Below are 60,948 nucleotides of genomic sequence, written 5' to 3'. Positions count from 1 at the left end.
CTGCTCTCTTATCTTTATTTAGCCAAGTCGGACATTTTCTTCTGTTTTTGCAATTCTGTGTATTTCAATAGAGTTATTGTTCTTAATTGTGTAAAGCTGCATTTTTCACTTGGGACAAATAAAGTACTACCTACCTACCTATCTATCTGTTGCCAATCAGTGTAGTAATTAGGAGGATCCATTAGAGCTCCAGTGCTAGCGGAACACAGAAATCTTAAGCAGCTACTATGAAATACACAATAACACTGCTATGAAGAATGCTGTCAGTTAGGCCAGAGGTGGACAATGTCGGTCCTGGAGGGCCGCAGTGGCTGCAGGTTTTTGCTCCATCCCAGTTTCTTAATGAGAAGTCAATTATTGCTGATGAAGCAGTTATTACTCAAGTGACATTTTGATGCTTCATTTTAGTGGTCTCGCTTGTTAAGGTTCCCCACCCCCGATTGCTTATTTCAATCTTAACCATTAATGGCTCCTTATTAGCAATAAAATGTAAATGATAAAGCAGCCAGCAGTTCTCCATCCAGTTTGTTTTTATTTACATCTGTGTGTGTTCATCGTGAACTGTTTGATTTAATAAAACATGCAATAGAAAATGAGACAGACAGAAAATGATCTGTTTTGGGCTTCAAATCATTTGGATGATATCCTTGGAGAGTAAAAAAATCTGCGATATAAGAACCTTACATTGCAGACTAACAAGCCATAAAATTAAATAAAGTCTGACACTGGGAAGGATTGGTTTCTAATTAAGCAGTCGGGTTAGAATGAAAACCTGAAGCCACTGCTGCTATCCAGGACTGACATTGCCCACCCCTGAGTTAGGCCATGCATAGAGGCAGACAGGCAATCTACAAACAAAAGTCGGGCCACCTTGAACCTCCGACCAGCCTCACACAGAATAGACAGTTTTCACAACACTAAGACGCTGTGTATGTGCAACACTAAATCTGCAGATTCATCAGATGGATTAAGATAAAGTGTGCGCCATGAACCAATTCACCATACCTATCACGTGCTGACATCAGGGTGGTGTTTAAAACAGGAATGGGCGACACACAAACAATGCGTTCTTCTTGAACGACTCTTCAATGAAGCACATCAATCGACGGGTAAGTGTGAACAAATCGATTCAGTGGAGCTCAGTGGGAGAGCTAAATTGTATGTGCGTTCTGTCGATGTCATCCGAGTCTTTTGTTTTGCTCACGCTGATACATATTTAAAACATATGTGCAAGAACGGACTCAGCTTCACTTATGATTCTTTTGAGGTCAAACTATATCATTATCGGAGAATGAAAACCCGGCACTGAGGATTCTCTCCATTACAATACAATAAAAACACATTTATATGAGAATGGATTATTGTTTCAAACTGGATATATAAATGAAATTAATATTAATACATTTATGTCCCTTTGTACTGTCAACAAATTACTCACACAAAACTGAACCTTATAAAAAATATTTTAATTTTGAACAATTATTTGCTTTCATTTTTACTTTAGCACACACTTTTTTTTTTTTTTTATAGCTCCCTGACTGTATTTTTATTCTTTTCATGCGAGTTCAAACTGAATCATTATCCAGGAACCGCCAGCACAATTCTCGTTCAATTGATTGGTGGATGTATAATTACCCAACAACCACTTGTACGATTCTCGTTCAGTTGATAATTAAACAAATCATTTCCCACAAACAAGTGAAAAGAGTCTTGTTCATTTGTGATTCTATAATGTAACGTCTTATTTTAATTATGAATCTTAAATGTGTGTTCCTGCTTTGCATACTAAAATAATGTATGCCTTATGTATGTATTCGTGACGCGATCAGAGTGGAGCCCCAGAAACCTTCCCGGATTTTACATATGCGCCAGGGTCCAAACCTAAAAATGAATCAAAAAATCGATTCACTTAAATGGGAAGTTTGAAAGAATCAAACTGTAATTGCCTTTACTACACTATTGGCACGTAGACTTATCTTGTTCAACTGGAAGAATCCTAACTCACCTATTCTAAGTCAGTGGGTAACTGATGTTATATACAATTTGAAAATGGAAAATATCTAATTCGCACTTAGTGGATCTCTACTAAACTTTTTCAAAACCTGGCAGGACCAAATTAATAACATTTTAGAATAAGCATTTAAATTGAGGAAGCAGGTTCTCTCCCCTCTTTTGGTCCATTTATCTTTATTCATTTATTAATTATTATTATTAATTAAGTTTTACTCTGCAGGCCTAACTCTCTTTCTCAGGGGTGGGGGTTGATTTGTTTCACACCTTTCTTATTTGTAAAACTTTAGTTATTTGTATGAAATACTACTGTATTTGATTTGAATAAAATCAATAAAATATAAAAATCAATTCAGTAAAGTGAATCAAAGTGTTCATCATTAGCCTGCAAGTCTGAGGAAGGCAGTGATATTTTGAATTAAATTAGTCTCGCCAGGCCAGACATGAGAATACGTGCCCAGGGACAACCCGTTAAAAAATGTATGGTGAATAGCAGTGAAATCCGGCGCTGCACCCACAGGGTTTCTTCCTAAAACATCCACGCCTAACACTTCATTGTCTGTGCACTAAAATAAGCCATCAGAGTTCAGAGAGAGAGCTAGAGAAACTTATTAAATAAATGACTTGATGCTAAAAGGAAATAAAAAGCTAAAACTGCTGCTATAAATTCAGGAACTCAATAGCACAAGGTAACGGAAGATAAATGATTAATATGTATGTTCTAACGACAGAGGAGACACGCATGTACGTACGTATGTACGTACGTACGTATGTACATACGCACGCACCACCGCAGCTACATATATTTAAAACGTGCTTCCGTTTGTTCAGATATCAGATGTCATTCTGACTATTCCATCACTCCATGGCATAACAACACCAAACACAATGTAGATAAGCATTGTGGTCCATATACGATCACTGGCCACTTTATTAGGTACACCTGTTCAACTGCGCGTTAACATAAATATCTAATCAGCCAATCACATGGCAGCAACGCAATGCATTTAGGCACGTAGACATTGTCAAGACGACCTGCTGAAGTTCAAACCGAGCATCAGAATGGGTAAGAAAGGTGACTGCAGTGACTGTGAACGAGGCAAGGTTGTTTTATGTATTTCTGTATTAACATGAATTATTTAAAATGGCTACATTTCACGTGGTTGTGTACTGGTCAATGAACAGACTGAACTTGAGCCTTGAGTAGAAAAATATGACAATTACATGTCATACATTAAATATGCATTAAATCGAATTTAAAAGGAAAATATTTACATCATTGTTTACAAATGCCATTTTTAAAATACCTTTTACCAGTACTGTTTTCCAAACATACATTTCAGTTTCCTCCTTATTTTTCAATTTTTAATTCTGTCCCTACGCATTTTTCCATTTCTGTCTGTGTAGGCAGCCAAACCTGATAAGGAATGGTGATGTGTCAGCTTTTTTCTTTGCCACATTTTGCTTCCTTTGCTTTTGATACCAATAGCAGCAAAATATGATAAGTCAGCAAAAAATGGCAGACTTCAATGTGTACAAGGACCAAGAAGGGCATCTGCATGGAGGTGGCTGAACATGCACTTGGTTGGTGGGGATGTACGGATACACTGGGGTTACTAATGTAAACCTGTACTAAAGCAGCACAAATTGGTAATTACATAATCTATAAAAATAAAAGTCAATGTGTGTATGTATGTATGTTCCAGCACCACATCCGAACAGCTGGAGCTATTTTCATGAAACTTGGTACACATGTTCCTCATTAGTCGATTAAAAATACTGTAGGTTTAAATCAGCCCTAACACACCCCCTTCTGGGTAGGGTGGGGGATGATCTTGCGGTCGTGTATGCATGTAATCATCCAGCTGACACTCCGAATGACCACCAGACAGTGAACTGGAGGTGACTGCCAGCATTCTTTATGTTTGAGCACCACCGCGTCCCTGTTGCTTTTGAAATTAAATAGAGTTGCCGGGTTGGCATCCCATCTATTTTTGGGACTCATTCTGTCTTTGTGACTCCAACAGCCACATATATATCTTATATATAAACATATACGTGTGGAAGTGTGTGTCTCTGTCCGGCCCGGAAGTGAGAGGTAGAGTCAGGGTAAGGGCTCCAGTTCCGAGGATACACAAGCGAGGCCAGCACACCGGCAAAACAAAACCTCTGAAGAAGGACAGTTGCTTAGCTGCTAATGCACAAATGATGCGAGCACATCGGCAACAGGATAGAGATGCCCAGAGTAGTTCTGACGATTTCAATACTTTCTAGGATCCCATGCTGTTACACAAATCAACTCCAGGCCTTTTATCTGCTTAATTGATAATGACATAACGACGGACTTGCCCACACCTGCCCATGAAATAGCCTTTGAGTCAATTGTCCAATTACTTCTGAGCCCCTGAAATTAAGGGATTGTGTTAAAAAATGCTTTAGTTGCCTCACATTTTTATACAATCGTTTTGTTCACCCCACTGAATTAAAGCTGAAAGTCTGCACTTCAACTGCATCTGAGTTGTTTAATTTAAAATTCATTGTGGTAATGTACAGAACCAAAATTAGAAAAAAGTTGTCTCTGTCCAAATATTTATGGATCTAACTGTATATATATATTAAAGCCAAATACTACTAACTTGCTCATCACGAAATCTCCCGAACCATGAGGACTTGGGTCTTAAAATTTGGAATGTAGGTCACCCTTGGCCCATAGGTGCTCACCAAGAAATGGTTTTAAAAATTTCGTGGTCCAAGCACATTCTGTTTGTATGTCTATCCGCTTTTAATGAGAGAACTACTTAACGGATTTAGATCTGGTTGTTTTCTATACTTTTCGGTCGATTTTGTGACTTGTCTCATTGCGCTAACTACCACAGTTTGCTTGTGGTACCGATGTATTTATGCAAATCCAACAAAGTGGCTGTTGGCCGAGAGAAGGGGGGCGGGGCCTTCCCCTTTCTCTCAAAGGCCTCTGTTTTGTGTTACTCTATGTCTAACCAGGTGTTGAGGTGCACCTCGCTTCCGCTTAGCTAGCTGTACCTGTTTGTTTAACAGACATTATCATCTACGATTGTTAAGGAGTAATGTATTTGATGTTTTTGAGAGAGAGCTCAGAGCTCCGTGTGTTTTACAGGGCAGCTGCTGACTGCCAGAGATATCATGGCCATGTGCTTTTCTCCCCACGTGGGGAACACTTTTCGGTCAGAAATGAACACGATCAGATACAGTGCCAACGTCTATTGATTTTTAAAGTTTGTTCTAAAGATGACATCACTTCCTGTCACGGACTTTAAAGCCGCCATCTTATTAAATCAAAATCAGTTCTGTTTTGGACTTCAACCTGAACACAACTCTTCAAAATTAACCTTTTCCAGCCAGGGCACGATATATGGGTGGCTGCCCCAAACCTATTTTGATGTACCCATCTCTTTCTTATTACAAGAGATTCTCATAAAATAAGAACAATAAGCAAAGTACATGTGAATATTGGCAACCATACAACTCAATAAATGCTGATGTGTAATTTCAGGCGGCACACAGACTTGTTAGTTACTTAAAATGTCTCTAGTTAAATTGTCATTTGTAGCTTTATTCAGAATAGGCCACATGCCTGTCTCAATATGGTTGCCGAGTTGTGCCTCTCAGTGTGGTCTTCTTTTCAGTCCATAGTGTGTAGGATGCTCCTTCATCTTGATTGTGTGTGAGAGAGAAATGAAACCGAATATATACATTCTTTGTCCAAATCCTTACACTAATAAGGTGTTGTGCTACAGAATGGCCTCTGATTCAAACCAATCCCAAACAGCCATACTTCAGACTAATGGGGGCACGTAATATTTTTCACACCTGCCACCAAAACCATTCGTTGAGCTGATGATTGCCAGCTAGGTAGTCTGGCTTTCCTGTGATGCTTGATTGATTGAGTCCTAAAGAGAATCACTTGCCAGACTGGTTTTAGGTACTTCCCCCAACTCTGCCATACAATTCCTCAGTTAGTCCTAAAGACTGGGGGTAGGGGGTTCTTTAATCATGGAAGATTCTCACCAATGAAGCACTAATATTACATTACTTTGTCTAAGTTACAAATAAAGGCATTCAAAATATTTATTAACTTACTAGCTGTGTAAGTCCATGATGTAAAAAACCGGGGCTCCTAGAATCTATTGAAGTCATCAGAAAAAAATTGAAATGCAGAGTCGCGGTTTTATTTTGTGGACGTGCTGGCCTCCTTTGTCTATCAGCGGCTAAGTGGGTTTCTCTCTCCTCGAGGTTTCGTTTTGCCGAAGTGCTCGCCTCGCTTGTGTATTAGCGGCTAAATGAGTTTGTCTTTCCTTGGTGGTTTCACTTTGGCGACAGAGTCTCTTTCTTTCAGCTAAATGCTGTAGCCTCGTACTTTTTTCTTCTTCTGACTTGTTAACTTAGGGCTGCCTTCCCAGTTCTTTGAGCTTCATGCTGTAGCCTCACACCTCTGGACCGAACAGACAGACACACACACTTCCATGCGTAGACGATGTGGCGGGTGGCTGGGGACGGTACCCAGCCGCGATGCCTGGAAGGACCGGGAAAGGGACTACGCCTCCTCCGGACCACGAGAGGGCAGCTGCCCTGGTTTGCATGGGGACCACGGGAATGGAGCATGGAAGCTCAACCCTATAGGGGACCATGGTTACCACCATAGGGCGCCCGGATGCCTGAGAAGCCCTGGACGTCAGCACTTCCGCCAAAAACCAGGGACACCCGGAGTGCTTCCGGGTGCTCATGCGGCACTTCCGCCACATCAGGAAGTGCCGCAGGAAGCTCGTCAGGAGACACCTGGAGCACGTCCAGGTGGACTTAAAAGGGGCCACCTCCCTCCATTCGTCTGCTGGAGTCGGGGGGAAGAGGACAACGCTCGGAGGAGAGGAGTGGAGGCAGTGAAGGAAGGCTGGTGAGTGAAGAGGCTCGGACTGAGGGTGTGTGGTGCAGGGGCACCGGGTTGTGTGCGGTGTTGTAAATAGTTGTAAACATGAATAAACGCGTTGTGGTGATTAACCCATCGGTGTCTGCCTGTCTGTGTCGAGGCTGGTCTCCACAACATTTATATATAAGATATATAAAATTTCACACCTCAACACATAATCTGCATTTTTGTTATTTCCTCAGTATTTTTCTTTAGACTTCATGCCACAGGAAGCACGTAATGCTTAATGCGGATTGCTATTGTGAACTTAGAAAACATACACAGGTGTCCAATGGTGTTGGTGCTTTCAAAATGTAAGGTTTTGATTGGACAAAAAAGATAATGCAGTATAACACCGGGCGACAAATTTTTACTAAACTTTTTCTATCCAAAACATTTTTGGTGATTATGGCAGACATCTCAAGGTGAAGATAAATATAATGTAAGATTGACTGTGTCATGTATCTGAAAAAAGCATGTTATTTTTTTAATATTGTGTGTTTAATTGCTTAACAATGTTGACATAGTTCAATGGAGCTAAAATGTTTCTAATTTTCGCTTGCATCTGATGCTTCTCGTTTCAGCGTCCAACAATAGTCAGCCAGCACTAGTGGACGCTCTTTCACCACATACTGCTTTTCCACCATTGCAAAGTTCTGGTGAAATCTTCAACCATGTTTGTCAATTACTGTATCAAGATCAGCATGGAAGAAGTCCAAGTGAATCCAGAAAATTAATCTTTAGTGACATGTTTCACTTCATGGTTTAATATGCTTGAAGCATGTTGTCAACCAGCTGGATGTAGTTTGGTGCTCTGTAGTTGCCAAGAAAACTCTCAGCAACATTCTCCAATGCCTTCCATGCAGTTTCCTCAGGTTTCGATAGCAGATGTTCAAACAACTTGTCATTGATGATGTGTTTGATTTGTGGACCAACAGAAATACCTTCCTTAATCGTGATATCAATTATTTGGGAAAACATATCAAAATCCTTCAACTTCTTTATTTCTTTCACAAAATTTTTAATTACTCCAAGTTTTATATGAAGACAAAAATAGCTGTGGTTTATGTGCCACACTTTTCTGCCCTGGAACCAAACACGTAGGGGGCAGGCAGTTCTCTTTAATGAAATGGGACTCTTTTGCACAGCTGTTCCCTTGTCAAATGAAGTAACAGTACTTGGTATGTGATCCTAGCCGCATTCCGAGTAGCAACACTGCTACTTTTAGATCACCACAGATTTTCAAGTTGTAGTTGCTGTACTGTGTATCTTTCAACAGCAGTTTCATGTTTTCGTTGGTTTCTTTCATCTGCACTGCATAGCAAGTGAGTACTGATTGACATTGCATTGTGTAATAAGACGGCTTTCAGGCTTAACAGTGTTAAATCAATTTTTAAAATGGCATTGTTGTGAGTAATGCTTAAAACCCAAAGCCAAAAAATGGCCTGTCAACATCAGTGCAGACATAGAGGTTGACAGCTTCACAAAGAAATCTGTCAGATCCTCTTGTTGGCTCTGAAAGACAGAAACAGCAAACCCCTTCCTTGTAGTCTTGAGCTAAGTTGTTCTGCTTTTGTTTATGACAAACCGAAGTCCCTGACCAAGTCATTTAATTCAGACTGTGTTATCAGATGAGGCTCATCAGTTCCAGAGCTGGCCCACTCAATTGTGGTATCTTTGTCTGCCTCATCTAGGCTCCATTGTCTCTAGTGGCCTTGGTACTGGTGAACTATCATAATGCAACTGTGGTCTCATGTCTGGAGGCAGATTGGAGTATTCAGTAGATTTCTTATTTTAAGTAGAGGCACTGATCAGACAGAGGTAACAGTCCATCGAATGATCCTTCATTTCCTGCCATATCGATGACACAGACTTTCAAGCTACACTATGTTCCCTGTAAGCTGTGTGGCTGCACACCTACAATGCCAAATTCTGCAACGGAGCACCAAACTGTAACACGCTCACTGTGCAGGGGTCTCTGATGATGTTCACGAGGATTGGTTTCAGCCCAATAGCAAAAGTTTTGCTTATTTACACAAATAGTCAAATGGAAATGTGCCTCGTCGCTGCTAATTACGATGGCATCTCGATTAATTTTTTGCAGAATGTTCGCACACGACTCTCTAGGACTCTCCCAGCCTCTCTCAGTGAGTTCCTAAACTTCCATCATTTTGTATGGATGGAAATTAAGGTCCTCATGCAAATAAAGGCAGACGCATATTTGCACGCTGAACATCTAGGAGACTGCAAAATTGATAGCTTCAATGTTTTCAGGCGTTCGTACGGTCCGAGGACGGCCTGGAGATTTTCTGTTCAATATTGTACCCATCTGTCATTTTTGTGAATAGCTGGCCAAAGTCCATAAGACACATCCAAAATTTGTTCAGGAAGCAAAATCTTTGTTGTTCAGTGTAATCACCACAGTTCACAATTATTTTCACATGTATAGAATATACATTCTTGTTTGAGGTGCATTCTCAGCCGATATGCAACACATGCAACTTTCTGTTGCTGTGAATCTCACACTGTAGGTTCAAAAATATATAACAGTTGCAAGTTGCAAGAGGCCAGACGTAACCTGGGTGGTCCCTCGGAATTCTGAGGTCAAGAAACACATCAGATGTTCATATGTCGGTACTTTATGGATTTTCACATTGCCAGAGTGAAGACACCACGGAGTACATAATGGCCCCCCAAAAAAATCAAATCAGTTGCCTTATAATTTTTGTTTTTTAGAATGCCACCAAGTTATGCTAGAGTGTGGTTGTTTCATAATCACATCTCTTGGGAGATGTTTTTTTCATTATCATTCCAACAAAATGTTTCTTATTCTCTTCATGACTTTACTTGGTGGGAAAAAAATGCAACATTTAGATTTTTTTTTTCTCATTTCAGTTTCATATTACTTTTCCTTCCAGCATCTCAGGCTCAAATCCTGCACCCAGCTGTTGTTCATGTGGAGTTATTTTTATTTTATCTGCATGTGCTTTCCTTGCACACCTCCTTAACATGAAGGTTAGGTTGGTTGGCTAGTTGGAATTTGGCCTTTGTGAATGTGCACAAGCTGGCTCCCTGTCCAGGTTTGGCTCATGCCTTGTACCAAGTGATATCAGCATAGGTGCTGACCCCCCATGACCTTGAAGTACATTTGGGAATGTTACTTTTTCGTCCATGGTTAATGTTCTTATTGCCCATTGGTGACTATTTTGATTCTCCTTTTGCTCATTTCTGTCCAACTGTCTATCACTTAGAATTGTCCTAGCCAAGTCAGGCAGGAATAGCCATGAAGGGGACAACCAGTCCATCACCACAGTGCAGTCATGCATACCCAGGAACTTCAGGGCCACCCTTTGTCATACATTTACATGTCTTGGGGATGTGGGATTGTCAATGTGGAGAGATTACTCACAGCTCCATCCCCTGTGCTGGCCGTCAACTCAGGAGCTCTGAATCAGAAAGCACTGGCTTACTCAGTTAAGGGGGATTCCCTTTGCTCAATTAAGCAGGAGGGCACGATGAGGGTGTCATATTACACAGCACCAGGTTCTCTCCCTCAGCCTTTCTACCCATCAGTAGAGGGAGGAAAATCAAAGAAACAGGAAGAACATGCAACACCACACAGAAAGCTGACACTGCGGTGCTACTCATTACTCCAGCTCATTCAGCCCTAATGTACTTTCATAGGACTTATAATTTTAATACATGTAGCACTTTTTTTCTCCACACCTAGCAATTTTCACACTGTATGTAACACTTTGTAGTCTCACTTTTTATCTCTGCATAATCCTATTCCACTATCCATATACAAATGAACTTTTACTTGATCAAATCCATACTTTACCACCTTTTTAAAGAGTGTAAACTTAAGAAATTAATTCATAAACAGTCAGAATACTGATTATGCAGACAGTATGTATTGAACCCAAAATGTAACATATAAAGGAATGCTGAATATCCCAGTATTATCCAACAGCTATGATACAAAGAACATTTGGTGACAAAACAGTCCCCCCCACCCCCTCCCCAAGTGCTGGCAAATTTTGCATGAAAACGTGGCCTGTTATATTAATTTTGCTGGGTGTGCAGATTAGGTATGTGTACCTTCTGCACTGAGCTCCACTTCTCCTTTTGGGCCAGATGGTAACTGGATTTTTCAAAGGGATAAAGCTCAGCCATAGAGAGCTGCATGTGGGGTGTCAGCGGCCTTCCTTGGCCAGCTGTGTCCTTGTACAAGCCTCCAACTCTCTTCTGTCCTTCTCCACACGCTTCAAGAACCACTAACTTGCTACGAGGACCATTGAATTATCATCCAAAGCAGTTTTTTCCTGATGCAAATGGGCCTCGTGTCTAGTCTCAAGTTGGATAATTTAAATACTGTTTTTTTTTCTTTTTTTGTTTAAAGATTTCTTACTCACGAGGCATACTTTTTTTTAATGAAAACTCAACAATTTCTTCATTGAATATTGGCAGAATTCCAAGACTAAATGTCATCCTATTTAATAACAGTTGATTAGGACCAACCTACATATGTAAAACAGTTATCTCTCAATTTGTATCAGGAGTAAATTAAATGAACAACAAAACTAAGCAACGTGTACGCAGTATGGATGTATTAAAATAAAGCATGGACTTAGCTGTGGGAGATTATGTGTCACTAATATGGTAGAGATTTAGGAGGAAGTTGCTGGTTTGAATCTCAAAAATGCCAGAAGCGACTCTGTTCTGTTGGGTCATTGCACAAAGCCCTTAACCTGCAATTGCTCCGTGCTGGGAATGGCGTTAACCCGCATCTAGCCCTGCAAGCAGGTCCTCCAACTTGCAGGGAAAACTCAGGGGTTGGTGGCAGGACTGGCACTCCAGCCACTGTTAAAAAAAACCTCACACGGTTCCATTCCATTCCATCCGAGCTAGTGCAGTGCAGAGGTGTCACCCATTGCACGGCTGCGCTCGGGTCCTAATTTGGTGGTTGGTCACTGTATCGTTGCATGCTCCCAACCTCAAAGAAAGCATTATCACACTGTCACAATAATATTTCTTTTTTTCACAAAGCTTTTGATAAGAAGAGGACAGTGGACATGCTAAAAAAGGAAACTCAAGATTTAGTGAGAAGATGGGTGCAAAATTAGAGCAGACAGTAAGTAAAATGATTTACAAATTAAGTAAAATAGGTCACTGTCTTTTCATATTTATATAAATTACTTATACAAAAATATAACCTATACAAAAATGGTCACATATGCAGAGGACAATGCTCTGATTGTAAGGGAAGGGGAAAATGTTTTACCACCAGTACAATCCTGCATTTTTTGGGAGGAATACCACAATCTAATTCCGATTATCACACAGGACAGAGTCTTGTTTCACTTAGGATATTACTACCGTTGACTTATTTTCAGTCAGTGATTTTGAGGTAGAGTTGCATATCGGTTAGTCCTACCTCACAGCTTTAGGACACTGGGTTTAAATCCCAGCGCAGTCATTTTGTTTCTGTGGTTTGGGGAGTATTCTCCAGGTACTTCGATTTATGCCCATGGAAACCTGTGCTAGTTTGATTGGCAGCTCTAAACTGGCCTAGACTGAGTGAAAGGGGGTCTATATTTATGCAAGAGCACTCTGCGCTGTTCTGGCAACAGAACAGAATACAGTAGTACTGTATGAAGTTAAATAATTATTTGAATAATTTGTGATTCATTTGAAATGTAACAATTTTCTGATTATTTCACTGCAGTAGTCAATTTTTGGGCAGTGGGATGAAATACGAGGAGGAGAAGAGGTTGGAAGAATGCGATGATACAGTGCACTGCTGCACCCACCACACGATGAACTACCCAGATTGGGACCCGCATGCACTTATGCAATGGGTGACACCTCAGCACTACACTGGAACAGTGTGAGGTTTAGTTAACATATTATTTTAATTTATAGTTGGTCAAAGACCATTAAAACCGCATGTTTCTTTTGATCATTCTGATAAAACATGGCTGTGTCATTTACTCATCTACCAAGTTCATCACCCACTCTCCTCCACTGTTGTCCACATTTCAGGAAAATGGCGGCTGTCCAGAATTTCATTAATGCAGTGGTAATAAAGTAATTTATAGAAAGATAATGATGATCAATCTTTTTTTTTTTTTTGATGCAGTGAAACTGCTTTTTCAAATAAAGGTCTCATTACCCAAATTACATATTGATCTTTAAAGAAAGGTAAGATAAAACCTAATTAGAGGAAACTAAAAAAAGCTTTTAGTGGATAAAATAAAATCCAAAATGGTCAAACAAATTAAGGGTGCCATTATATTAAAAAAAAGAAAACATATTTTTATTAGAAAAATCTGTTTTAAAAGGCAGTAATTACATCTAATTTACACTCTTCAATTCAAGACAAATTCACTTCTTTTCAGGTACATAATACAAAATAGTTTTACTTGGGTGAGTTCACTTTTTAATAGGCCCCCCACCCCCAAAAACAACAATCCTTACAGCAAAGACAGCCTCCTGTCCCCTGGTGCAACATTTCAAAGTGTGAAGTGAACAAAAGGACAAAAGGGATGAACAGCACCGTGGACATTTTTGTAATGGGAGAAAAAATCCTTAATGAACACTTTCTGGGCTACAGTGCTTGCAATAAAATCCTGAAACAGTATTTTCCAAACAACAGATTCCATTTTGAGATTTTTGTGGAGGTTTTGTTTATTTCTTCTGCTTATTTGAAATATGTAGCACAATTTAAGACAGAGGTCCCATTGTGCAGTATAGCTGTGATATGGTCTTGCTAAGTGCTGGTCCAATATTCCTGGCGTAGAAAAAGATGGTTGTTAAAAAGAGTGCGATTTGTTGTTAGTTGTCCTTACAAACAAAAAGCATACACTGTATATTTAAACATGCAGAAAAAAATCTGTCAAAAAAACTTCATGTTTGTAAATTTGCATAATTAAAATTTCTTTAAAAAAAAGTAAAGATTCTAACTCCTTGTATAAAACTCGCTATAAAATACCAAAGAATAGTTCACAGAAAATACGTTCATTTAGAATGCACCTTGTGTTAAAGGTTCCTAATTTAAGGTAATATAAAATTTACCTTTGAAGTTTGCCATATTTGATACCAGAAAGGAGTTTTTCTTGAGCTTGCTCAGTGGCACACTCTTTGTAGGCTTCAAGAAGCCTGAATAATACAAAATAACAATAGCAAAGTTGTTCTTATACAAAAATGTGACTTCCATTTGTCTAAAATATTAACCAAATTATTAATACTATGATATGTATTATCAGATACAAGTAGAAATTCATGTAACAAGGCTTATCACAAACAAGCACAAATGCTTCCACTGCTATACTGAGATCTATGCTTTGTTTGTTTTGACTTTTTCAAAAATCAAAATGAAGAAATCTCATTAAGACAGACAGAAAAAAACATGCATACCCTCATGAGATATGCAAAGATTCAAATATATAATTTCTCAAAACTTTGTGCTAATTTTACCAATTGCTTAATGATTAAACATTTATAAATGTTTAAAAAAATAAAATGACACAGATATTCAGATGTGCAGATTGTTCTTAAAAGCAACTAGGTAAAGTTAGCAGTTGTTAGGCCTACCTGGATGGAGTACTGTAATTATTCAAAATTGCAACTGCTTTATCTCCCGAAATCCCACTGATCTGCATAAGTTGACGAGCAAATACCTCCTTCACAGTCTGTGCCTGCAGGGGACAAAAACATGACATACTGACAACATATTAACATAATGCTTGACAAACTAACATTAAAACATATGTATGTAAGGATGGATGGATGGATGGATGGATGGATGGATGGATGGATGGATGGATGGATGGCCATAATATATTACTGTAACTAATGAAGTCCAAGACAGCAAACATTTTTGGGTTCATTCATATTTTGGCCCTCTAGACCTCCCAATAAAACACTCATTTTTAGACTAGTTCTGGACCATATTTTGTGCAGGAATTTACACTCTTATGATAAAGAGTACTCCAATAGGTGTCTTCAGAAAATTATCAGAACGACGTGAAGTTGTGCATACCACATTAATCAACCCCAGGGAATAAAGCTTTTCAACAAACTTTAAAAAATGGCAATTAGTACATAAAACTCGCTACCTGCACATATACTTCTGCCACCACTGTCTCTATTTATTCCTAGGATTCTGGTTTTATTTATTTACTTATTTATATTCATTTATTTATTGTGTTTTTTGTCTATGTTCACTGTCTGTGGGGGCACATGCAAACAAGCATTTCATTTACATGGTACTTGTACACATGACAATAAAGAATTGAATATGCAGGTGGAGTGTTGTTTTATGCTATTTCACGGTTGAGGACTGTAAATGTGATAATATTCATTACCAGTGGTCCTAACCCTCTAAAAGCCACTCTTTAAGAATGTTAAAAATGACAAATTTCAAATATAAGCATGTGGGATATTGTTTTAGACTATTTCAAGGTTAGTGGTTACAAATTTGATGTTATTGCTGATCATTTGTTAGGGATTTGCCCTCTATGGACCTCTATCATAGGGTAAAAAATATCCAACTTCAATTATCAAAAATATTTAGACTTTGAACATTTAAATATCAACTGTAACTATTCTTATTTATTAAGTACTTCCACCTAATGAAGTAAAGCATTACATTTCTTGTGAACACCCCAAATTAAGACAGCTTACAATGCATTAAAGCTTGCAGAAAGTGAAGGGGTCTGAATAAACTGTGTGTGAGTGTGTTTGTATATGTATGTACTGTATATACAGAGCTGTGTTACCTGGCTTGCCCAGGAAAATTCTTAAGACATGGTCTCAATTATAGTGCCTGTCACCTTACCTTCCCAGTTGTAACCTCAGATCACCTAACACTGGTTTGCTTATTATACCAAGAATAAAAGAAGTAGTCAGGTGGCCTTTTGCTGTTGTGGGCCAAAAATTTGGAATACTTTACTGACAGAGATATGCTAGGCTAATACTATTGATCAATTAAAAAAAAAATATTAAAAATCAGCTTCTTCAACTTGGCCTTTTCTTAAATAATTTCTGTTCTACTTCTAATAGATTACATATGCACTTGCTATATCATATACTTTGTGGATGTTCTATCGTTATTAATCCCTACCTTTATCGTTTTCTGTTCTCTCGTCACCTGATCACAGTACTATGTAGCCACACTTGTGATGATTGGAGGAAAGAAGGTTCTCTGTCTATGACAACAACATCAAATTGACGAATATGAAGATTAAAAAAATAATGACCCTGACTTTATGTTAGGTAGAATGCCCAGCGAGGGCTGGATGGTCTTTTGGCTTGGAACCCCTGCAGATTTTGATTTTTTTTCTCCAGCATCTCACCCCTGGAGTTTGTTTTTGTTTATTTCTGTCTTCCCTGTGACCACAGGATCAGACTTACCTTAATGGACTTAAATTTTAAGATTAGGATTCTACTGCTAGTATTATCTGTGTTATGTAAGTACATATTGATTCTTTATAAATTAATGGTTTTATATATTTATTTAGTTATATATTTATTTTTAACTTGCTTTTTTTTCTTGTAACTCTTCTTTTTTATTGTGTAAAGCACTTTGAGTTACATTCCTTGTATGAAAATGTACTATAAGAACAAATATTGTTGTTGTAGTGATAGATGTAGGAATATTAGCTTACTCAGAAACATTATGCATATATATCCCAAATGCTAGAAAAGCTAAAGTGAAAGTAAATTTTAATCCTCTTTCATCTAATGAAATAGTTTTAAAAAGAAAGAAGGAAAAATAAATTACATGTTTTAGGGCTTTCTGGGGTTAATCTATATAGCGGATGGGTTCAAATGATCAATACAGAAATATACATAGGAGAACACAAAATAGGATCCCACAATTAATAAAAAACTGAAGGGGAACTAAAAAGTATACAAAAGAAACAAAGTCTTCAAGGCTCCACTACTATGAAACTGCACAAAGAGTGTAGTTAACAGCAATTCTGTATCTTGCTTGGCTCTGCTACAAGATAAGAGAAACAAGTATAGCCCTAGCAAAAGGCCAAAGGAGTAAAAACCTCAAGAAAAAAGAAACCATAAACATAAATATCAGTAACCAGAAAAACTGAGTTCAACAACGCACAAATGTTTCACCTTAAAATGCTGTCAAATGAAAGTTCAAGTGAGTACACCGCTGATCAGAACAACAAAGAATAAGCAGAAAATTTCTCATCTAGCTGACGTATTATGAACTATAACCTAGAATGCAAAGCAAATTTGCAATTAAGAGAATCAGGATGGGACAACTTTTAAATAAAAAGCACGATAAATGATTACATTATGCAAACAATTTGGAATTCCAATATATGACTGGTGCATTATTTCATGTCTCAGTACATCATTTAAACAACTAAACTTTATGAGCTGAATGATCTCATTTGTGAAATATCTTACGTTACTCTTAATGTCATTCTTTCTCAACTTCTAGAATGCCCCTTTTTTGTAATCCACTCCTTCCGGAATGTGACTTAATTACGTCAGAAACAGCAAACTTCATGTATTCCTAACTTAAACCATTCCTCCATTCCTGTACTTAAATAAAAATGAAATCGCTCAGTTAGTATGGTACTAGATGCCTCACGGTTCACTCACTTGTGTGCAATTTAATGCAGCCCCTAGAATATAAAAAAAAACTTCTCATTCTTTCACATTTTTCCCTTCCTTAATAATACACAGATAATTAACTATGCTAACATGATGGGTTTTCTGGAAGAAAAAAAAGGAAAAAAAAAAAAAGAACTAATCCTCTGTTGTTGATGCACAATAATGCATGATAAATGTGGGAACATTGCTTCAACTATGCTAATTTTTATTTATATAGCTTGAATTCTGTAATTATGCTCCACACAGTTACAGACAACAACTAAGCCTGCTAATGTTAAATTTCCTGCTAATTTACACTTTATCTTTGTATATTTCTAACTAAAAGTGCAATTATAAACTATTTACTTTACAGGATGTGCTAACAACAGTGTCACATAGTACATACAAATTTTATGCAAAGCACACAAACATTACAGTAAGTATGGTGAGGACAAAGCTTCTGCCCTATGATCCAAAAGCAGATATCTATAGGCTTAGCCTACTGACCAAATCAGAAATGTCATTGGTAACTACTAGAAAATGCTTGTTCTGAGAAACATGACTGTCATTATTTTAATAAAATATGACAAATTCTCATTTGATATTGAGTATGTAGATCATAGTAAAAATTGCCTTAACTGCTTAAAGACAACAGGACAGAACAAATTAAAATGATCAAGGAACATATAGGCTGCTTGTGTACCTACGTCTTTGTATTAAAAGCCCAAATGCAAAACTTAGTAACATAAGAAATATGTTGTGGGGACTTCACCTTGTTCTTCATAGCTCCTTCATTAAATTCCATGAATGTCATGAAGATACAAGATTGGCTTGAAGGAGGAAAGATCTGCTCACACTTCAACTCTTCCTTGAAGCAGCTCATGAGAGTCTTGTTCTGGAAGTAACAAGCAAATAAAATCATATTCAAAAATCATAACTTGATTTTCAATTTGTATTCTAACATAATTATCACTATACTCTAGATCTGTAGTCCATGAACATTTCTAAATAACTATTGTACTATTGTGTTGTACCATGTTAGCCATTATAGATCTAATGAGAAGTCAAGCAAAATGACACTTTTCACTGGCTTACTAAAAAGATGACAATATACAAGCTTTCAAGGCAACTCAGGCCCCTACTTCAGGAAAGATGTAATCAATCTAGTAAAGTAAAACTTTACTGATTCCATGTCATTTAAAAATAATTAGTTAGGATGATGGCTATCAACTCATGAAGTTTCCAAAATCTTTGTTGAGAAACAGTAACATGTTACCTACCCAGCTGACAGTTGCAAAACTAATAGTTTGATTTTTATGCTAAGCCACTTTGTGCTTTCATCATGCTTATCAGTTTTACACAGGAAAATTACACGTGTCAGCAAATAAGACATAGGTTCAGGGAAAAAAAAAAAGGTATGTGGGATGTTGTTTCACAGCTAAGTGGCCTTTTGGAGTTTATAGGTGACTCATGTAGCCACATGCAAAAAGATGTCCCCTTTTACCATGCTTGTGTTTACCTCAAACTATGCTAAAATAAACTAATTGCTATCAGAAGTGACATGTGATCAATGTAAGGCACATTTACCATACGCTGCAAAAGTAAAAGCAGTCAGTTCTATTTTGACCTGTGCTGTTTCGGTTTGGAAATTAAACAAGTGTGCAGCATAAAATTGTGCCAATATCATAAATACATAATCCTGCTGTTGGATCATCTTCAGATATAATGTAACTAATTCAGACTACTGTGTGCATATTCCAGAGATAAGCACTATGACAGCCAAAAATTACTGACCTGTGGGAGGGAATGTGCTAAACACTAGAAACTTTAAGCTGAAGCCAAATACATGATTCAAACCACATTTAAAACCTGCGAAAAAACATTCATGTCCCCTGCAGTTTATTTCAGTAAAGTACTTAAAGAGGATTTGTCTATCCTTGAAATAATTTCTATTATTGTTCATTTTTACCAGGCGCTTTTATGCAAGGAAATTTAAAAAAATAAACTGTACATAATATACAATGAGGAACATTAACAGTATATTAAACTTCACATACATGCCACTCTTAGTGTTCTCCTTAAATGTAAGTCTTTTAAATGTTTTTGACCAATGAATTTATTTAAAAACAGGAAGACATTCTGTAATTTATTTGTGAGGAATTTATGAAATCTGATTCATATATATCAATAATTAGACATGGATATTAAAGCTTCACAATTTGTAAAAGAAATTAAGAGGTTTACTTTCATCTAGCAGTAGAATTAAAGTTTAGCTTTTAACATGTCAATTATTTAAATACCATTTGACATTAATAATTTGTAAATGGGTGACATTCATGCATAACTAGCATAGTACAAATTGTTTCGACTAGAGTCTTGATATAAACCAAATAATACAAATATATTATTCTCAGCTGGCTCATCCACAATGGTGTCCTGTGGCAGATATCAAATTATCTGACTTAACAAGCTTCTTTTGCCCCATACTAAATACAATATTTTAGCTGTTAAATGGTTTGACCCTGGTATTTTACCATTCTAATATCTTAGTACACAATTCTCAGTAAACACTCATTCAAGCTTTGACACCCTGTTGTGTGGAATTACGTACTTCAGCCTCTTTGCCTAGAATGCAGGCCCACTTGCTGTCTCTGGTTTTAGAACACATACACTACCTAATACAAATGGCAACAGGCACTCCTCTTCATTACAACAGCAACGACTCTACCATACCATATACCACACTGAACTTCCAGCTATGAAAGTTCTACCCAACATGGATCAGTTTATTCTATAATGTAACATTTTTCCTTTTCTCATGTACCTTCATTTTGTAGTTTCATACAGTAACTTTAATATTAAGCAAGTAAAGTTCCTATTGATGGTACTTGCTGTTGAAATGTGTTTGATACACATTGTAGCTACCACTTGTAACAGCCTGGTGTGCATCGTTTTAAGCAGACATTTAAACAGAAACAAATCTATTAAGCTACTTAATCAGGTACTATTTGGTAAAGCTTAGTGCCAATTTAAATTACTGCAGTCAAGTTTTTCTTACCATATACAAGCTTTGAAGGTATCTGGTCATAATTGTCAGATAAGCTGCAGACTCTCTGACATCCTTAGTTTGTTTAATGAAAAAATTATCAACAACCTATAGAAAAGGAGTAAATGGAGAAAAGGTGAAATTATTTACAAAAAAACAATTTCATTCACTAATGAGAACAGAAGTAAAGATCACCGTATGTGATGAGAAGCTCCCAAGCATGGACATGTTTTAGGAATTTGCAAAACAAATTACACAGCATGTTTTAGGTAGTATACAAGGTAATCAAGTAGAGATGCAAGATATAAATAATTATGTATGACTGCAATTCAAATAATTTTATTCCAATTTGCAAATACATATCCTAATGTGATGACTGTAAAAGAACTCTCCAAAGCATATCGTGTTGAAACTTGCTTGGTCATTTCATTCATTATGTTTCAACAGTAAACACATTGTATTTATGGTCAATCAAAACATGGCACTGAATATCTTTTTATGCTGTTGGATTTCAGAGACTTTTGCTGGACGAAACAGGTATAAAAAAATTTGTCAAAGTTTGTGAGAGTCTCTTTAAATGTTCTTGAGAAAATCACTAAATGCATACTATTCATTACCAATACTTTCTCTACTCTTTGCTTTCCAATGTTAAAACAGAATGTCAATATCCATCCATCCATTTTCCAACCCGCTGAATCCGAACACAGGGTCATGTGCTTGGTGTGTGGGTGTGTTTGTGTATGTCAATATCATTTAATTTTATTTCAGTTACCATATATACAACTGTGAATGGATGTCTTTGATCATTCTTGGTATTTAATGCCCTTGTGTCTCCTCTAGAGTATAAATCCAATATTCATTTCCTAACATTTCATTTTAAAATGATACAGATTTCTTATCACTCAAGCATAATTCCTCCTGACTATACTGTAAACTAAAAAATCTTACTGTAAAATAGTAGATTGATTTTACATAGTTTTTGCTGCCATCATATGGTAAATAAAAGATACTACAGTCATAGCAGTGGGAAAAACTATAGAACAAATTGTTTCCCACTCACACATGTACAGTTCCTAGATTTTTTAAAACATTTTCAAAAAGTTATCATCCTGATTATTTTTAAATAAATTATATTTTCCCTGTATAATTTTGTTTAGTGTGGCTTCCAAATAACTGATCACTATAACATGTACACTTGTAAAATTAATTTATTCAGGAAAGAAAAATGTTGGAAACCAGCTACACAGAACCATTTTAAATAAATCTGGGCAAACCCACCTACATTTGTTTCAAAGGATAACTCCATCTATCCATTCTCTTCCGCTTATCAGAGATCGGGTTGCGGGGGGCAGCAGCTTGAACAGAGATGCCCAGACTTCCCTCTCCCTGGCCACTTCTACTAGCTCTTCCGGGGGAATTCTGAGGCGTTCCCAGGCCAGCAGAGAGCCATAGTCCCTTCAGCGTGTCCTTGGTCTTCCCTGGGGCCTCCTCCCGGTTAGACATGCCCGGAACACCTCACCAGGGAGGCATCCTGATCAGATGCCCGAGCCACCTCATCTGACTCCTCTCGATGCGGAGGAGCAGCGGCTCTACTCTGAGCTCCTCACCCTATCTTTAAGGGAAAGCCCAGACACCCTGCGGAGGAAACTCATTTCAGCCGCTTGTAATTCGCGATCTCGTTCTTTTGGTCACTACCTATAGCTCATGACCATAGGTGAGGTTAGGAACGTAGATCGACTGGTAAATTGAGAGCTTTGCCTTTCGGCTCAGCTCCTTTTTCACCACAACAGACTGATGCAGAGCCCGCATCACTGCAGACGCTGCACCGATCCGCCTGTTGATCTCCCTCTCTATTCTTCCATCACTTGTGAACAAGACCCCAAGATACTTGAACCCTCCACTTGGGGCAGGATCTCGCTCCCAATCCTGAGTGGGCACTCCACCATTTTCCAGCTGAGAACCATGGTCTCGGATTTGGAGGTGCTGATTCCCATCCCACCCGCTTCACACTCGGCTGCGTACCGATCCAGAGAGAGCTGAAGGTCACGGCCTGACAAAGCAAACAGGACAACATCATCTGCAAATCCTGAGCCCAAACCGGACCCCCTCAATGCCTTGGTTTGCGCCTAGAAATTCTGTCCATAAAAGTTACGAACAGAATTGGTGACAAAGGGCAGCCCTGCCGGAGTCCAACTATCACCGGAAACGGGTTCGATTTACTGCTGGCAATGCGGACCAAGCTCTGACGTCGGTTGTACTGGGACCAAACAGCCCTTATCAGGGGGTCCGGTACCCATACTCCCAAAGGATAAGTAATTTAGTCATTTTGTTTACTTGCACAACAAATTGCTTTTAACAGTTTAACTCTACTAATACCAGCTGAAATTCCATTTACTCTATGGCAAAAAATGCTGTTCGTTTTCTAAATGTGCAAGATACTAAGAAATTAATTCATGCATTTATTTCTAGTAGGGGTTGACTAGTGCAATGCATTTCTCACTGGCTATTCTAATTGTTCTTTATGCGGCTTTCAATTAATTGAAAATGCTGCTGCAAGAATTATTACACAAATAGGGAAAATCTGTATGCACAACTCCTATTCTTAAGCCCTTACACTGGCTCCCAGTTAAGCTTAGGGCAGATTTCAAAATCCTATTTAACATATAAAGCCTTAAATGGCCATGGTCTTCTTATCTGAGGTTATCATTACTTAAAACAAGAGTGCCCATTGAGATCTCAAGATGACAGCCTACTTAAGATTTCAAGGATTAATAAAATAAGAGTGGAAGGTCAAGCATTTAGTTACAGAGCCCCAAAGCTGTGGAATGAGCGGTGGGCTAATATAAAAGAGATGCCCCTTCAGTCTCAGCTTTAAATCCAGGCTGAAGATTTACTATTTTGGTCTAGCATACCCTGACTAGAGCTGCCAATTAGCTGTGCATACTGAAATATAAGTAATATAACATTTAGAAACTATTAACAACCCTCATCTAATCTGTATCTTGATGGGGCTGCAACTTATCTACTGCCAAGCTGCTCTGATGCAAATGGAAATTGAATCTTGAATAAAGCAGCATTGGAATCAAGATACAAAAGTTCCCTCATTATATTGAATGACCAGCACAGTCTCCACTATAGAAAACCCAAGAGGGTGTAGGAAGACAGTTGGCCAAGGTCTGTAAGGACTGTGATATTGTTTTTGACTTTGTCTTTTACAATTTTAATCTCCTCCATTGTCAATTGGTCATAGTTTTTGAAACTGAGAGGGCATGCATTTTAAAAACACACAGGAGATAAGTCATAAGTACTGCAATAATTTTATAAAATTATAAATCCTGCATATACAGTACTAGCTCTGCAATCTGTTGTTACCTGGGTATTATTTCAAACTTGAGCTGTAAATTTTACTTTGTATTGTCCTCATCTCGTTTTTTCTGTGTTACACTCAAAGCTGTTAAAAGGATGAAAGATTTTTCAAGAACTCACAGGCTGAAGTTGACAGGTCAACTGATCTGGCTCATGTACAGTTAGGTCCATAAATATTTGGACGGAGACAACTTTTTTCTAATTTTGGTTCTGTACATTACCACAATGAATTTTAAATGAAACAACTCAGATGCAGTTGAAGTGCAGACTTTCAGCTTTAATTCAGTTGGGTGAACAAAATGATTGCATAAAAATGTGAGGCAACTAAAGTATTTTTTTTTAACACAATCTCTTCATTTCAGGGGCTCAAAAGTAATTGGACAATTGACTCAAAGGCTATTTCATGGGCAGGTGTGGGCAAGTCCGTCGTTATGTCATTATCAATTAAGCAGATAGAAGGCCTGGAGCTTATTTGAGGTGTGTTACTTGCATATGGAAGAACAGACAACATGCGGTGAAAAGAGCTCTCCATGAAGGTGAAAGAAGCCATCCTTAAGCTGCGAAAACAGAAAAAACCCATCAGAGAAACTGCTACAATATTACAAGTGGCAAAATCTACAGTTTGGTACATCCTGAGAAAGAAAGCAAGCACTGTTGAACTCAGCAACGCAAAAAGACCTGGACGTCCAACGGAAGATAACAGTGGTGGATGATCGCAGAATCATTTCCATGGTGAAGAGAAACCCCTTCACAACAGCCAACCAAGTGGACAACAATCTCCAGGGGGTAGGCGTATCGATATCCAAGTCTACCATAAAGAGAAGACTGCATGAAAGTAAATACAGAGGGTGCACTGCAAGGTGCAAGCCACTCATAAGCCTCAAGTAATAGAAAGGCTAGATTGGACTTTGCTAAAGAACATCTAAAAAAGTCAGCACAGTTCTGGAAAAACAGTTTTTTGGACAGATGAAACCAAGATCAACCTCTACCAGAATGACGGCAAGAAAAAAGTATGGAGAAGGTGTGGAACAGCTCATTATCCAAAGCGTACCACATCATCTGTAAAATACGGTGGAGGCAGTGTGATGGCTTGGGCGTGCATGGCTGCCAGTGGCACTGGGACACTAGTGTTTATTGATGATGTAACACAGGACAGAAGCAGCCAAATTAATTCTGAGGTGTTCAGAGACATACTGTCTGCTCAAATCCAGCTAAATGCAGTTCAATTGATTGGGCGGCATTTCATGATACAGATGGACAATGACCCAAAACATACAGCCAAAGCAACCCAGGAGTTTATTAAAGCAAAGAAGTGGAAAATTCTTGAATGGCCAAGTCAGTCACCTGATCTTAACCCAATTGAGCATGCATTTCACTTGTTGAAGACTAAACTTCAGACAGAAAGGCCCAGAAACAAACAGCAACTGAAAGCCGCTGCAGTAAAGGCCTGGCAGAGCATTAAAAAGGAGGAAACCCAGCATCTGGTGATGTCCGTGAGCTCAAGACTTCAGGCTGTCATTGCCAGCAAAGGGTTTTCAACCAAGTATTAGAAATGAACATTTTATTTCAGTTATTTAATTTGTCCAATTACTTTTGAGCCCCTGAAATTGAAGGGATTGTGTTAAAAAAAATGCTTTTAGTTGCCTCACATTTTTATGCAATCGTTTTGTTCACCCCACTGAATTAAAGCTGAAAGTCTGCACTTCAATTGCATCGGAGTTGTTTAATTTAAAATTCATTGTGGTAATGTACAGAACCAAAATTAGAAAAAAGTTGTCTCTGTCCAAATATTTATGGACCTAACTGTATTTCATCAATCATGAACTCTAAGTTAGATCAAAAAATTTGATGTTCAAATACTAATATTATATATAAATAAATAAATAAATAAATAAATAAAAACCTCACTTTTATTAAGGGAATTTAATATTTCAGGAGCGCTCCACAATGTTTCTTTATACATTATGGCAAGCCTAATTAACATTTAGAAATAGATTCCTTTATACTTATCTGCAATACATTTTGGGATATCTCAAACTGACACTGTATGCATTTTACGATACTTGAAATTTTATTCAAGGTACATCAGTACCACTTCCTTTACAAGTTCGTATCATTTTCAATTAAACTTCTGCTGATTTTAACATATATCCACGAGTTCTCTTGAAATACAGAATTTAGGACAGAAAATAAATGACAAGTAATCCATTCACTGTTCTGAAGGGACAACATTATATTCATAACAGTACAAGCACAAACACTGGGCGCAAACTCTGAAATTACAGAGGACAACTAAAAGCACAAAATATTACAAGTTATTTTTACATTTTGGATTTGACACTGATCAAATTGAACATACCTGTGTGTTCACTATTGCCTGCTGTAATGTACTTTCAGGCACACTGAGGTGCTGTGCAGAGCCACAGTCTTCAACCAGATAGATTGGTTTCTTTAACCCACATCTCTTCAGCCTAAACTGATAAAGGGTTGATAAGAAAAAAATATATATTATTTTTTTTTTTTTTTAATAATCTATGAGAAAGTGGTTTACACAAGCTAAGCATGGTCTTCACACTGCACTCTTGAATCTATAGGTTAAAAGAAAAATATACATCTTCAGCCAAAAAACAAAACACTTTAAATGTCTGTAAAACTTAACTAAGTTTTTCATTATATGAACAGAATGGTTTTTAATTCATGGAGAATTACCTTAATGGAGCAGAGTATTACCTCTTTCAGAGTAAAATAACACATTAGGACTGTGTTATATTAAACAAAATAGTCAAAAAAGATACACATGCTCCTAATTTGATTTGTATTCTGGAAGTACTATATTCATTACCACGAGTGTCACAATAAGAAAGTAGTTAGGGCTATTGCTTCAACATTCCAAGTAGTGGAAACCAATTCTTGGCTCATTCACAGTCTAACAAGGGTCTCAAAACTAGTTCTTGGAAGGCCCATCTTAGCTACTAGTTTTTATTCCAGTCAATTTCTTAATTACAATTAATTAATTACCAATTTATCTTGGTTCAGATTCACTAGTTTTTTAAAAAAATATATTTATTTTCTTCTTTAAATCATTAAACTGTAATATTAAGAAACACCTAACATTTTCTATCTCCTTTTCTTCTTCCAATTAAAATGAGCAGCAATCAAGAAAGAAAGTTCATCATCAAGTGTTTCAAATAAACATTCTAAAAGAAATGAGAGAATACTGAAAGACTGGGCTGTGTACCCTGCTCCAGGGATTACAACATTCTGATGAAAATATTGCACGCCACAATATTTAAAAGTCTGACATGGAAGAGTGAGAGTACTAACAAGACACAAAATTAAATGATGTTTCATTAACAAGAATTGGCTTCTAATTTTCACCTCCATCACGATGCCTTTAAAGATGACAATCATATGTAAATGTAGGCGCATGAATGTGTACAGTGTAATGAATGGAAGCCACCTCTTCAGCTAGGTCTTATTGTGTACTCAATGTTCCTGGAGCAGGCATCGCCCTGTAAAACTGTGATATAAGAAAACAAGTCAAAAAAACTTATAATCTATAAGTATAATTAACTATAATCTGTATGTTACTTTCCTTTGCGATGCTGCTGTGTAAAATGTACACAAATGTGGGTTATCCTATGTTATGGATCATGGTCATATATGGTCCACTTAAATCTCAGAATATATTTTAGGCTGTGTAGTTTGAAAATACAGTATATGGGGATTACTATACATTAATTACCGGGTCACAAGGTAGAAGTAGTGCAATCTCCTTGATGCTTGCAGTATATATGTCTGATGCTCCCAGTCAAGTACTATCTCAAAAAAAAAAAAAAAAAAAAAATACTAAGTATACTACAATCTAGCCCAAAAGGGCTATTCACCATTTGCTGTCTTGATACTTAAATGTGTATGCTTCTCTGTTACCTCAATATTTCAGAAACAAAAATATATAAAATGTATGTCTGTAGATATTGTTGAGAATTACGAACAGCAAACACAGATGGCATGGCAATAAGTATTTCAACATCACCCATCTGCTTCTTAAATTTTCACATTCTAAATTATGTTTTAAGTTTTAAAAAGAAGAGAAAAATGGTGGTACACAACAAATATAACATATGATCCACTCTCTAAGCTAAACCATGAGATAAAGCCACTATCTGAATATTAGAAAGATGATCTATTTGTCTGGTCAAAAAATAGCGGAGACCACATCTTTTTAGCTTTAGGCGTAATATAATTAAACTTTTTTGGCCAACAATTAACAGGGCTAGGTAACCCCAGCCATGTATTAGAGATGGATTTATGTTATCATCAACAACTTCATAACACACAAATGTCACCATACTAATACAGCTCTGCCATCATGACCCTTCTACCATGAATATTAACAAAAGTCAGTAAAATCAAGGTCTATCAGAAAGGAAAGCAACACTGTGCAAACCTTCTTGCATTACATGTGTCAAAAAATAAGCAAGACAAGATAACAAGCTTACCTTCTGTTCACGAAAGCGCCCATCAATGATACTTCCACATAAGTCATCCATTCGCTTGCGTTCAACAATATAATCAAGGACTAGTTCACGGGGCTGGGGGGCACGCAACTGACCTAATGGGACAGAAACATGGCTCAACTAAATGTTTTTATTTGCTTTTACTCTAAAATGTTTTTTCCGATACTATTTTTGCAACTGAATTTATTTTCTAATTACTCAAATCTGATATATGTTCATCTGTACATTGTTTTACTTTCTCATTTGTGTTTTTCTTGAAAGAAATGTGTCTTTCTTACTCATTCGCAGGGCTGTGGAGTCAGTACACAAATCCTTCAACTTCAATTCCTCAATTTATGGTACCACAGACTCTGACTCCTTTATTTGAAATTTAAGCCAATAAACAGTACCAGTCAAAATTCTGAGGTTACCCAGAGATGACTGGAAAAGAATATTATGCTCAACATCCTGGAGTCATCCTTTCTATGTTTCAGACAACACTGGTATTTGGTATTTAGTAAAGGTGGTGCTAATGAAATTAAGGATAGGCTCATCCATTACTTCTGAAAATGGGGCTTTGTAGCCATATGCCATTTCAAGCAGTAATGTCCATTATACACACTAGTAGTGCCTTGGTTATATTTTTAAATCAGTTTAATGGTATCTAGATTAAAAAAAGGTATGAATTTCTACCAAAAACACAAATTTCTTGGTGACCCCAAACTTTTGAACAGCAGTGCATTTACTATGTTAACGCAACACCCACAACATACAAAATGCATAGCATTTTATCACTGCCAAAATGAATCATTAGGCTTCTGATTAGCATCGTAACCTGTTAAAGTTTGGGCTTAAAGGCTGTAGTAATGCCATTGCAGCTTTTTTACACTACTTATTAAAGAAGTTATAAACACGAACATTGCACAAAATAAAATAAAAAAAGGTTACATTTTTATCAAAAAGCTAGAAGAAAAAAATGTATGTAAAACTGGAAATTTTAACACATTAAATTACGATTTACATTTAGCTGGACTGCGGTGGGTTGGCACCCTGCCCAGGATTGTTTCCTGCCTTGTGCCCTGTGTTGGCTGGGATTGGCTCCAGCAGACCCCCGTGACCCTGTGTTCAGATTCAGCGGGTTGGAAAATGGATGGATGGATGGATTTAGCTGGAGATTGTACTACAGTAACCTAATAATTGCTCTGGACTCCACTCCACACAGTGCTGCAATTGTTATTTATGCTTGCTAGTAGTCACATACAAATAAATACTGATATCTAAGATATGCCACTGTATTAAGACCAGATGTGGGTAGAAAAAATTGTACTCAAGTAAGAGTAGTGTTACTTCAAAATAATATTACTCAAGTAGAAGTAAAAAGTAGTCATCCAAAAAATTACTCAAGTAAGAGTAAAAAAGTATTTGGTGAAAAGACTACAAGTACTGAGTAACTGTTTGATCATAATAAATTATTTATTTTTTAGAAATGTTGTAATATGAATGAGGGCGAAACACGTGTTGCGTACTCTTTGCATTTATTTGACAGTAAACTATTTCAAACCATTCTATGATCTGCTCTTCACAAACTGAGGGCACCGTGGCGGATGTTAGCAGATTGCTGGCCAACCACAAGCATTACCTGGTAGGTAACCACCCATACAATCAGATTGTGTCACAGACTTCGAATGCCGTGAATGTAATTACCCCGATCTACATGCTGTCAAATAAACGAACCACACACCGTGGCGCAACGTTAGGGGCATCGCCTCTGGCGCTGACGTCCGAGGTTCGATTCCCGAGAGGGAGTGCAGCGGAGTGTGTACGCCTGATGAGCCCAGAATGAGGGCGAAACACGTGTCGCGTACTCTTTGCATTTATTTGACAGTAAAACTATTTCAAACCATATATTATATATATATATATATATATATATATATATATATATATATATATATATATATATATACATACACAGCATATGTGTGTGTGTGTTTATCTGAGATTTAGGTCAATAAAATAAATGAAAAATGATTCAGCCTGTTTATTATTCAACACACGCTGAAGAAAAGCAAGAAGGCCGTTAGAGTACATATAGATCTGAAAGGCACTAGATAGACAGATAAATAGGAAAGTCACTGTTTAATAACAGATGTGGGATGCTCGTTTTAAAAAAAATTAAAATTGAGACTGCAATTAACATGAACAAGTGTCCTTATAACTGTTCTTATTCTGAAGTTCTGTAAGACATACCCTGTCATACAGATCACTGAATAATGCACAGACAGAGAAGTTACTAGATAGATAAACTGGGAAGGCACTGTATAATTGAAGATAGATAGATAGATAGATAGATAGATAGATAGATAGATAGATAGATAGATAGATAGCTAGATAGATAGATAGATAGATAGATAGATAGATAGATAGATAGATAGTAAGATAGATAGATAGATAGATAGATAGATAGATAGATAGATAGATAGATAGATAGATAGATAGATAGATAGATAGATAGATAGATAGATAGGAAAGGCACTATGTGACAGGTGCTGCAGAAAGGCAAGCAGGCAGTGACAGTTCATTCACATGTGAAAGGCACTAGATAAACGGATAGATAGGGAAGGCACTTATATAACAGGCAGACAGAGAAAGCACTAGACAGATACATAACAGTATTAGCTATATAGTAGTTTCATTTGGGAAGGCACTTATATAACAGGCAGACAGAGAAAGCACTAGACAGATACATAACAGTATTAGCTATATAGTAGTTTCATTTTATATATAATATATATGTATTTTACAACTCGTAGAATTATGTCAAAAAGAAATACATTAAATCATATATCAATCGACACACACTGCACGCAGGCAAGCGGGCAGTGAGAGTGGAGATAGATGTGAAAGACGCTAGATAGATTGTTTATAACAGGCAAAAATAGCGACCAACACTTGATAACAGTATTAGCTATAATCAATGAAAACATGAATTAATCAACAGAAATAACCGTGTGATCGACATTTTAAACTTAACGATTTACTTAAGAAAAAAAGAAAAACGCTCCAGCACGTCATTGAAGGCAGACGCTGCAGGCAAGCAGGCAAGCAGGCAGGCGGGCAGAGCGGCGAAAAGCACAGAACAACGCCCCCCCGAAACGGAAGTGGCAGAAAATAGATTGCATCGGTAGTGGTTTAGCAGTACCCTAGAGCAGGGGTAGGCAACGTCGGTCCTCGAGTGCCACAGTATGTGCAGGTTTTTGTTCCAACCCAGTTCCTTAACGAGAACTCAGTTATTGCTGATGAAGCACATATTGCTTAAGTGACATTTTAATGCTTCATTTTAGTGGTCTCGCTTGTTAAGGTTCTCCAACCTTAATTGCTTATTTCAATCTTAAACTGCTGCATTCAGTGTTTTAATTGCTCCTTATTAGCAATAAGATGTAAAACAGGGGTAGGCAACGTCGGTCCTGGTGAGCCACAGTGGCTACAGGTTTTCATTCCAACCCAATTGCTTAATTAGAAACCAATCATTGCCAATCTCAGACCTTATTTAATTTTATGGCTTGTTAGTCTGTGCAATGTAAGGCTTTTATATCGTAGATTTTTTTCCTTTCCAAGGATATCATCCAAATGATTTGAAGCCTAAAACAGATCATTTTCAGTCTGTCACATTTTTCTATTAAGTGTTTTATTAAATCAAACCGTGCATGATGAACACACACAGATGTAATTGGAAAAAAGCTAGCTGGAGAACTGCTGGCTGCTTTGTCTTTTACATCTTATTGCTAATAAGGAGCAATTAAAACACTGAATGCAGCAGTTTGAGATTGAAATAAGCAATTAAGGTTGGAGAACCTTAACAAGCGAGACCACTAAAATGAAGCATTAAAATGTCACTTAAGCAATATGTGCTTCATCAGCAATAATTGAGTTCTCGTTAAGGAACTGGGTTGGAACAAAAACCTGCACATACTGTGGCACTCCAGGACCGACGTTGCCTACCCCTGCCCTAGAGAATGAATGGGAAACGGTTTAGGGAGTTTTAGCTAAAGAATACTCGGCGGCCGCGTGGGAGCCGTGCATGTTTGGAATACAGAGTATATAATGGAAAAAAAGTAACGATTCGAGCGTTGCCCAATGTAGCGGAGTAAGAGTAGCGTTTATTCTTCACAAATGTACTTAAGTAAAAGTAAAAAGTATCGTGCAGTAAAACTGCTCTTAGAAGTACAATTTTTTTTAAAAGTTACTCAAGTAAATTTAACGGAGTAAATGTAACTCATTACTACCCACCTCTGATTAAGACTATGCAAAAATAACTTTCCAGTAACAAACTGCAGGTAGTAAACATAGAACACATGGTGCATATTTGTTTGCAGCATTACGACTAGCACCTAAATTAGCCAACAACTAATATACTAGAAGATACATTTAAGATATATACTGTAAACATTATTTAAATAGTCTGAGTTCTAATTTGTTATGAAGGTGCGTATTTTAATAACTTTTAACAAATGATTAACAGCTCATGTTTTGATCCACTTTAAAACTGTTAAAGTTGTAATGTACCTGTATTAAAGTTTTAACACAATGCATAGTGCTACAAAAAATATACTAACAGTAATATGATAGACACAAGTGATTTGTTTTAGTACCATTAAAACACATTATTATACTTGTATACACACACACGCAGTAATTTTAGTCATTTTTTTTATGGAATTGATAACAGTTATAAAGGCTGTGCAGTACGCATATAGGAAAAATAAAAGTTATAGAACAGCAATTATATACTGCAGTGATAATTTTAACCTTCCAGCTAAATAATAGTGCAGAAGCAAGTAAAACAAATGAACTAATAAAGAACAAAGAAGGATAGACAGAAAATGGCTCCGATTTCTTTAAGGACTGACAGGAAATCAAAAGATATCACTGTTCCTGACTGTAAAATCTAAAATAAATGCACATCTTAATACATAAGAAAATAGAATTTTGAATGGTGTGAAAAATCTTTTTTCAAACAATGTTGGATATTTTTTTCCTATGTTAAACAATTTTGTAGCAATAAGCAATTAACTTTTGATAGAAATTTGCAGTTGGACATTGTACCACCAGGACTATTCTGCAAACATCATAGGCTGAACAAAGATACCCCAATCCAACTATTAAATGCAACACTTTGCGTTTTGCTCAGATTTTTTTCATAAATACATTTACTTTTTGGTAAGATTGGGTTTTTATGAACCTCAGGGCCACAAGATTTATTCGAGAAAACAGTTTTCCTTTGCCAGTATGTAAATGGCCAAGAATCCACGACAGTCAGGCAATCAGTGACTTGTAGCTTTACATAAAAATATTAAACATAAATGTATATATTTCAACATCTTTCCATCAATATCCCTTTTGTGTATAAACCACAGCATAAAGGAGGCATAAGCTAGAACAACACATTTTTAGTAACATTTATAGTAATAAAATGGTAATACTAAAGAAAACACAGTTTTGACTGAGTTAAAAGATGCCTAAAAAAATTATCAGTTTGTTGCATTAAGAAAAGTATTTTGCTAGAGGTGGCTTAATGTTTGTAATGGAAATATAAATAAATAAAACACACACACACACACACACCAGTAGAGCATTAGAAAATATATGAATATAAATGCACCACATCTTACCAGGCACAAAATTCACTTTCTCCCGTGCAACCCACAAAAAGTCTCCAACATGCAGCTTCCTTACATCAAAATTCACACCATTTCTCTTCAGCTCTGTCACCAACTCTTGTTTCCTTGCACTGGATCCTCTACAGCAAGCAAGAGGAATTCACAATTAATCACAATTATAATTAGACAGTGGTGTTCATTTAGCATGATTTAATCTTTTGTAAAATTAATGGTCACTGGATAACTGCACTAATGCTTTTGAAATAAAAACGCCTAGCTAGAGAGTAACTTCAATTATACAAATAAGTATACGACATCAATGCATAACAAGATAGTCTCAATTTGTATAACTACAATAAGGATTATACATAATATACTGCTGTCTTTTCATGTTTCTCAGCAAAATAAACTTGTATTTTTATGTGCCAGGAAACGTGGAATTAAAGGGTGTATGGAAAAAATAATACATATTTAAAATATCTATTAAAAAATGTAAATGTCACAAATCCTCTGGTGCACAACAACAAAACAATAGCAAAGGTGTGCGTTAGATTAACTGTTTGAATCTACATAAGTATGGCTGTGTACATATTGTGTGCTTTGGTTCCTGCTTAGTGCTGCTAGATTAAGCTTAGGTGCCCAAGAACCCTGTATTTCAGTAAAAAGGAAAACAGAGGGACTGATAGTTGTCACAATTAGCATAATGTACTCCTCAATAAGCTAAACAGCATTACAAAAACAACAGCAAAGGTAAATGTCGAAATGGAGTAATTTTATGAGAATGCAGTTGTGAACCAAGTGCAGTAGGATATATCAGAAAAAAATCATTGACATTCATTTTTTTAATAATCATAAAATTGAAAGAAGAACACATACCCAGTGGTTTCAACGAAATCCACACAGAGAATAATGTCAAAACATCCAGGTTTCAAAGTAAACTCGGGTACATGAACATGAGGTACATTCAAAGTTCGCAAAGTTGGAATTCCATCTTGAGTGGTGCACAGATTGCTCATCCCTCTTAGATCACTACTCTGCCCATATTCAGTGCCTTCACCTGTTAAAGCTCTGCTTCTAGTTGCATATTAAATTTAAAAAAGAAATAATACGGTATTATTTAAATTATTCACTTATTAGATGGATGCCTTTATCCAAGGCGATTTACAACATTTGAAACAAAATTGGTTACATTTGTTTTTCCAGGCAGGTAAAGTGACTTGCTCTTGTTCACACAGTATTATGCGTATAATTTGAACTCAAAAACCTCTCAGTCTGAAATCCAGTGTCCAAAGACTTAACCAATATGCCATATTGCCTGCCTATTATTATCACTCTTGGAAAGTAATTCACAATAATGAATTAAAAACAACTGTTCTTAAGCTCTGCGGTGGGTTGGCACCCTGCCCAGGATTGTTTCCTGCCTTGTGCCCTGTGTTGGCTGGGATTGGCTCCAGCAGACCCCCGTGACCCTGTGTTCGGATTCAGCGGGTTGGAAAATGGATGGATGGATGGATGGATGTTCTTAAGCTAGGTTTCCTGCAAAAAAAATATTTGTATGCATAGCACATTTCAGCTGACACCTATTTTTAAACCATCCTTGCAAAGCCGTAAAGCATCTTATTGATGGAAAGTGTACTGAAGAAATTCTTCCTTTGTCACATAAGTTCTAAGCTTTATGAAGAGCTATGAAAACAATTTGATTCCTTCAATAAAATGGTAGGTATCCTATGGAAACTCTAGATTTTTCTCCCTTAGCACAAATGCAGTATCTGACTTTTTTATTTGTTTGCTTATTTAACTCTTCAAACCAGAAAAAAAAGTTTGTGGTGAGCTTCAGTTCATTTTAAGTAAATTATGATTGATATAAAAGTCGAAGTTTTATTTGAGCAGCATAAGAGTAAAAGGTGGATTTTCATTCACTGAAAACAAACTACACTGTACATACAATATATCTAAACATGTGATGTTTTGATCTAAGAATCTTGAGCAAACTGATGCTTTCATGAATCACTGCTGTAGATTAACATCCAGTTTTCACCAGATACACATTTCTGAGAGAAAACTTCCTTATGCAGTCTGAGTCTCTATCATGTTATGAGAAGCAATTGCCAGTAGCAGTGATGTTTATGCGTTTGGGCTCCTGCAAAAAGGCATCTCTCCCCTCTACCCCCAACCCAACAAGTAAGCCAATTTTGTAGGATAGAATTACATGACTAACAAATCAATACTTACACTGTCCCAACACTAAAATTACCAAGTAATTCAGCATTAAACAAAACAGTATCAGTACAACATTATTAAAACCTGGACATACTGTAATATATTTGAAGATAATTCCTTCAGCAATGTAAGCTAGTGAAAAGCTGTATATGCCTAAGTTGACAACACTTACTATTCCTTTAAAACAAAAAAGTGTACAATCAAGATTGTCACAGGAAACATTTAAAACATCATGAAAGTAAAACTAACCACTTGAATCACGCAACTAGATGCAATTCAGCGAAAGGATGGAGAAGCAAAAGCCACATTAGATAAAAAAAGCCCATATAAATTTCAAATGTAGGTTTTTTTTCATTTCACATTTTGTGTAAAATACTCTGGCATTGAGTGCCATCATTTTTGTGCTCTCATAACGTATCCGCTGAAAAGGTTTGCCATCCTTAATGAACCGTGGCAAAAATGAGCTAATTACATGCAACATCCAGCTCACTCATTACATACATTATGTAACATTTCTGAAAGGCACAGAGGCAGATAATTACTCTTGTTAGGATTATCATGCAAATGCACATCTTTCCAAATATTTAAAATAATAGTTACGATAAACAACACCATTTATACAGATACTAAAAATTAATTCAGTTATAGTATTCTTGAATAAAATGCACATTCATTTTTAATAATTAGCATTACTGTATACAGCATTTAGCTATTAAATTTAATTACTTATTCCTTTCAAAGCGCTTACATAAAATAATGTTTTAAATTGATATTTACATTATATTTACTTCATCAGTTTCTTCTTCCTCTGCAAGATCTACAGTTTCAATTTGTTCACTCTCATTCTTTTGTGAAGATTCGAGGATGTTGACATTACTTGTATTTTCCTCATTCGTCAGCAGTTTTCTAGCTAGCTCCAGGCCATTCTTTGTCAGAGAGTATCTGCCAAATAACAATCCAAACAAACTTGACATTTCAACTAACATCCAAACTGATTTTTGTTTTGATTTCAAAATAAGGGAAAAATAAAAAGTATCATTCTGTTCGGTATTACAACATTCTCACTGTAACTGCTCATAAAATGAATTTCTGTTTTTCATCAGGACTACAAAATGTACTGTACATGCTTTGTGGACAGTTTTGATGGAAAAAAAAAAAAAGCCAATAACTGATGTTCACCTTGCTGGGTTATTAGTCTTCAGGACAAAGTCCTTCTGGATTAGTGTACTGACTGAAGACCAGGCTGTATACCTAGTGCCAAGCTCAGGCTAAAAACAGAAAGGATAAAAAATAAATACAAATTATAACACATAATTTAACTGACTTCTTAATCAATAAATTATTATTAACTCCTCAAAAAATAAGATGAAATATGAATCAGTTTTGCATTCATCACAGCTCTTATATTTTACAACACCAGGATTATATTTTGTACTGCAATACCCAGGCAGGTGGAACAATCATCTGTGTTAAGAAGCTGTCCTTAGAGCCCAATGGTCTTGAGTTCAGTTAAGGTAAAAGAGGAGCTACAGATGTCTGGACATATATTTCTTTTATATATATTACCTATTACAAACCCAATGTGAAATAGAGTAGTTTCTTTAACATTGGTAAAATTAGCAAATGTATTTCTGGGTGTAGATTGTGGTGGTAATACGCAGTGCAATTTTCAAAACCTTTCTGTGATAGATTCATTGATGGAATAATGTTAGCTGTACTTTTTCTTCTGGACTCTTAAATGTTAATTAAATTGAAGTTATGAAGCGGACATGTTGATAACAAAATAACACTTTTACAAAACAAATAATCACCCAAAACATTCAAAACAGTTGGTATATTAGTTAACTAATCTTCAGATGCAACCCTAGCATTTGTTTTATACACACTGTACCATAACCAGCAATCTTGAGCTTTGTACTAATGGTACTTCGTGTGAGAGAGATCTAATGGTACCCTCAGTTGTCTCAGGTTGCTCATAGAAAATGCACTTTATTGTGCAGTTGGCAATGTAAAACAAAAAGTTAGATTCATTTTGCCTTTTCCTTTCTGTAATGCTTCATTAATACAAGCAAATGTATATTTTACCAATCTAAAAGGTACTGCTTTCCTTAAAGTCACTAAACCCATATCTAAATATACAATGCAAAATTAAAAAATGGTACTACTTACCACAGTGAAGGATTTATCACACAGAGGTTGGGCTTCCCTTTGGAGCTCTGCCTTGGTAAGAAATCCTTTGCTACCAACTTTCTACAAAAAAAAAACACAATTAAATGCATTCTACAAGTATAGTGAACACATGAATTATATATAGTGTACATGTCCTAGCTACTCACTAGATCTTTTGCTATTCTTACCTGAAAGTCCTGATAAAGAGCCAGTAAAACAGCATAGCCTCCAGAACGTTTCTGGGGAACATAGGGCCTGCCTTTTCTGCTTTTACAAAGAAATTTTTTCTTCTGAAATGCACAACAGAAAATTAATGGGTACATTGTGTCACACTGAAAAACTTCAGAATTTTGTCTCTACAAGATTATTTGTGAACTTTTAAAAAATATTGCAGCACTTCAGTCATCTAACCTTTGTGTGACTGAATATTAGTTACCATTTACATTTATTTGACCGACACCTTTATCCAAAGCGACTTACAACATTTGAGATACAACTGATTATATTTCTTTTCTCTTTCCAATTGGAGCACAGGTGGGTGAAGTGACTTGCTCAGGGTCACACATTATCAGTGGTGGGATCTGAACCCACAACCTCAAGAGTTTTAAGTCCAAAGCCTTATATGAATATATATGTAACAGCAGGAGGCAGGTCTATAATGCAATGCTTATTGGTGTTTACATGCATTCCATTTTAGTTCACAAGAGTGTTTTCCAGAAGTGACAGTTTTTAACAGTATTTTATTAAAAATACATGTATTTGGGACCTTGTGAGCACACAATTACATGACTTCACATACCGATTATGCAATGCAGGCAACGTGAAATTTTTTCATGCATGTTTTGATATTGTTTGCTGTTGTCTAATTTTGGTCCACATAGGCTTCTGTTCCATCAGAAGCTTTATCACCATTCTGCATAAAACAGCCATCACTACAAAGTATACAGGGTAAGTACCATATAAAAAATATATATTTCTGGGTGGAGTATTACTTTAAAGGAGCAGACATTACAACATAAAGGAATGAACTACGGATCCAAAAATGTATTCATTGTATAGGTGAAACAAATTACAAAAGAAAACTTGAGTAAATACAGTATAATACATAGTCTTTACATGATCATTTGATTCATTGAAGGAAAAAGTTAATCAACACCAACATTATCCCATGTGAAAATGTAACTGGTCCCTTAGTCACTCTATCAACCAATGAACCAAATTTAAATGACAAAAAGGGTTAAATTAGACTAGATACACCATGAAAGTCACAGAAGAAACCAGATAAAAATTAAAGGAACTACAAGTCTCTCTCAGATCAGTTAAAGTAAGTGTTCATGATTCCATTATTAGAAAGAAACTGGGCAAAAATGATATCCATGGAAGAGTTGCAAGGCGAAAAGCACTGCCAAACAAGAAGAATGTAAAGGTTCTAACACTTGCCAAAAACACCTTGATTACACCCAAAGCTTTTGGGATAATGTTCTGCTGACCAATTAATTAAAAAAGGAAGTTTGTGGAAGATATGGGTTGTGTTACATCTGGAGTAAAGCTAACACAGATTTCCACAATAACAACATCATGCCATGCCCAAAGTCAAACATGCTGGTGGTAAAGTGACAAGTGTGTGGTGTGGAATATGGCCGGCCGTTCATCCCGGCCAATACCCCCAAGCCGCCAGGTGGAGCCCTGCCTGCAACATAGAGGTGCCCCGAGTTCCAGCAGGGCATCATGGACAGTGGAGTTTTTCATCACAGCCCTGCTGGATACCATGGGAACCTCCAGGGGACGCTGCAGGAAGGCCCAGAGACTTTTATTTCACCTATAACCCGGAAGTGCGTCTTAGTCACGGCGACAGAGCGAATGACACACTTCCGGGTTGAGAAAAGGAGCTTTTATCTGACCCGGAAGTGTTCATGGTCACATGGACAGAGAGAGAGAAATGCTTCCGGGTCACGGACTATATAAAGGACTGTGAGAGACCAGAGCGATGAGCTGAGCTGGGTGGAAGGGTGGCAACGCGTCTGGGAGTGGAAGATTGTGATTATTGATTATTTGGTTATTGATTTATTAAGTATTGTGGAGAAGAGGGTGCTTTGTGCACATTATTATTATAATAAATTCAATTATTGGACTTTTTACCTGGTGTCTGACGAGTGGTTTGAGGGTTCAAGGGGTCGACAGTGCCTCTATTTGTCACGGTGGATTCTTTGGCACATCAGGGCCTGAGCAACTTGCAATAATTGAGGGAAGCATGAATTCTGCTCTCCACAAAAATGTACAGAAGGAGAATGTCTGGTTATCAGTCCATTAAGCTTTTGGAGTGACCTCGCCAAAGTCCTAACATGAACCCGATTGAGATGTTGTGGTGGGACATTAAATGGGAAATTCATAGCTCAAAACTATTCAATGCTGCTGAACTAAAACAATTCTGCAGAGAAGAGAGGGCCAAATTTTCTCCACAAAATGACAAAGACTGATGTCCTGCTACCAGAAGCTTATAATTGCAGATTTTGCTGCTAAAGGTGGCACAACCAAATATTAAGTTTAGGGGGTAATGATTTTGTCATATGGGTGATATAGGTGTTGAACCTTTTTACTTCAATAAATCAAATGATCACTTAAAAGTTCAATGTCTTTACTCAGGTTGTCTTTTGTATCGCACTAAATTTGTTTGGAGATCAAATACAATTGTGTTATTAACAAGCAAAAATAAAGGAAATCAGGGAGGGGGCAAATATCTTTTTAATTATGCAACACCATGATAAAGTAAATTTAGAAAAATGTTTTTCGAAGTTTGACACAAAATCTAAAAGCACGACCTATATAATTTAATACAGCATTTCTAGGGATATTTTTTTTAATTTCTACTGATCCAATTTTTTGGATAATAATTTTATTGATTGTAAAACCATAACCTTGAGTTTGCACAATAAGAATGAACAGATACAATTGTAATTTAAATAGAAAATTCTACGATCATAGCCTTTTTTCTTACATAAATCCTCAATCATTATTCCAAGTACCTTTTGTATAATGTTAATTGGCAATAGACATAACTTACTGTTAACAATGTAACGAGTGACATGAAATTAACTCTAACATGCAAATTTTCAGTAAACACTAATATGCGTAGGGCCGATTTTGCTTCACTTCTCTCTGCATCCATAAACGGCTAACACGATACATCACTCTCTCTATTCCACTTTGTTTATATCTGTCACTGTTAACATCTCTTTCTTTATAAGCAATTGCTATTACAGGAAAGTATTACAATACAGCATTTAATATGAATGCAGACTTTACTCAAGACACATGATTTAAAAAATACATTATCTGTTATTAAAGCACACTGAATTTAATACATGTAATATCTACTGTACTGTGAAATTTAAAGATGAATATCTGCATAATTAATGCCTTTACATCATATGATGAATTTGTTTAGAACTTGGCCCACAAAAATTAAAAGTACTGTACTTGCAAATTAGAAAAGATTTTGCTCCCTTTCATATGCCCACATTGTCCAACAGAGTAACACTACTACAGATTCTACAGAATAAGACAATGTCATATCTATGGCCACTCTACAGTGATATTCACAGATCATAATTGGAAATCACTCTGTGAAGAACTTCTACTATAGTGCAAGACAAGGGCAAATACACTTAAAAAATGCACACAGTCTTCACTTCTCCAAAGACAGACATTACATTGGACAAAAATCAAAATAATCTCGTGTGAGCTGCAACTATTTACTTATCTTTCTCTTACACGTGTTCGGTCATTAATCCTGGTTAACACCGAATGAAGGGCAAATACACTTAAAAAATGCACACAGTCTTCACTTCTCCAAAGTAAGACATTACATTGGACAAAAATCAAAATAATCTCGTGTGAGCTGCAACTATTTACTTATCTTTCTCTTGCACGTGTTCGGTCATTAATCCTGGTTAACACCTAATGGAACAGGATTTTTACTCTTCTGATGGATGCACATGGTGAATAGATAGACTCTCATACACTTCCACTTATACCTCTCTTTGAACTTAAGCTGCGTTCCATTTGAACTGGGAAGTCAGAATTTCCAAGTTCCTACTTGGAATTTTCGCCTGAACACCCTGACATGTCAGATTTCCAACTGGGAAACTGGGTCTGTCAAATCAGAGTCTGTCCAACTTCAGATTATGATGTCAATCCAAAATGGTAATGTACATAGTAAACTGTAATGGAAGCTGTAATATTATTTTGGTTTATTAGCACTTCTGTCTATTTGTGTGTAATTAGATCACTCATACACACAGTTTTGTCCCAATTCTATCTTTGGATATGTTGCTACAGTGTTTGCATGTGCAAAAAAACAACAAAGCATTGTTATCACCTGATATTTATTTGGAAAAAGCACGTATAACAGAAGTTTTCCTGGAGGCATCCATATTGGTTTTCTGCGTGTTTTACTGTAACACTGTCAACTCAGGTGTGACATCATTCTGACATTCGACTTCCAAGGTAAATGAAATGCAACATTACTATAGACTTTCATTCACTTCTACTCAGAGCTTTTGGACTTACTATACTCTAAACTGAACTTCACTCCTTAATACACAATTGAATAGAATGCGTTTATCACATTAATATTAATAGAATGCTACAGTATCTTTCAAACTGGAATGACCTTACCAGACTTTCACCTCTCACTGGTTTTGGGATGTAATTTACCATTTCACAACAGAAAAGAAAACATACTAAACAAGGATTGTTTTAGCTGTTTTAAAAACTATGCCATCCTTCAATAGATATAGCTTATTCCCATCTGCCTCTACTTATTTTGCAAATGGCACTTTTGTTTTCTTTTTCCCCCACTTTTCCTCTGATTAATTTCTTCATCTTTTGTTCATCTGGGTTACAAAGGTGAGAAAAAAACATTTGAAAAGTGTCTAAAAAAATTATGGAACAAGATTATGATATGATATACTATGGCACACTAGTGATAAATCTCCTGCACTGCATTAGTTTATGAAGATTTCTTACAGAAGGAGAAGGACCGTCTTCTTCTGGGCTATTAGAGGACAACATGACTAATGCTTCATCTGTTGGAGCAGTATCCATTGCTGGATTCTTTTTCTTTTTACATTTTTCCTGCCCAACTGTTAAGTTGTCCACACTCACAGTATGAACTGGAGCATCCTGACCTGCAAAAAATGTACAACTGGGTAAACGTTCTGTAGTACCAGTGCCAAGAAGCTACAAGATAATTAAGCAAACAGCATTTAAGTAGCACTTACCATTTTCTGCATAATACTGGGCCAGTTTGTCATCTAAAATTTTGCAGATTCCATCTCCAAAATTCTGAAGGATCTTTGCTTCTTTTCCATTCTTCAGAGGAAGTGGATATTTTTTTAGTGAGCTGATGGCCTGTTAACAACAAAACCCATCAAGTTTACAGATGCAACCCAAAACTATGTCCAGCTTTTATGCGTTAAATTTTAATTCAGACTAAATCATTTCACTGCTCTAAAAATCTCATTCATTTCCATTTATAGTGACTATGTTGAAAATTGATCCAATTTTAAATTTCGTAAATTAAGAACAAGCTAACTAACTCAGATGTCTATTTATTTCAGTAGTTTTCCAGAGGATTAAAGCTGCATACAAAAAGTTTGTTTAGCAAAGCTACAAAATTAAAGTATATAATATTGTACAGCTTTACATGTCACATACAGTTCAAATAATCACTTTTAAGTGTGGATATTGCACAAAGCACACAATAAAAATGTGCACCTTACTGACATTTGTTGACCATTTACTTAAAACAACATTCAAAAATATGCCAATGGTTCTTGTACATTAGTTCCATAAAACTAGAACACAAAATTATTTTTAAACAAAAAAGCTCTAGCCTTACTTGAAAAATATTTTCAGTTTGCAGCAAGTAAGATATTAAATTACAATCATTGATTTTTTTTTCAGCTCTCAAATGAATTACCTTTAATACTGAATCCAAGACATTTTCAAGTATATGCTTAAATGGACCAGTTTCATTTATCATAAAATACATTGAGTTCATATTAAATTAATATACTCACACAACAGTCTGTAAAAATGTCTGTTAATATGTAAAAACTACTCACAGTTGACAACAATCGTAGATGTTAAAGTTCAATATGTTTTTTCAAACTTACATCTATTAAGATGCTGTTCCCTAAGCCCTGCCAGAATATTATTAAGTATAACTTTGAATCTTGCATAGTACTGTACTGAGTAAAGAAATATGCTAAAACTGCAATAAATAAACAAGAAAATGTATTTTAGAAAACTTAAATTAATGATTTCAAAAGTAAACCTCACACATCAGTTTATAAACATACATTGCTGTGAACATAAAAAAAACTGAAAACAAATTTAAAATGCGGCAGCATTTTATTCTTACACACACTAATTACTTTTGTTTTATTACTTTTTGACAGAAATTAAGATTGACAAAAAAAGTTAAAAGATTTCTGTTACTATACTAGAAGCTAAACTGAGTTGCTATACCTTCTGATAAACATACTGCATCTTTGATTTATTTTCTGCTGCGGCATCTCTAAGCTCTGTCAACCACATAAGGAACAGAGGATTTGGACATGCTGGTACCGTTTTCTTCCGTCCATATTTTACAGGTTCCGATTTGGATGACATTGTGCCATTAATAACTCTAGGGCACTGCTACTTCAAAACCAGCATAATGTTTGCTGTATGTCATGCATCTTCAACATAATGAATGTTTAGTCTGAAAAACAGAAAAAGGCTTATTAATTTAAAACAGGCAACTTGTATAAATGAACTGCTGTTATTACTTCACATCAAATGTTCACTCTTCACTTGGTACAATTCACTTCATCACACCTTCTCTCTTTCCATGTAGGGCAGGCATACTCAACACCAGGCCTTCAGAACACAAGTATCTGCAAGATTATCTTAAAACAACATCTTAACCACTAGGCAATTCACCTCTGAAAACTGTATATTTGTATTATTAGTCTGCTTCATATCAAGCTAAACAGTATGAAGTTATGATGCAAACCACAGTGGGAAGCAAAAAAAAAAAAAAAAAAAAAAAAAGAAGAAGAAAGGAATAGAGCATTAATGCCTCACTACAAAATTTCTTTCCAAGTTATGTGTTTCAGAACTTGGGAGAGTATGTTGACATAGTTGTTTGAGCTGCTGTTCTATACCTCCAGAGTTTCACATTAAAATCTCAGTCCAGAAAACATTCTGTGAAGTTTACACATGCCTCCTTTGTCTATATGAGTATTCAATAAGGTAAGAGGCGATTCTAAATTGCCCAGTGATAAGCACTGATAAGCAAGAACAGGCGGGTGGTATGCATGTCTTACCTCATCTGCTCATGTCTGTCCAGCTGTGAATGTCACCCTGATGTCTCCACATTAACATGATTGAAATTAATAATAAACAAATTAAAATGACAGCCAGTGAAACATATGAATTTGAAAATAATCAGATGTTTTATATTAGTGTGACCATCACAATAAAAAAGAAATACATTAAACAATACAAACAAAAGTGCACATAGCCACTGGTGTGTCTTAAAGTCCAAAAGTTTAAATAAAGCTTCAAATCAAATAAAATAAAACAATAATGTACAGTTTATAAAAGATTCAGTTCATATATTCCTGATGCTCTGGTGTGAGGCTGGCTCTCTTCTTTGAGACAATGTTCCCAGCTGCTGAGAAGAAACACTCAGAGGGAGTAGAGGTGGCAGGAATACACAAGAAAGATTTTGCAGACAGAGAAAGAAGTTTTAATCATCACACTCTGAAGGAAAAAAACTAGATTATGCCAAAATAAAAAAATAAAAGACTAAAATATGTAACAAGCTAATTACTGATATACTCCAAAACACAAGTTACCTAACGTCTGCCCTACCAGAGAGCCTAAGAACACAGCAGATTGTGGGCTGTTTAAAAAAACAGCTAAAGACTTTTCTATTTAGGGAAAGCTTATTAACAAGAATGCTATAATTATTGTTGTTTTATCTCTGTTTTTTTCTTGCTTTGCCTTTGTTTAAACTTTTTATGTAGCACTTTGAGATTTACTGCTAATGTAAAGTGCCCTATAAATAAAATGCATTATTATTATTATTATTATTAACGTTAGTTAGAGTTGGTTTACTATTCATATGAACTCAAATATTATACGAAAAAAGAAGAAAAAAACACTAGGACAGCTCAGCTACTCCTATTCACCAGTTTACTATAGCTCCAAACGCGTTAGCAAACATAACTGAAATTATATTCACTTAACCCTTAAACCGCCGGAACCAGCTAAAGTTGTTTCTCAGTGCAATTTGCCTGCACGCCGGAGCCGAGTATATTCGGCGACGTACATTTATTGAACCCTGCAGCCGGCTATATTTGCTTCACAGAGCAATTTGCCAGCACGCAGGAGCTGATCAGTCAGTGCTATATATTCGTTGAGCAGCCAGCTCATGACCACTGCCGGCACCACTGTCACTGGGATTCAGCCGCTGCACTATACTAGCCTGCCAGCATCAGCGTTTACCTCTGTGTGTTTGCGTGCAGCCAATTCAAGCGCAGTTGACTCTGTGATTTACTGAATGTCATCAATGGCTTGCACCTTCCATCCATCCATCTATCCATTTTCCAACCCACTGAATCCGAACACAGGGTCACAGGGGTCTGCTGGAGCCAATCCCAGCCAACACAGGGCACAAGGCAGGAACCAATCCTGGGCAGGGTGCCAACCCACCACAGGACACACACAAACACACCCACACACCAAGCACGCACTAGGGCCAATTTAGAATCGCCAATCCACCTAACCTGCGTGTCTTTGGACTGTGGGAGGAAACCGGAGCGCCCGGAGGAAACCCACGCAGACACGGGGAGAACATGCAAACTCCACGCAGGGGCTTGCACCTTGAACATATAATAAAAGATTATTGCGGTAGTTTTTTTTTTTTTTTAGTTTTTACAGTTCATTTACAGTGTGTAAAATGATCAGTGTTGCAGTAATTGTGATGCTCTTTGCATAAAAAAAATGTGTTCCATTAAAATTTCACATTTTCTTTGTGAATTGTGACGTTTACTTAAAAAGTGCAGCTAAAAAGTATATGGCATCTAAGGGTGCATTAACCCCCAAGTATGTGTTGGTTTAAGGGTTAACTATCATTGTTGAAACCTTGATATACACATTATAGTACAAACATGGTTAATATGTGACACTAACTTTACTCGCTAAAACTTACCTCTCAAGAGACGGCAGCATCACAGCTCCAGGATGTTTGCGTTTCAGATGCTCATGCATCGCGGTGGTGCTGCCGTGAAAAGAAAGCTCCGCTTTGCATTATCTGCATTCAACTTTTTTTTTCTTTTTCGGTGAAGTGCTCCCACACTTTAGAAAGTTTCTGTCTCAATTTTTTTCCATCTCCTTCCCCCTCCTCTATGCGACTCACCATTGCAACCACGTTTATTTTCCTCTACGTTCTTCTTTTCCTCAGACGTTCGTTCTTCGTTGGTAGGACTGTGTGCAGTCTTGACAAACAATAGCAAACGATACTGCCCCCAGACGTTCATGTAGTGCATTGCAGTTACAAAAACCAATGTGGTTCTTTGTGACTTGAGCCTCTATTGAAGATTCGGTTTATGACGCGTCGACAATAAAAAATCCACGTCTACGATTTTTTGTAGTCGACGTCGTTGATTACGTCGACTAATCGTTGCAGCCCTAGTTTTTATGTTTCTGTACTACTTTCCCGAAGGCAGTGGTACAAACAGTCCATTTCCCGGATAGGTGAGATCCACAGCTATAAATTTGGCTCTCTTCTGCACCCTTCCAGCATATACAGAGATTACAGTACATTAAATGCAAAAGGGAACAAATTATTTTTGTACTATTTTAAAAAAAAGAAAAAGTATCAAGTGAAAATGGCAGTGAATTAACTGCTATTCTTTAGCATTCAATGCTATTTTCTCTGACTCAGGCGCTGCCGCGAGTGGCAGCCTTGCCAGCAGCTCCGTGTACGACTTTATCTTTCTACCTTTTTATCTATTTCACTGATCACTCCTACCACTTTCTTTTATGTGGACTCGTTTCCCTGGACACTTTTTACTACTTGGACATGTATTTTTACACGCCGAGACTCGTCTATTCAGGTAGTCAACTTCAAGTGCTGAGAACAAATGCCTGCGGCAGTGTGGTTCCCTATTATATATTATTATGTATTATTATATGGTTTCCTTACCTGACGTGGTAAGAAGGCAGTATTGTGGCAGCAGAGCCGGACCTAAGCTAAAGACGAAGTGGCTTGCGAGAAAGTGGCGTTACAAGCCTTCCGTGCCTTCTGTGATCCTGGGAAATGTGAATTCACTACCAAATAAGATCGATGAACTGGCCGCGCTGGTGAAAAATGTCAGGACCTACACAGAATGCAGTTTGTTGTGTTTTTGTGAAATGTGGCTAACAACTACCATCCCAGATGCTAACATAGAGCTACCCAGGTTTAGCACAGTTAAACAGAGATGCAAATACCTGCAGGAAGCAGAAAGGAGGAGGACTCGCTCTCTATGTGAACACAAGGTGGTGCAACTCTGGACATGTAAACGTCAAAATCTCCACTTGCTTCAGGGACATCGAGCTGTTGGCCGTACGTTTGCGGCCCTATTACTTGCCCAGAGAGTTTGGACACGTCATTGTTGTTATTGTATACATCCCTCCTCGAGCGGACATGGTTATAGCGGGTGACATCATCCATTCTGCTGTTGTTAAACTGCAAATGCAGCACCCCAAGGCGCTTGTGGTAATCTCTGGAGACTTTAACCATGTGATGCTGGACAAAACATTACCTGCCTTCTCCCAGTATGTGGATTGTAACACCCATGGAAATACGACTATTGACCTACTATATGCAAACATTAAAGACACATACAGTGCCACCCCGCTGCCTGCGCTTGGGAAAGCAGATCATAACCTGGTTCTGCTTCAGCCTAACTACAAACCAAGAGTGAAGGTCCTACCTACAACCACACGCTCAATCAGGAAGCGGTCCCCTGAGGCAGAGCAGGCTCTGAGAGACTGCTTTGGAACTACGGACTGGGATATCCTGCAGGGATCATATAGTGAGAACATTGAGGAGATTGTCGACTGCACTACTGATTACATCAACTTCTGTATGGACATTGTAGTTCCAGTAAGAACAGTATGCTGCTATGCTAACAACAAACCATGGATTACAAGTGACATCAAGGACCTTTTAAACCAGAAGAAAAGGGCTTTTAAAGGCGATGATCAGCATGAGCTCAAGCGTGTGCAGAAGCAACTCCAAGTCCAGTTCAGGGCGGCAAAGGAGCAGTACAGGAGAAAACTGGAGCAGAAGTTGCAGAATAACAGCATGAAGGAAGTGTGGGATGGGATGAAGATCATCACTGGCTGCAGCTCGAAGCGGGGTGCCACCATCGAGAGAGACGTGGAGAGAGCAAACCAGATGAACAACTTCTTTAACAGGTTTGACCACCGTAACCCACTCTCACCTCAGAGTACTGCACCCTCCACCCATCCTTCTGCTGATACCAGCATAGGAGAGAGTTTCACTCCACCCACAATTACAACAGCCCAGGTCAGCAGAGTGCTGAGGAGACTTCGTACCAGCAAAGCAGTGGGTCCAGATGGAGTATCACCACGACTGCTGAAGGCCTGTGTGCTGAAGCTGGGGAGTCCTCTACAGCACATCTTCAACCTGAGCCTGGAACAGGGGAGAGTCCCGGGGCTTTGGAAAACATCTCACATCACCCCAGTCCCAAAGGTATCACATCCCAGTGAGCTGAATGACTTCTGGCCTGTCGCTCTGACGTCACATATGATGAAGACCATGGAGCGCAGCCGCTCTTGGTTCACCACCTTCACCACCACCATCCTTCACCACCTGAGGCCACAGGTCTGCCACGCCCTCGACCCTCTGCAGTTCGCATACCAGGAGAAGGTGGGAGCGGAGGATGCCATCATCTATATGTTACACCAATCCCTCTCCCACTTGGACAGAGGCAGTGGTGCTGTAAGAATTATGTTTCTGGACTTCTCTAGCGCCTTCAACACCATCCAGCCTCTGCTCCTTAGGGACAAGCTGACAGAGATGGGAGTAGATTCATACCTGGTGGCATGGATTGTGGACTGTCTTACAGACAGACCTCAGTATGAGCGTCTCGGGAACTGCAGGTCTGACATTGTGGTCAGCAGCACAGGAGCGCCGCAGGGGACTGTACTTTCTCCGGTCCTGTTCAGCCTATATACATCGGACTTCCAATACAACTCGGAGTCCTGTCACGTGCAAAAGTTCGCTGACGACACTGTTATCGTGGGCTGCATCAGAAGTGGGCAGGAGGAGGAGGAGTATAGGGACCTAATCAAGGACTTTGTTAAATGGTGCGACTCAAACCACCTACACCTGAACACCAGCTAAACCAAGGAGCTGGTGCTGGATTTTAGGAGACCCAGGCCCCTCCCGGACCCCGTGATCATCAGAGGTGACAGGGGTCAGAGGGTGCAGACCTATAAATGCCTGGGAGTGCAGCTGGATGATAAATTGGACTGGACTGCCAATACTGATGCTCTGTGCAAGAGAGGACAGAGCCAACTATACTTCCTTAGAAGGCTGGCGTCCTTCAACATCTGCAATAAGATGCTGCAGATGTTCTATCAGACGGTTGTGGCGAGCGCCTTCTTCTATGCAGTGGTGTGCTGGGGAGGCAACATAAAGAAGAGGGACGCCTCACGCCTGGACAGACTGGTGAGGAAGGCAGGCTTTATTGTAGGCATGGAGCTGGACAGTTTGACATCTGTGGCAGAGCGACGGGCGCTCAGCAGGCTCCTATCAATTATGTAGAATCCACTGCATCCACTGAACAGTATCATCTCCAGACAGAGGAGCAGCTTCAACGACAGACTGCTGTCACTGTCCTGCTCCACTGACAGACTGAGGAGACCATTCCTCCACCACACTATTTGACTCTTCAATTCCACCCTTTAAATGTTAACATTATACAAAGTTATTGTCTGTTATACCTGCATTTTTATCACTCTTTAATTTAATATTGTTTTTCATCAGTATGTGAATTTCCCCTAGGGATTAATAAAGTATCTATCTATCTATCTATCTATTTGCACAATTGCTAATCATCAAATATTCTGATACAATCAACAGGGCAAACTCTGCAGAAAAGGGCACACTAAAAAGCAAATAGAAAAAAAAATATAAGCAGTGAAACTGTAGTAAAGAATACAAATGTTAAATTTCTTAGAAATATATCTAGGTGAGATAATGAAATCAATTAACGGCAGGAAAGGCACACCGATTGTGAAACTAACAGGAATATAAACCTGGGGTTCCACCAGGAAATTAATCTGAAAAGCACTGGCTTTTAGATTCATTCTAGAACCTCAAAAGTAACATACTAATGTTATAATAATTAAGATGACGGCAGAAAAAAAGGCATAGCAAATGATAACACGAGGACACATAGGATAATAGGAGAAGTAGTCCGACAACCGGATTTAACCAGTCCCTCGTGTCATAACTAGCTGACAGCATACTTGTGATTTATTGTATACAGCAAAGGAGGCCAATGCAGTTATCAATTCTATAAACTTCCTCAGCACTTAAGGTATAAAATAGGTGACATTTCCTTCAAGTGAACATTTTCAGATTATCAGGCAAAGCCATTAATTATTTTTCCAACCCCAATGACCTCAGGAACATCATGCTCAAGGTAGGATGCAGTCCTGGACATACACACTAACACTAAGCCAATTCCAATCTGTCAATCAAACTAAACTAGAAGTCCTTCAGACGTCTGAAGAAAAAAATCTATATAGAGAGAAACAAAATGTGTAAATTTCACACAAACTACGATCTGACCAGGATTTGAACCCAGGACACTGTTACACTATATACCAACAAAAATACAAAAAGAAGAAACTTTCAAAAATGACCAAAATACATAAACCCTCAATCAGCACATTTTGCTTAAATTCCACAATAATTCTGTATGGATGGGTCTGTATAACAGACCAGCACAACAAGAGTAACCTTAATTCACTCAGAAATAAGGTTTGACTGGCTTGGACCAAGATGATGATGCCATGTGGGTAATAACACACATAATTCATATGACATGATAGGCATCCCATATTTGAACAAACTAGATAACTGGAAGTGATAGGTGAAGCTATTTGCTAAAGTAGCATACTATCAGAAAGGTTGATGGAATTTCCAGATGCCCAGTCTGGTACATCTAGGCAGTCAATGAAAATTTGACGACCCCCCTATATATATTTAAAAAAAAAAAAAAAAAAAACTTTTTATTTTGTACTGTATTGAGGATTTGTTCTGTTCTGTGTATTGTATTGTATTGACCCCCTTCTTTTGACACCGACTGCACGCCCAACCTACCTGGAAAGGGGTCTCTCTTTGAACTGCCTTTCCCGAGGTTTCTTCCATTTTTTCCCTACTGAGTTTTTTTGGGAGTTTTTCCTTGTCTTCTTAGAGAGTCAAGGCTGGGGGGCTGTCAAGAGGCAGGGACTGTTAAAGCCCATTGCGGCACTTCCTGTGTGATTTTGGGCTATACAAAAATAAACCGTGTTGTATTGTATTGTATAAATCTGAAAAGAACTAACTTTTGAGGAAACATGCTCAGGCTTTAACATACCAGCACCTTCAGATTTCAAAACTATTTAGGCTTAGTCGGTACCCTTCACTGGAAGGTTACAGTTACACAATTGCACTGTTCAGCACTCTGACTAAGCCACTAAAGGATGTGTACGTTTTTTTGTTCTTAAACTACTTCACTGAATTCTTTGCTTGGTTAGTGTTATCTTCCTGGCTTTAGTAGCACAACACACTTTTATCAAAATCCTCTCTTTTGCTCTCTTTAGTCTCTTTTTTGTACTGACAAGAGATCAAACTTCAGGAGAAACACCTCCACAGCAGAATGACGTACAGGTGAGACAGGACCCTTATTCATGTACCTAATCAAAACTGTACCCACTTGCATGCATATATGCATACAATATACAAGTAATAGTAATATATATTTATAAAAAAGAAAATACCAAAGAATAATTTATAATGTACATATATTCTGGATAAGATTATTCAAACCTGTATACGTATACATACAGTTGTGGTGAACCGTTAACACACACATTTCTAACTGATGCGCAAGTCAGGGCAGTGTTGGGCTTTTTAATGATTTCTACAACTGTTCTCTTTCTGAGTCAGAACGATTGTGAAACATATATCTTAACTACAAACAAAAATCAGGGATATTAGAACAACATTTCAATCACAATACTTAAAACAGCCGGAAAAGGGTGGAGTGCCCTCTTAGGGTTGGTAGCGAGATCCTGCCCCAAGTGGAGGAGTTCAAGTATCTCGGGGTCTTGTTCACGAGTGAGGGAAGAATGGAGCGTGAGATCGACAGGCGGATCGGTGCGGCATCCGCAGTAATGCGGGCTCTGCATCGGTCTGTCGTGGTGAAAAAGGAGCTGAGCCGCAAGGCGAAGCTCTCAATTTACCAGTCGATCTATGTTCCTACCCTCACCTATGGTCATGAGCTATGGGTAGTGACCGAAAGAACGAGATCGCGAATACAAGCGGCTGAAATGAGTTTCCTCCGCAGGGTGTCTGGGCTTTCCCTTAAAGATAGGGTGAGAAGCTCAGTCATCCGGGAGGGGCTCAGAGTAGAGCCGCTGCTCCTCTGCATCGAGAGGAGTCAGATGAGGTGGCTCGGACATCTGATCAGGATGCCTCCTGGACGCCTCCCTGGTGAGGTGTTCCGGGCACGTCTAACCGGGAGGAGGCCCCGGGGAAGACCCAGGACACGTTGGAGGGACTATGTCTCTCGACTGGCCTGGGAACGCCTTGGGATTCTCCCGGAAGAGCTAGAAGAAGTGGCCGGGGAGAGGGAAGTCTGGGCATCTCTGCTCAAGATGCTGCCCCCGCGACCCGACCTCGGATAAGCGGGAGACAATGGATGGATGGATGGATACTTAAAACAACTAAATTATATGTTGCAAGAATACAAAACACCGTATACAGGCACTGGAAAGGCTTACCACATAACCAGTTATTTAAAGACGGCAGTAACGACGATGTGAATGCTTTTAAATGTAAGATAACAGCCAGAACTGCACCACCACACTAGTGTTTGCATTTTATGGAAATGAATAAATCAGCCATTTTCTAACTGGCATATCTAGTTTAGGGATTCCTATCTGAACAGTATCGGTTGCATGCAGGGCAAGCTAACTTACTTACTTACTTACTTACTTACTTACTTAGACACACACACACACACTCAAACACTCATCCTGCAGTACTTTTCTTTTATCAATAAACCAAATGTGTACTCTTTAGCTTGGGTTGACAAACCGGAGGAAACACAGGGAGAAAGTGCCAACTCCACACTGACAGCGACTGGGTCAGGATTGGAACCCAAGACTCTACCAGGTATAGTAACGCGTCGCACGTCAAGCCCTGTATTTCAATTTGCCTATGCACTGTTTCGATTCACATGGATTTGCTTATGTAGATGCGCGATCGGAAAGTCAGCACTGTATTGTTAATCAAATCATCTGAACTCCGACAGGTTAATAAGAAGAAAAAAACACACAAAATAGCTTACTCTGACTTAATAACTTTTCTTTAGGCTCCTGGAACGTTGCCATTTTTCATCCTTTGATAACCAAAAAACAAGCATTGCAAAAATCGCTCGTTTCCTCGACATTGTGGTATAAAAACACAAATTAATTTCAAATAGCCGCCATTTTCTTCTATCCTTTTGACGTCATCCGTTTTGCGCTTGCGCAGACTTGTCGGCTGGTTGAGTAACAAGCTTCTCTTCCTTTTTTTATCGTGGTGCATTTACTGCCATCTTCTGTATTGGAGGTGTATATAGTCCTGACCGTTTTAAAAGTTTTTAAACTTTGTCGTACATAACTTCTGTTTTCTTAGACTTTTTTAATATATATTAAGAACTGAGGTCTTGAATACCTAAAGACATTAAATATCTTTTCAGCCAGTCTCACGCTAGTTCACACTTTTTACGCTGCAGTAAAACAGTATTATCCCTTCTGAGTGTCTCTGTAAAGATGTTCCCATAAACTGAATTCTGAACGTGGAACAGATGCCCAACTGTGTTTCCCAATTCCCACCTTTCTTGCCATAATCCTAGAAAGTGTATCAACCACTTCATTTCTTCTTCAGTTCTTTTATGCAGTTCTCCTTAAGTCCGATCGTTCACCAAAGAGCTTATCGAGTTGCAGGAGAATCTGCAGCTGGGGCAGCAGTGCCTGATGTACAGGGAACTACGGGAATGAACGGAAAAGCACAAGACATGCAGTTCAGTCTGTATTTAAATCAGGTAATAGCCCAGTGATTACTGTTTGCTGGCAACAGAATGACTTAACAGAAAGAAAGATGAATAACTGTTTTAAAGAATGCCATAACTTACTTATATCTATCTGTCCATTTCGTAACTAGTGTATCCTAGTCCAGAGTTGGGAGTTACTGGGATGATCCTTTCAGGCAGCACTGAGTACAAGTGAGGATCCACCCTAGGATGGGGCACCAAGCCATTACAGAAAATATTTGTGCATATATTCTAATAAAAAAAAAACTATGCACTAAACATACTGTATCACCGAGAAAAAATATCCATTAACTCACATTAAGACCTGAACAGATAAATAGCTTGAGAGTTAGGATAAATATCTGTGTATGGCATACAACTAGTGGTGAAAAGTTTTAGAACACCTCTGTTTTTTCAGTTTTCTTTCAAATGTAATCAGTTGAAATGCCTTCTTCAGGGAACAACTGATAGGTTACAACCTACAGATGTTCTGCAGCAATTCAAGTAAATTAAGCCTTGCAATCTAAAGCAAGCAGTTAGCACGGGTTTCCCAACTTCTGTTAATTACTTCCAAATCCTCTGTATTAAAGCAGTTGTTTTTCCCTGAAGAAGGCCCATTTGTAATATTCTGATATTTCCTTTTTCCAGTTTTTGATAACTTAAACTTTAGATTTAAACCTCTGGTAGTTTACTGCTCTGTGGTGGCCTGGCGCCCTGCCCGGGATTTGTTCCCTGCCTTGTGCCCTGTGTTGGCTGGGATTGGCTCCAGCAGACCCCTGTGACTCTGTAGTTAGGATATAGCGGGTTGGATAATGTATGGATAGATGGATAGTTTACTGCTTACATTTTTAGCATTTTAGGTCATTCGTTGCATTTCAACTGAATAAATTTGATGAAAAACTGAGGTGTTCTAAAACTTTTGACCAATAATGTAAGTGAGCAAGACATGAAATCATTATAATCCTTAGTCACATTTACATCATTATGTATAACACCTAGGCAAGGATTTGAAAAATAAACACTAATCACGTTGGACCTTTGAGCATATCCATTCCATCTGCAGAACTGTAGATGTGGGTTCTCCTGCCTTGAGATTAAATGGAAACACAGCAGGAATTTTTTTTCTTGGAATGGAGCAAAGCTACAAGACCAAATGTGAGTTATTGCAAAGGGCACTGTGTAATATTAAAGATATATATGTTTGTGTATACATATGTTTGTGAAATAGTTTTAAATGTTAGTAAAGCTTCTTCAATCCAAACGTTCAAATCAAAAACTGAAGGTGCACCTTTTCTAATTGATTTTACACATCATTTTACAACTTTATCCCGATCCTATTAACTATATCCTGTATGAATTGTCCATGATAAAAAAATAAATAAAACACGGCACCAGCCATGCATGAAGGAAACACACCCGGCCTAGGGAGAGAAGAATTCCTTCTCAAGTCTTTATGGAAAACGTTTGACCACTGCAGTCCCAGAACTGATTTACTGTAAGAACCCGTATGTACTGGAACAGGAGGGATGTCATTAGATCCGTTCAAAACCCTGTTTCGCCCATTATGCAACCATCCAGAACATTGACTTTTTTGGTTTTATTACACTGGCTTTGTGTGAATGTTTCATGTTTTTATTTTTTAGTTAAACGTAATAATGCAATAAGAAATTACTATACAAACCAATTTTAAATTAATTATATGTGGTTGTCTGAACTATAAATTACAAGGCTGTTGTTTTTTTGTCACCTTTTCTTCATTGTGCCACTCTGAGCAAGTCACTTAACCTGCATGTGCTACAGCTGTAAAGAATAATAATAATTTTCAACTGCAAACATTATGCACTGGTATTTAAGTAACTTTGGATAAATGAATCCTATAATAATAATAATAAGAAGAAGAAGACGAACAACAACAATAATGAAAGCTGAAATCACAGGTATTATGCATATTGTAACAAGTTTCCATTGATTTATTTGACATCTGCTCTAACAATTTTCATTGTACAGTATCTTCACCAATCTGATGCTAAGAAACATCCCCATATTTCGAAAGTACCACAATCATGGTGTGACGCCTTTACTGAATAAAGCACTTGCGGCTGAGGTAGAAAATTTTCAAATCTGAAAACAGCAGGCTTTAGAATTATCTCCAAAATAAACACAACACTATGAGTTTTCAAGTCCATCATGGAGCGCTTGACTTAGGCGAACTCGTCCATTTGAGGTGATCGAGTGGAATATCACGAATCTGCAATTGCCGTCATGCGCCAGCAGAGGGAGGTCTTGTCACAGAACAAATCGAAAGTTAACGGAACTGCGAGCCAACGAGTGTACAGAAGCGGGTCTTTTTCTTATTTGATCTTCTGACAACGAGAGACACCTTGCCAAATGAAGCGCTTTCAAATTTACATTAAGTATTGCATTTCACTTCACTAAAATCCAACGACCATCTAATCTCCGGACTCCATTTTCACCTTTACGGAGAAAGGGCAGACAAAGAACCATCCCTGAACGAAGCGCAAAATTTTCAAAAACCTGGCTTCATACAACAGATTTCAAGAAGAGGAAAAAATAAGACTACTGTAATGTGTAAATGTTATATTTATCAATTAGATAAATGTTTTATGCATCCAGTCATCTTCCAAACTTATCAAGAGCAGTCTGTCTTAAGGCACTGGCCTAACAGAAGTCCTCCTCCATACCCCAAAGGGGTGCCTCACCACCACCACCAACAACAATGTACTTCTTGCATAGCCGAAAATCACACAAGGAATGTCTCAATGGGCTTTAACAAAAACCTGTTTTTTGACAGCCGCCAGCCTTGACTCCCTAAGAAGACAAGAAAAAATTCTGAAAAAAAAAACTTCCAGGAAACAATAATGGAAAATACCTTTGGAAAGGCAATTCAGAGAGAGACGCCCTTCCAAGGTAGGATGGGTGTGGAATGGGTGTCAAAAAACGGCATAAAAATACACAAAACAGAACACAAGTATCCTAAACCTCTTCTCAGACCTATGGACAATCTACCATTGACACCTAAAAAATACAGTAATACAAACTAATTTGTTCTTGCACCAGACTTCAACGAAGTCAGTCAAAAAGCAAATATTTATATTTTGCAGAAAGAAAATATTTTGTGCATTGTTAGGGTAAACGAAACAATGAGAAACTGGTGTGTGATGTGACTTTATAGGCAGCGGACGGGCGAAAGTGAGAAACTCTGCATAAGATAGCTAGTAGCCATCATGGTAATATAAAGAAAATAACTAACCACTGCCCAGATCAAGTAACCAACACAACAGTCCATAGCCAAACTACCAAAGGTGCCACTTGTGCTTAAAGCGTCGATGGAGGAGGACATTAACCAAATGCCGAGCAGACTACTGAATGTCAGGTGAATCGAACATCGTTGCAAGTGTGACAGAAAAAAAACTGCTTCAGCGTGTCCTCCTTGTCCGCTTCTTCCCATTGCAGATGACCTTTAGCTTATTTATAATGATGTGCTGAGCAACGTGACAGCCACAGACCAGGTAGTAAAAAAGGATATGCGGTATTTGAGTGGAAATACATAAGTAATAAAATCGGGGTCTCGAAATGTTTCATTGTTATGTGTTGATACCACAGCATGGTTTCCTCAAAAATGCAACAAATTGGACAGGCACAGTGCTGGTTTAATTTACACTTTAAAAATGTGTTTGAATAGTTTCTGACTTAAACAAGGAGGCATGAAATACAGGATTTGTGAAGCATTTCCTAGGATTCCGTTAATGCTGGTTTGGTTAGCTTTGCGTAAGTTTTTTTTTTAGGATTAATAGCTATTATCCAGTTTGAACTGCACTTCTTTGGTCTGATTAATCTGATGAAATATTATTGTCACTATTGTTGTTTCCAGTTGTCATTCTTTTTTATAAACGCAGCATGGTGCTTTTTGGAAGTTTGCTTTAAGTTGAGCTCCTCCGCGTATTTCAAAGTTTCTTCTAACTTTTATGAGCAAGTCGTTCTGGGATGTTAGTGGTATACTAAAACTTAATATATTGAGCAAGCAATCCAAAAAGTGGCTCTGAAAGCTTAAATCTTAACCCAAATACAAGTTTGCACATAACACTTCAGAACAGGCTTGCTATGTTGTATCTGTTAGCCACTTTTTTCCACGAAACACAAATAAACCCTTTTTTAAAGTCCTGTTGCATAATATGGTGTGCCTAATAAATGTACTTTGTAAACTGTGCTGTCTTATGAATAAACACCACATGTTAAGGCCAGTCAGTCGGTTAGTCAATCACTGTCTAACCCGCTTAGTCCTGCACAGGGACGAGGGGGTCTGCTGGAGCCTACCGCATCTAGCATAGGGTAGAAACAAAGCAGGAGAGGGCGCCAGTCCAACGCAAGGCGAGCACACACACAGACACACGCACACCAACCATACACTACGGCCAATTTAGAATCGACAATTCACTTAACATGCAAATCTTTGGAATGTGGGAGGAAACGGGAGCACCCGGAGGAAGCTCACACAGACACAGGGAGAACTTGCAGACTCCACGCAGGGAGAACCCGGGAGGAGACCCAGGTCTCTGCTGCGAGGCAACAGCGCTACCACTAAACAGATATAGTAAAAAAAACTGTAATAGGTACACTTCAGAAACCTCTATTTACTCTATGGTGTTATCGCACATTCTCAACTGGTTTATGAAGGTTTTCTTCGGGTATTCGGGTTTCCCCGTACGGCCCAGACTGTGTAAAAAATCCCATTAAAAAGTAGAAGATAGTGTGGTGTTCTGCCTGTAGTTTTGTTTTTATAGCTTCTTCTGAAGGTAGACCGTGGCATGCATGGGCTAGCCTTATTGCGTGCATGGTTTGTAGCCTTTTTAGGAAACAAGAGAATTTCAGCAGGGAAGGGAGGGGATGTCGCTTGTTCATAAAAGCTTCAGTAAGATGTTGCGCTGCTTGTTGCTTGTTTGATAAATTATTATTATTATTTCCGCAACAT

The 60,948-nt window shown here is 37.7% G+C and overlaps 1 protein-coding gene across 1 annotated transcript; it reads right to left on the bottom strand.

Moving 5' to 3' along the window:
* Positions 1–13,249: 13,249 nt before the first annotated feature.
* On the bottom strand, positions 13,250–55,399 carry mus81 (MUS81 structure-specific endonuclease subunit). The gene is made up of 17 exons (XM_028802849.2): positions 55,233–55,399; positions 45,070–45,304; positions 43,818–43,947; positions 43,564–43,724; positions 38,724–38,825; positions 38,536–38,616; positions 37,546–37,634; positions 37,144–37,308; positions 35,023–35,220; positions 34,159–34,286; positions 28,490–28,602; positions 26,347–26,463; positions 20,634–20,729; positions 18,348–18,470; positions 14,546–14,649; positions 14,027–14,110; positions 13,250–13,742 (listed from the first exon to the last, which is right to left on the bottom strand). Exons 2-17 carry the CDS (start codon positions 45,211–45,213, stop codon positions 13,676–13,678), a joined length of 1,902 nt encoding a protein of 633 aa, XP_028658682.2. The 5' UTR covers positions 45,214–45,304; positions 55,233–55,399; the 3' UTR covers positions 13,250–13,675.
* Between the last annotated feature and the right edge of the window lie 5,549 nt (positions 55,400–60,948).

The sequence above is a fragment of the Erpetoichthys calabaricus genome, chromosome 1, assembly GCF_900747795.2.
Source record: "Erpetoichthys calabaricus chromosome 1, fErpCal1.3, whole genome shotgun sequence".
In the NCBI taxonomy this organism is placed as follows: domain Eukaryota; kingdom Metazoa; phylum Chordata; class Cladistia; order Polypteriformes; family Polypteridae; genus Erpetoichthys; species Erpetoichthys calabaricus.
The sequence above is the reverse complement of the archived record's forward strand: the minus strand, read 5'-3'. Positions and strand labels throughout refer to the sequence as shown.

Excerpts from the sequence above, each read along its gene's own strand:
- mus81 (XM_028802849.2), bottom strand. The coding sequence starts at position 45,213 with ATGTCATCCAAATCGGAACCTGTAAAATATGGACGGAAGAAAACGGTA. Across the intron at positions 26,464-28,489 it reads GGCGCTTTCGTGAACAGAAG|TTTAGGCTGAAGAGATGTGG; the intron begins GTAAGCTTGTTA and ends ACCCTTTATCAG. Across the intron at positions 20,730-26,346 it reads AGGCAATAGTGAACACACAG|GTTGTTGATAATTTTTTCAT; the intron begins GTATGTTCAATT and ends CCTTTTCTATAG.